At 42.2% G+C, this 66,714-nt stretch overlaps 1 protein-coding gene across 1 annotated transcript; it reads left to right on the plus strand.

Moving 5' to 3' along the window:
- The first annotated feature begins 8,900 nt into the window (after nt 1-8,900).
- ATXN10 (ataxin 10) lies at nt 8,901-43,632 on the plus strand. Its single transcript, XM_053462713.1, has 11 exons — nt 8,901-9,048; nt 12,443-12,625; nt 14,255-14,337; nt 20,305-20,401; nt 21,682-21,840; nt 25,949-26,029; nt 26,970-27,135; nt 28,061-28,169; nt 28,576-28,745; nt 35,975-36,038; nt 43,224-43,632. Exons 1-11 carry the CDS (start codon nt 8,912-8,914, stop codon nt 43,403-43,405), a joined length of 1,431 nt encoding a protein of 476 aa, XP_053318688.1. The 5' UTR covers nt 8,901-8,911; the 3' UTR covers nt 43,406-43,632.
- Nucleotides 43,633-66,714: the final 23,082 nt, after the last annotated feature.

Below are 66,714 nucleotides of genomic sequence, written 5' to 3' on the forward strand. Positions count from 1 at the left end.
AATGATGTCTTTCTAGGTCTAATTATTAGTGGGGCTCTGTGACCTTGAAGCAGATCTAGAAACCCTTTGGTTTGCTGACCTAGAAAGGAATCCCGATCCGAGACTCTAAGTTTACATGCTAATTGTCTATCATTAAGGGCTAAAAATCCCCCCCGACCCCCAAAAAAGTGGTTTTTATAGAAGAAACCAAGATATTGTATCATTTTTGTTTAAACTAAGATTCTTAGAAAGCCAAATTGATTCTTTTTGGCAGGTAGGGCTGGATTTTGAACGGACCCCCATCTTCCGATGATCATGACCATTCATATTATGGCTGGCTTACTGGTCATCGTTTACCTGCTGCAGAGCCCTGCTCTGATCTGGTAGGGATTTTGACGGGATATACTCATAAAATTAAATGCCAGCAAGAGGGTTAGGAGGACAATAGCCAGTCCCGGACTTTATTTTGCCCTCCTTTTTATAAATACCTAAATCTAACCCAATCTGAGCAAGCAGGTCAAAACAAACCATGGTGACCCAAGGCCTCTACTGCTCTCGATGTTACCGACGGGTGCTTTTCGCTCCACTCCTTGTAATGGTGGCTACGACGTTAACAATTAGCTTTTATGTGGCAGCTCATGATCTTATAGTTATGTTAGCGTTACGTTCTTATCTTTATGGATCTATGAGAACTTCTTGTGTTGAATTCCGCAAAGTCAATCACTGGAACCCTTTTCTTGTAAAGAAAACCACGTAAACATTCTATTTCTAGATTTAAAAATGTTATCGTCTCAATTTCAATTCTCAACAACAAAAAGAATATATATATATATATATATATATATATATATATATATATATATATATATATATATAATTATTATTTTTTTTTTTTTGGTTAGGTAGAGGACATTTTTACTGGTGGTCGGGACTGGCCTTGGTTATTTCAGCTTCATGATCTGCTGGATAAACAGAAGCTCATAATGACTGACCTTTCGTAATAACAACAGGGTTAGAGAGCCCCAGCATGGGAAAATATTTGTCAATGAAGCCAACAACATGAGTTCACACCATAGATCTCGACATTTCAGGATTAGGTGAAAACAGGGAACCCACAGCTTTCCAACAATGGCGGCTTTTGGCTTTCTTTCAGCCACGATCAGTTTAGTTCCTGTCTGCTTGCCGGCCATGCGGTGACCTTCCCGCCACAGAAGAAGACTTCTGAATAAATAGAATGAGGAATCTGCACACTCCAAGAGAGCCCAGGAGCTTAACTGTACCAGGAAGGGCGAGTTCCCCAGTAAATCCAATAGATAAATAAAGGCTCCAGGCTCCAGAAGAAGAGTTCTGACAGCCATTGAAGTCAAGGATGGAGATCCACCAAAACGCAGCCATCGGATGGTCCCACATAAAACACGATGAGATGATGCCTTGAAGACCAGAAGACAAAACACGGTGGCCGCTGAGAAAGTTTCTAGAATAAAGAACATCCCCAACTTTCTTCCACACTTTAGTAAGGCGACCGTATGTTCTTGGTCAACGTGTAGACTAGGGAAGTTTCTGACATTGACCAAAACCCAGGACAATAGAAGGGTCTTCAAACGTGACTCCAGAGAACAAGCACGTGGAGCACTTGAAGAAACAATTAAAACATTTCAGAGGCCATCACTCGGTAAAATTCCAGATGTGGACACATTCAAGGCTCCGAACACTTTGCTGAAAGAGTTAAAGCTTCTAGAACCGTTGTTCCGTAACACATATAGCGAAAGTTCTACGCGATCTATTGAAACCATGAAAGAAGCTTAAAAAATAACAGAGTTGCCGCATTTCGCAGGGTAAACAGAGCAGGAATGTTAATGGTTTTCTCGTCCTCCGGTTTCACGCTGTCTGCGTTAAAATTGTCCGTGCGCAGATCGTTTTCACCGGCGTCGCTCGGAGGGAACATTCTTAAAACCGCTGAGGTTTCTCGGCCGTACCCCTGTTTGACAGCCAAATTTGACGCTTTTTTTTTTTTGTGGCTGGCGGCGGGGTACGGTATTTGGGATCCAGACTAAATTGCCGTTATTATGAGATAGAGTTTTATTAGAAGTGAAATTACATTTATTAAGGGCAGTGCAGGTTTGTGGTTTATAGTTTGGGTCGGACTCGACAATCAACGGTAATTTGGTAAACGGCGACGGATCCAGAAAAGGGTGATGTAAGTCAAGTTAGATTTTTTTTCGCATAAATAAGTTAAATAAATGAGGTTTTCTTTTAGAAATCTCCATGTTTGATCAGCCGTATCGATGGTTTAAAGGGTATGCCATCCAATATTTAAAGCGTATGGCGGTCTTAGCATATAAGTTAATTAAACGGTAAGGGGGGGGCACAGCAGCCGCCATCATTGTCTAAAGCCTCATCTTCAGTATATAAAGCCTTCTTCTCAATACAGACTGGGGCGGAAATTCCACTGGGTCAAGTTCTTGGTAATAGCGGTTTCTACTTACCCCGGTCGGGGTGTCTTGACGTGGCATTAAAAGCTGCTCATTTAGAGAGTTTGACTTTATGGATGTGCCAGCCCTGGATCAATTTACCAAATTCCTGCCCCTCCGACGCTATACCTCAAACGCTTTCCTCTTTTGTACCCAAACCTATGACTAATAAACCCCCTTAAATGTAAAGATTGAAACTTAAACAAAGTAACTTAATACCTTAACGAGCGCAATCAATTGATATTTAAATGTCCATCGGTCCCTTTGGCATCAAGGTTCATCGCTTAGTTTATTCTAAATACAATTTAAAAACTTTGGTTACTCGATCAAAATATGACTTCTGGATTTTTTGACCGTTTTTGTAGAAGAATTACTGTCATCCAGCCTGGCTAATTACCCCACAAACCATCAATAACCGCCATTAATGTGACTGACAGATGTGCAGCTTATGCAATTTCTTCAAAATATTGCTGGAAAAAAAAATGACAATTTAGCAATTTATCTGCCCTTTGGGGTATTAGAAGCCCTTTTTCCTTTGTCCGCAATAATCTTCTTTTTTTGGGAGAATTGCTCCCTCGTTAAAGGCGTTTAAGTCCATTACCACTAAGCTTGGGAGCTTTCGAGCAGCAAGGCCACCATGAGCGGGTGGAAAGGGCACGTTCAATTATGAGAATTGTATTACGGAAAGATTACTTAAATGAGTAAAGGGAAAAAAATAGGAATGCTTTTTTTTTTAAAATGTTTTAGGGATCAACCTACATGAATCCCCGACCTCTCTTCCCCTCCTTGATCTCCAGGAACCCTCTTCACACTCTCGTGGATCACGATGCCTTCCACATGCTGCCATGACGCTGAATCTTGTTGGGGTTTTCTCATCGGCAGGGAAATGATCAATCAGCTTCATGAAAAAGTATGAATCCCCCCAATAATGGCGGCGTGATCTACACTTTCGTCATGGTGCAGCCAGTTCTTAAAACCCGGGGAGAGGCGGAAAAAATAAGGTAGATTGGAATATAAATCTTGGACAAGGACTCCTGAGACGATGGTCGGCTCTGGTGACATCACACCTTCGCACCATCCTATAATGTTGCTGATGTCATACCCAACACTTTCCAACACCATGCCATCCAAAAAGTGCTGCCATCATGTCAACCAAGGAAACCACAGTTCATAGAGTTCCAACAAATTCCGGACTGTTGGCAGCTATGCTGCTTATTGTTGCTTGCGTGGCCACCAGTTGGTACAGAGCACAGCGTGTGCATGTATCCAGCAGACGGCTGCTGGCCTTAAAGCACCGGGGTTTATTTTTAATACCCCGTCCGTCCCTGTAACCGACCACCGGAATTATTACTGTATAGAGATGAAACGCTTCCAGAATTTCAGTCCATGCTGGTTGGCAAGTTTATCGAGACCTCAAAATAAGCGCAGTGGGAGCCTCCCGGATCCAAGCCCAGCACAGTCTAACGGCTTGCCTCATATCCTTATCATTCTATAACGTTGACAGTTCCTGACACGCATTCTTTCCACTCGTAATTAGCTTCCATAAAGCATGTACGGGCCGGTCTCCTAACAAGACCGAAATCATCCCGACAATTCCGACAAATTCCCCAAAGGCAAAAGCCACCCGTTCCTGCTACAAAATATGATTTACATGGAAAAAAAAAAATAATTCAAGCCGATTTGGATTTTTATTCCCAAAAATAACATTTCAAAAATACTTTCTGTTACCATCTAAATTTAGCAGCAACTTGTAGAATATGTATAAAAAATCCATACATAATTACTGCAAATTTAAATGCCGTTTAGGTGAGTTATAAATAATGCAATCCTGCTTGAATTTGTTTTTTTAGATAATAAATCACAATGTACATCGAAAGAATGCAAAAACATGAAATATTTGGCTGCTAACACCAAAAAAAATTAATAAAAATGTTATTAGTAAATTAAATCTTTGGGGAAAATGTAAGTGTATATAAATACACAGGTTCCAGGCCAATTTTAGTTTTTGCAGGTGGTTCATATAAATATTAATTAAAGGTTTCCAAACAGATGCGATAACATCATAAATCAGGTGAATAAAAAAATACAAAGAAAATGCAAATGTACTCTTTTTTAACACTAAATAATAATACTAAATATAATAATAAAAATAATAAATTTTAAATATATAAGAAGGCCACCTGTATAATGTAAGATTTGGCCAGGACACGGCGGTTTGGGCTGAGATCACTTAATATATTGAATGTCGTGAGATTTTGTATTATCAGCCAGGGAAAGAGTCCTGGCGAGTCTATTGGTTTCAATAAACAATTGTCCAGTCTGGGGTTTATTATACAGAAATATACAGATATCCAGAATTTCCGAACCTGCGGACTCTTTCCTACTTATTCTGAATTCAAATGCTCATTAAAAACTGTTCAGAGAAGCTTACAATCTATAATATCTCCAGCCTGCATACCGAAGAAGCCATCAGTCCTCCCCAGCTTGGAGATCTCTGGACGCCGGCATCTCCACAATCAAATCATCCTCACCCAAGCAGCCCCTCTCCCAATGTCTCATTCCCCCTAATAGATCGTAGATCATAAGATCAGAACCTTCTTCTCCTTCTGTACCAGTCGGTCTTAACGCGTTAATATTATTGTTAATTTTTAATATTTTTTATGTCAATTTTCACTCTTCCCTATCGTAATGTCGGTACATAATCTGCTGGCGCTCTATAGGTCCACCCGGGCAATCTGTCACGCCAGGCAAATACCGATAGCGCCTCATACTTCCCCGATCTGCCTCTGGAGCAGAGGCTACAAGCCGCGCAAGTATACAAACGTAGTTTACGGCCATTGGCCTTAAAGTGCCAGAGCCGCCCTGCCTTCCCCGGGCCAGCGCTGGTGCTCTTAAAACGTTACAACGTAACATATTTGCTCAAAAGAAAGCGTATAGTTACATATTATCAGCGGAATACGAGTAAATGAATGCTTCGCCATCTCTTCCGCTCGCCACAAAAAGTTACTTTTGCTTAGAAGTTACCGTCGGGGTCTTTGGGCAGACAGACCCGTCCAGCCTGATGCAATCTCGGTGTCGAGTCGCATGCCATGCGTCTAGATCGTTGCATCTCCAGACAATCTATGTTATATCAGCCATCTTCCTAAAACTCATCACGGTAACAAAATCCTTTGAAAAGCGATACTAAACATGACGGACAAAGCATCCCTTCAGAGATACGATTAGCCAGACTTGTTGCACGCCTTCACATTTCAATTAAAAATGCATGTTTTTTTTCTTTTCTTCTCGTCTATGGGAGTTGGAAGAGAGTTCAGGAATTGGATTCCTTTTTCAGATCTGGAGGAGGTGGACAAACAATAAAAGCTTTCTCCGCCATATGACATTTTTATCCATTGATCTGCAAGTAAATCCTACTCAGGTTGGTTAACTGACCGGGCTTTAAATGCTACAGCGTTACTTTGATGTGAAATCAAAGAATCTATTTTGAAAAGAATTATATTCATATATATTTTTTAAATAAATTCAGTTCAATTTATCCATTTATTTTATATACATTTTTTATAGACTAATGGGACCCCCCGTTCAACATTAAGGGGGCTTAACGACAACATGAATACCATTCAAAAAACAAAAAAGACAGTAAAGACAAATTTGATTGTAAACTCGCAAAAGCAGGGCCCTCTCCTCCTTATTTCTTAACGTGTATTTATATTACAGTAAATTTTGTCAATTTTAATGTTGTCAAATTTCACTGTCCCCTTTAGTAGCAGCGCTACGGAATCTGGTGGCGCTATATAAATAAATGTAGCGTTGTGGTACTAGGTGTGTGAATTGTATTGAAACGGCTGTAATGCTAAAGTCGCCCACTAGATGTCACCATCACAGTAATTTTCATTTTATTTCTTTGATCTCGAAAAATGCTCTAGAATTCCCCCCAAACCGGAAAAATGTAAGCGTTCGAGAGCATTTTTGGAACATTACGCTGACGGCGCACACCTGTTATCTTGTACAAGTTCCGATATAATGCATTAATGTTACTGAAAGGTATGCCGGCTCTTTAAATGGGACAGGCCAGTCGTTGCCCCTGTGCGGCCATGAATATTATTTTATAAAAAGGGAGATTCACTAAGAGTCCCTTTTATTATTTTGAGGGCGGTGTATTTGTGTATTTAGGGGAAAGCTCCGTAAGATGCATTGTATGTAGCGTCAGCTTTTTCTGAGGATGTGCGCGGGGGGTCACGTTAAACCCCATGGAGCTCTAGCAGGAGCCAGTGCTGGGGTTGGTTGGTAGGAAGTCATAGACTTGTGCAAATGGCCCAAAAATGCCAAATATTTCGTTCTGTTTGTTTTCAGATAATTAATTTTGTTTGGGTTTGGAAAGATTTGGAGGGATTTCGCTCATTCACTCTCTCACACTCATTCACTCTCTCAATGTCTCGCTGCCGTGTACGCAGAGTGCGCACGGAGCCCCGCCCCCTTTTGCAGACACGCTCCAGGAGACCTGGTTATCGGAGCTGATGTTAGGGGGGAAGCTGACTCTTTACGTTCCATAAATGTATTTTAGTAGCCCAGTTTGGTTGTTTTATTGCCATAACTAAGCTAAAACCTTCTTCATATCTCTGAGAAGGTTTTGCTACACGGCTCTAAAGTATGACCAGGAGCCCCGAAGCGATGGAATTTATAATGGTTTTACCTCCAAATGGCCTTGATACGGCCTTTACTGTATACTAATCGATACAGTAACATGAAACCGTGGCACCCACCCAAGCAAAAGATTAAAAAAAAATGGAAATTCAACACCTGCCGTGTAAAATGACTTAAAGCACACGGAACCAAAGAGTACCGGATAACTGACAAGCGTGTGATTCCTACAGAAAGAGCCCGGAGCCCCATCACTCACAGCTACCCGACCGTCAGTATTCCCGAGTCTGCGCGGATTCTTAATGATTAATTGCACTTTACTAAATATCTTAAACGGTCGGGGGGTTTTGTTCTTACTTTAAAGGTGAGATGAGTTGAAAGATAAATCGGCGGGGTGGAAATCCCATCGCTTTGAGGCTTCGTTTTTTTTTTTTTCGGGTCAGAATTACATTTCGAAACACCTTGGGGCGTCATTTTGAAGGGCCTCATACTTTCAAACTCTTCTAATGGCCAATGCCCCCCCCAGCATATCAAGAACTATTAAGAGCTTTAACATGTTGTAAAGGGACATTCCAGCCGTCACTTTAATGCATCTGAGGGCTAAGTGATGAGAGATCCCTTTAAATTTTCATGGCGTCCCCCTTGCAAATGCATTCTACGGAACCCCCCGCCACATACATTTGCCTCTCTTCCCCCCTTCCAGCTGTCTGGCGTGTAGATGAGTTCAGCCAAACACGTGTCGTGCCATGCGCTATACTTACCAGCGGTCAGATCCAGCACTGGCTCAGCAAGCGTTCCGAGACCCCCGGAGTACATGCGTAGAAAGCTTTCCTGGCACTAATTGGCTGCTTCAAGCATCCAATCAGTGGTGCCGAGCGTCAAACCAGGACTGTACCAACGCAGACTTTTCTGGCAGATTGGCCCCATTCGGCCCCCGTCTAGTCGCCCGTTTCTCCTGCTGTAAAGACTCAAACCTTAATCAGTCGTTGGTCTCGTCTTAGATTCAGGAGCCGTATGTCTACCCCATGCATGTTTAATCCCCTCACTGTATTACCCTCTACCACCTCTGCTGGGAGGCTGTTCCGCTTTTCCATAAGGTTCTCCGACGAGCCCATTCACAAATGAAACGGTGTGCCGATACATGGTTTTCCGAAACCAGTTTTTAGCCCCTGCGTTAATATTCCAGCTTTAAGTGAGCATCGAAAAAAAAGTGCGCCTCACCTGTGTGCTTGTCTGCCGTTCATCGCTGACTCTGATTAAAGTTTCAGTCCAAATTCCACAATACTGCCAGAAAAAAACCCCCACATAACCACCAGCGAATGATTAAAATGGATATTTCCCTTGTGATAAGAAAAAGTCACGGTGATTAAATTACTTCATCCGCCCGCTGATTCTGGTTATGGGGTCACAGACGGAGTCCACCTCAGATTAGGGTTATTGGTTCCTCATTGCAGAAGATAATAAAATGAACACAAATTCAAATTTTTATATTTTTTCCAGTCCGCCATTAAAATTACAGCTGGTTGCCAACCCTGATTATGTATTTTGGCTTCTGTCTGCCAATTGCCCCCATTTCCTGTGCCAGTCTCCCAGCATCATGGGGGAAGGACAATAAGACCCCCAAAAGATACCCCTCTGACACCCCCACCATCACCATAAACACAAGCCATGTGCTCGCTGACTGAAAAACGGATGGGACTTTAAACCAATCAGAATCTGGCAGCTGTCAAATCCTGGCCAATGCCACCACACCTCAGCGACTTCCTGTCGTTCCGTTCCGTTACCATAGTAGCAGTATAGACGGGCTCTCCCCCTTCAAGATGGCGGCGCCCACGGAGCGGCTCGCCTCTGTGTGTGCGGAGCTGGAGACATGGCTGCAGGAGGGCTGGGACCGGGGGGATCCGGGGCTGGAGCTGCTCCAGCGACTCACCGACATGTTCAGGGACCCGGCGTGCCGGTGAGACCGATCTCACACCGCCTCATATTAATATAGTAACAGTGATGTGTTTTACAGCAGGAAGTGCCACAGACTACGGTGTGATGCAGTGGTGTTATTGCCATGGCAACCAATGCACTAGTCTAATCAGTAGATGTCTTTTTAAACATTGTAGCAAAGCTTGTGTCTATGACTAGAATACAATATTTAATCGATAGCATATATATAAATATATGATGTAATGTGTGTGTGTGTGTGTATGTATGTGTATATATATATATATATATATATATGTATATATATATATGTATGCAAAAAAATGTCGAAAGAAAAGCTCACCCTAAAATATCTTATATAGAAGTAAGTATAGAATATTTACATACAAGAAAGCAAAGAAATCCATGCACACTCAGCTAATAGCATTTAAAAGCCTAAATATTAGGGATTCTGTCACACTACGAGTTCCCCAATTTCGACGAGTTCTGTCTAATTCTTAATATTGGTTACTGAGTGCGCGCTGATCTCTTGCTTTGTTGTATGTTTACGTGTGTATATATATATATATTATAAGAGCTTTCATTAAAATAACATGAAAGGAATCAGATGTCCAGCGCAGAATAAAATATCTTCATACAGAGACCCTTTATCACTCCCATCACTCCCTGTGTTCCAATGGCCCTTTATCACTCCCATCACTCCCTGTGTTCCAATGGCCCTTTATCACTCCCATCACTCCTGTGTTCCAGTGGCCCTTTATCACTCCCATCACTCCTGTGTTCCAGTGGCCCTTTATCACTCCCATCACTCCTGTGTTCCAATGGCCCTTTATCACTCCCATCACTCCTGTGTTCCAATGGCCCTTTATCACTCCCATCACTCCTGTGTTCCAATGGCCCTTTATCACTCCCATCACTCCTGTGTTCCAATGGCCCTTTATCACTCCCATCACTCCTGTGTTCCAATGGCCCTTTATCACTCCCATCACTCCCGTGTTCCAATGGCCCTTTATCACTCCCATCACTCCCGTGTCCCAATGGCCCTTTATCACTCCCATCTCTCCAGTGTTCCAATGGCCCTTTATCACTCCCATCACTCCTGTGTTCCAATGGCCCTTTATCACTCCCATCACTCCCGTGTCCCAATGGCCCTTTATCACTCCCATCACTCCAGTGTTCCAATGGCACGTTGCGTTCATTGATCCAAGTTTAAGTTTAAAAGGCTAATTGATGGTTAGAAACCCTTTTTGTAATTATGTTACGGCCAGAAATGTCTTTGTTTTCCATGAAAACAGCTGAGTGACCCCAAAAGTTTGCACTGTAATGAATATCTATATAATGTATATTTTATGGGACAACGCGCTCTGTATCGGTGAAATTAAAATCCTGAGTCCCTCTTTGTATAGTTTGGGGAGCTGATAAATGTTTCTTATATTATGGTATAACTCGCTTCTCTTTGTGAACGTGAGAGTTTGAAGATCACTCACACTCAATTAGATTGGCTTAAAATATAATAACAATAATAAAAAAAGGTTCTACTGACCTCATGGATTAGAGTGTTTAGGCTTAAATATATATATTTGTAATATATTTCTATTATTTTCTGGGATTCTGTCCGTGGGATGCTCTGTTCAGAACATGTGGTTGCTCAGCTTGTCCTGACCTTATCCGTTTCCCTTAATAAGTATCTTGCGATTGTTTCGCGTTTCCTGACATCTGCCGCGCTCGTTTGCCAATTTACTTGTATTTGTACGGCTGGCCACGACCAAGCCGTTACATACGGTGCATCTGTGTGTCGGGAGACGGCCGCTCCCATGCGGTAAACCAGAGCTGGAGGGGAGAAAAAACACCAAATTGCTCACCGAAATTAGTCTCTTAACCCCAAAGACCTTTTGTGTATGCAATGCAGTGACTTAATGTTTAACTCCTACGGGGTTAATTACATCCGGATACTTTGTATCTTCCTTTCTCCCCTGTATTGTGTGTGTGTGTGTGTGTGTGTGTGTGTGTGTGTGTGTGTGTGTGTATATATCTATATTATTTATGCATTGACAGCATTTTGCCCCAGGAATTACTGGTGCGTCAAATCCTTAAAAAAGTAATTAAAGGTACGATCTGCAGCCTAACTCGGCGAGGAAGGTTTCCCATTGAAATCCCCCAGTGCTCATGGATTCTTGTTAGATCCCTGCCGATCTGCCGGAGCCGGTCGCCGGCGGATATCCGCCAGGGGGAAGTTCTGCGCAGGAGATGCGTTTCTTCGGGCATCCACTGGAGGCAAATATCTGGGGGTTCAGACGAGGTGTATAGACATGAATCCGATGAGCCAACCTATGCACTTTTCAATTAGAAAAAAGTCTCATACCTCCCAACAGTCCTGGTTTTTGCAGGACTGTCCTGCTTTTGGGGTCAGAGGGGAGTGTTTTATATATATATATATATAATTTTATTTTTTCTAGGGATTTTCTGCAAGATCCTATTATGTTTTGCGTTGTGGCTCCACGTAAAGGACTAGCATCGTATCCACGAAGCTTGTGGCTTATAACCGGGCTTTATAAAGCAATAATATCAACTCCGTGAAACGTGGCGCCCCGCGGGGTTATTGCTCAAATAACCCGTTTCTCTTTAGTTTATAGAGTCCTAAATTATTATTCTTTTTTTCTAGAGAGACTCGCTTCTGGGATCCTCCATAACGGATCCAGCCCTGAAAACTATTTCCGCCTTAAAATAAACTTTTTTTAATTTATTTTTTTATCGCTTTTATCTACCAAAATGTAAATTCCTCTCCGTTTCCCATGATCCCTCAGCGGAGGGAACGAATTCTTTTGAATTCAGCAAAAAGTGGGGAAAAAATGTACATTTTTGCCCAAGGAGCTCCAAGATTGGCAGTTTTTATCACTCAGGGGAAAACGGAAGCTCGGCGCAGTAGCTGCTCCTTATTTTTATATACTTAGCTGGGTACTTTTTCCCTTCTGCTTTGCTAATTCGAAATAGTTGTGTGTTGTGGCGCTAGTAGCGGCTGACCACTAATTCCTCCATCGGAGTGTTTCAGCAGAACGCCCCGCAAAAGAGCTTCCAAAGTGTGGCATTGTGAGCTCATGCCTCAGGTGAAAAAATAACCCTTCTTTTCCTTCTACTAAAAATACCCCCAAATATTTTTATAGCCTCCTTTCTATAAATACGGCCTAAGCGGCTCCATATGCTGCTTGAGTAATAGAATTATTGGGACAGGTTTTGTTTTCTCCCTATATTTGGGTGTGTATGTGTGGTTGTGTATGTGTGCGTGTGTGTATATGTATAAATGCATGTATGTATGTATGTATATATATAGCATTGTTAATAATCTTTTCATAACAACATATTTTCATCCACCAGGCTGAAAAAATCGCTATGTTTTATCACACTTTTTTACTGTTTTCCAGAGAACTCGCAGAAGACGGTGTATTCAAAGTGATTTTGGCGACGCTGTCGAGAGCTTCGCACCGGATCGACACGGCAGAGGTCGGGGCCGACGCGCTGGAGAACTCGTTTCTCCTGGTGGCCGAATGTTTCCGATGCTTGAGAAATTCTTGCGTCCGGTGCTCTCAGAATCAGGACGCGATCAGGTAAGGCACAAAATCCTTAATAATGGGTTGTTTTCTGGTTTTTAATGGGCCACTAGTTAATATTTTTTGACTGGTGATGATGCAGGCGTTCTTGCGCGTATGACATCACAGGTTGATGTCCGCCGCATTGGCTGACCCTGGCCACTTGGCAGAAGAAATGGCCCGTTCTAGACCCAGCCAACGCGTCACGTGACTTGAATAATGTTTGTATTCTTTACCGTCCTATGTAATCCGTTCTTACAGGTTCATTTATACAGAAACATCGTATCGCGACAAAAGTGCGGAGTAAGCAGATGTTTCTGCCCCAATGCTTTGGCACGTAGCGTCCTCCAGAAAATAGCTGGATGTTAGTGTGGCTTCTCTGTGTGGGGCTGAAGACTTTCCCTTTAATTAGACAGAGAACCCTTGCATGATGTTACCGCAAAGCTTAGGGAGCTGTTTAGCAGATGTGTCTATGGGATCGGGAGCCTCTGGCAACGGCGACCTTCAGGAAACGGCGCCCGGAGATAACATCGTTTCAGCCGCCTCCACCACCCAATTGTGGCTGTTTAACGCTGAACGAACTGACCGGGGCGAAGCCGCCGGTTCAGTAACCGGGTATAAAGAAAATAATGATTGTTTTAGATGATTCACCCGCCCTATCGTGTAACAATGTCGGGCGAACACGTTGGTAGGGAAGAAATAAATATGAGAAAGTCAGGAGTAAATGAAATATAGAATTTGAAATACATTAGTAGAGTATCTTTAAACATTGATCCTGAAAAACTGGCGTGAAACATTGCGTTAATTAAGTGGGTGGTTATATTGTTAATTCTGAAACTTTGTGATGTTAAAGACACACTACTGTTCAAAAGCTTGGGGTCATTTAGCTATTTTTATTGAAAACAAGGACATTTCTGGCTGTAACATAATTGCAAAACGGTTTCTAACAATCAATCATCCTTTTAAACTGAAACTTGGATCAGCGAATACAACGTGTCATTGGAACCCAGGAGTGATGGGAGTGATAAAGGATAAAGGGTCATTGGAACCCAGGAGTGATGGGAGTGATAAAGGGTCATTGGAACACAGGAGTGATGGGAGTGATAAAGAGCCATTGGAACACAGGAGTGATGGGAGTGATAAAGGGCCATTGGAACACAGGAGTGATGGGAGTGATAAAGGGCCATTGGAACACAGGAGTGATGGGAGTGATAAAGGGCCTCTGTACGCCTATGAAGATATTACATAAAAAATCAGCCGTTTCCAGCTACAATAGTCATTCACACCATTAACCCCGTCTTAACCTGGATTTCTGATCCATTTCATGTTATTAAAATGTACAAAATTAGCTTTTCTTAAAAATAAATAATTATAATAATTCTGAGTGACCCCAAACTTTTGAGCTGTAGCGTAGAGCAAATATTAAACGCGCCACACGCAGGTTAATGAGAAGTACAGCAGGAGATGCTATTTATTTTGTACTACTCAAAAATACCAAAAACCAAGCAAACAAAAGCTGCACGAACCGCGAGAATGGTTGTTTCTACTTAAGATCTTTTTTCAATGAATGTTTCTTTGTAATTGCAAATAGTCAAAAAAATACTTTTAAACTTCAAATGCTCTGAAACTGTAATTTCTTTGCAATAGAAATGTGGGCTTAATCGAAGAATCCGTTGGCCTCATCAAGAGCTTCAGCTCGTACGACGATATACAAGAACCTGGGCTCGTTGGTAAGATTATTTTACGTTTTTCCCCAAATTTCTTTTGTTTTTATGGGGCTTCCTTTTTTTAAAAGGACATCTGCTGTTATATTGATACAAATTGCGCTAAAATAAACTATTTTTATCATCTTTTTTTGATATATTTCAATATTTTTGTGCCATCAGATTTACTTTTCTAATGGCCGATCCAAAATCCATGCAGATTTGTTTGATTTTTGTTTTTTTCTAGCATATTCATCGCTTCTGTTCGCTGTCTGGGAATGATAGATTTTTTTCCCCCCTTTAACGGTTTAATTTCTTTAGGTTATTATTTTAATCTGAATTCTTAGTGGAACAACGACCTGACAAAAATCAACAGTGTAGGTAACTCTGTAAGTTACGTTACCCAAATTAAGCGCCCAACTTCTCACCCCCCCAAAAAAACAACTTTGTTTGATATGGGTGTAAAAGAGAGCTTTTTCTTCCATGTCGGTAATTGCTATTAGAGGATTACAGAAAACCGTTTTTTTATTTTTATTTCAGTCCCGTCCACCCCCTTTATTTCTCCTTGTGGCCGGAGTAATTGCTAATGAAAGTTCAGAATGTTCTACAGATCCGGCGGACAGGGGCACTAAACTGCTGCGTGCCGTTGCCAAGCCCCCGGAGCTGCGGTGGGCAGCAAAGAATATATTTAATTATGTTTCTCTGAATAGAACATCTAGGGCATAAATGCCATTAAAAAAAGGCAGTGATTTATTGCACAGAGAAGATTAAAGTCAGCCTTTCGTTTCTGTTTTCATCTTAAATCTGTCGTGCGTTTCTCCGGTTTCTCGCAGCGAGTAGTTAGGAAGCCGTTTGTCGGGGAAGCTGTGCGTCTGGCGGATATTTCTCGACGCACCCTGTTGTCGAATTAATAAAAAATAAGGTTAAGGTGAAGCCCTTAGTGAATAACAGTGGGGGCAAGAGACGGTCACCACGGGACCTTGATTGGCAGAAGGCAGATCTAAATTATCTAGTTGCCTTGAATAAAGAACAATTGGGGATAAAAACTGCCATTTCGGAGCTCCTTGGGCAAAAATTTATATTGTTTTCCCCTTTTCGATGAATTAAAAATAATGAATTCCCTGTTTTTTTTACTGGACTGTGCCGTAAGCTGCCATCTTACTGCCCCATCACGTGGGTTAAATCGTCCCCTTGGCCCTAAGACAATCTCTAGCACTAGAGGCTCACGCGCCGTCCGCTAAAACAATGCGGGGAGAGAACAGGAAGTGGCTTACAACTTCCTGCTTGGGCTGATGGAGGGAGAGAACAGGAAGCGGCTTCTAACTTCCTGCTTGGCCTGACCAATGGGATTCCGATGCCGTCTGCACTGAAACCAATGCGTCCCATTTGTGGCCATGTGGACTTCAATGTGTGCCGATGATTGACATGTTGACCAGACATCCATCTTCCTTTCCCCGAGAGGTTTTATTAGAGGAGACCCCACTAAAAATGGTGCCCACCCTAGCATAGCCCTCCCTGGCCGCGTCGCCTTCAATGTTACGTCTCGTCATCAGTTTTTAAAACCTAAAAACCTCTAAAACCGCATGATTTTTGTGTAAGAAACTCGTATATCCCTCAAGGCTGCGAATAACAACATAGCAAACGGTTTAATACACAACCTATTTATTTTATTGAAATTGGTAGTCCATGCTGTAGCTATCAGTAGCCAAAAGTTTCCAATAAACGTTCCATATCACTCTGGACCCTAACGGACCGTAGACCCTTTTTTTTTTAAATGTCCTGTGCTTCTGGTGAGCCGTTCCAGGCTGACTTTAAGAACTGGCGCTACTCCTAAAGACTTCAATGAGACAGCTAGTCGTTTTTGAGGTCACCGTCCGCACGGTAAGCGCCATTCTGCCGACGTCAGCTGCCGAGAGCACAGTTTCCATCGCTTGATTTACGGCGTCGAATCCGCGACCCTTTCAGGCTCCGCCAGATCCAAGCTTAATTTTCGGCTCGGAACCTGGAAATCCGCTCCCTTGGAAGAGTCTTTTCCGCGGCTGATTTTATATCCCGTCCCGGTTTACCGTTTGTTTCAATTTATTATTATTATTATTTTTTTTTTTTGTTTTGTTTAATTGGAAGAATAAGAAGCCAGTTCGCTTCTTCGGCTTCTGAAGCCGAGGCTATAATTACGCTGTCAGAACCGTATTTATATGACTTTTTTTTTTTCTTTCAGGAAATAATTATGGGAGTGTGACAAATATATTATACTCCTCAAAATTTAATATAGGTTTGACCGTGCTTTTTTAATGTTGTTTATTCTTTTGAGTTATTGCTGTTGTTTTTGGACACTTTCCTTTCTACGTCTGTGGTGGAGATTAGTTTTTTGAAAGCTAGTTTATAAAGCGTCTGTAGGTATTAACGGGAGCTGCAATATGTTATGTTTTATTATTCCGATATTTATTTTTTTATAAATCTATAGGAGTTTTGTCTGTAAGCCCACTGTTCCATAACGAGAGGGTAAATAAATTTTACCCTACAATTTAGGGCTGAGGGGCCGGGCAAAATCCCAAACCTTGCCAAGTTCAACACTGCAATGTTTCGGGGTTGTTTAGCCACTAAAAGACCCAGTAGATTGTAAGCTCACAAGAACAGCTCCACCCTTCTCCATTTGTACCAATGCCTCTTAACGTGTGTTAATCTTATAGTCGATATTCACTGCCCCTCTCTTTTTTGAGCATGAACAAAGTACTTGAGATGTAAGTTTAAATCAGAATTGACCTGCAGAAAAACACAGATTGTAGCGTCTAGAATAATCGGAGAGATCATTTGAGAGATGTTTTTTTAGCAGGGGAAGATGGTGGGATTTGGTGAGCAACTGGGCACGAGGGGTGAAGGGGAAGAGTGGAGTCGAGTGAGACTCCAGGTTGGGGGAACTTGAGTGTTGGGTAGATTGAAGAGGTCTCAGCAGAGATGGAGATATTAAGAACTGGGGATAGAGGAGACGGGGAATAACCAGAAGCTCACTATTGGAGATGTTGAGCGTCAGTTAGTGGGAAGCCGTCCAAGATGCAATTTCTGAGAGACAGCGAGGTGAGTTATAAGAGAAGAAGGTAAATTAGTGTGTTGTCAGCATGGAAGTGATACAAAAGGAAGGTGTACATAGTAGACTTTTCCGCTCCGCAGGGGAGGATGTTAAGTTGAGAATTGTTTTTAGTGGAGTTGTTTAGTTTACCTAATTGGATAAAAATTCTTGGAGTATTCTTTAGTATTCTAAAGGATTTAGCACCCGGTTAATAGGTGGAAAACCAGTTATTGCCGAGCTTTAGTGAGCTGGAAAATAAAACATATTTCCAGCCGTCCAATTTCTTAGGGGCACGTCGGATGCTCTATTTTTAAAAGCCTTTGAAATCCAAGCGGCCGGCCGTCTAAACCTCTCCGTGTGCAGTCTGACCATCGGAAGCTGGTGTTTGTTGTAAAATTTCCATTTCACGCGGTGAAAAAAAACCATTCCAAAAACCTGCTTTGGTTTTAAACGTAACATCCCTCATATGTGGCTTTTTCAGTGTCCTGGTCCTTCTCCTTCTGTGACTGCTCGGCCCCCCGCTCTGCAGTAGTGCATGCTTTTGCTTACCTCCCTGCACTGCTCTGCCCCCTGCCGTAGTGGGTGCGCTGCTCTGCCCCCTGCCCTGCCGTAGTGGGTGCGCTGCTCTGCCCCCTGCCCTGCCGTAGTGGGTGCGCTGCTCTGCCCCCTGCCCTGCAGTAGTGGGTGCCCTGCTCTGCCCCCTGCCCTGTAGTAGTGGGTGCGCTGCTCTGCCCCCTGCCCTGCAGTAGTGGGTGCGCGCCTCGGTCCCCTGCCCTGCAGTAGTGGGTGCGCGCCTCGGTCCCCCTTTTACTGTAGGGGCTGCCCTGCTCGGCCCCCTGCTCTGCTGTAGATCTACGCTCTGCACATGTATGCTTGCAGTGGGTGGGCAGCTGCAGGACAGATGATTTCTTTGGGGTTTTTTGGTTTCCTGGTGAATTTTCCTTTTGGGCTAAAATATTAAATATACTGCATTATTAAGCCGTTGGTATTGTTTTTATTTTATGGCTGTACAAATTCTGCCGCTGGTAGTTAGTAAACCCTTTCCGCTACACTGCGGTGCCCCACTGTTTAAAGATAAATGATATTTTAAAGAGGAGCTTCCAGGGCTTAAAATATAAAACTGCGTAAAACTTCATGTTTTGGTGAATGAAAAAAGCGGCTTTTTGGTGCCGGGGGAAACAAATGATGCCTAAAACGTCAACTTTTGATGACATCGACCTCAATTCTCCTGTAATGGTCACATTTGGTGCCGAACTTCTATTCAGAGTCAAAGTTTCGAAAAACAACCTTTTTATAACCGGTCAATTATTTTATTTATTGATATTTTTTTTACAGTGAGGGCTGTAAAGCTCTGAAGTTCACTGCTTGGCACCGGTGTCTTGAATCAGGTCGATCCGTTTAATAACGGACTGGAAATATTTTTGTAAAATAAAAGCTGATCTAGAGATTAATCTGACCGTCCTTAAATCACGATCAATACAATCCAGCATATCTTGAAAAGCTTACAGACGTCCGATTTATGTATAAATGCATAATATATAATTAATTATAATTATTAATTATTATTCATTCATTGTAGACACTTCCTGATATCTCACGCTCCCTGTAAAAAAAGAAATGATCTGTTTCCTTCTGTCGGTTCCTTCAGAAATTTCGTATCATTGAAGAATATTTATTCCGGCCCAAGCAATCGCTGAGGTCATAACGAAAAATGTCATTTGTAAAGCGGTTCACCAGTAGGATTAAATCAGGCAGTTATGACCACACACAATGTTTTAATTTCAAGAGAAATAAATAAAAGAAAGATGTTACTCATAACCACAAAACCTTCTACTAAAACAGAACTCCTCTCCATGCTGGAGCCCAATTACTATGGGAGATATATATATATATAATTATACTGGGATATCATTATTATTATTATTATTTGTCATTTTCATTAAATGTAATGCAATGTTTCATTGTGTTTAGTAGTACCTTGATTAATAAAAAAAATATATATATATATATATATATATATATATATATATATATATATAAAATTAAAAAAATATGTTAAAAATATATTTAAAAAAATTAATAAAAATAAATCTTCGGATTCTTTATGTAGGGTGTCCGCTCGTTTTGGATGTTTCATTAGTTAGTTATTCTTTTCTGAAAAATAACATACGGACTGGGGATAATCTTGGCATTTTTCTGAGACAAAAATCAGTAAATCTTAAAGAAATGCGAATATGTTATTAATATTTGTAAGCGCCCAGTATGGTATTTTTTTTTTGTTTCCATAATAAATGTTTTCTTTTTTTAAGATCACTTATAACCCAAAATATGTTGAAACGTATCTGTAACAGTGATTTCATATTTCAAAGGAATATAACTGCAGTTCTTTAAAAACAGTTACTTTATTTTTTGTAATATTTTTCATTAATGTGTGCCCGTCACCTAAAAAAAATTCAATATTTTAGATAAATGGTTGTTCAGTTATTAAATTGCATTTCTTTGGCTGATAATATATTTCCGCACCTGACTTTTTCCGGCTGTTTTTTTTTTTTATTCTTTATGTTATTTTTGTTTGTAATTGAAAATAAAATATTCTTTTTAAAGCAAGCACGCTCCTTTTCCGCAGTTCCATTTCTCCTCTTGCTTCTTTCTTTTTCTTCGATCTTCTTTCTTTATGCTCTTTTCTCCCCGGTATCGGCTCAGGCAACCAGGCCTCCCGGAGCGCCTCAGCAAAAGGGGCGGAGCCTCTGCTTCACTTGCGATGAGAGGAACCGGGGTGCAGGGGGGGGGGGTCTTCTTTTAAATACCACCTAAGGGGTTTAAAGATGTCTTCCAGGTCCGCTTCCAGTGGTGGTGCTTTAATTCTTCAAAATATTTTCCGTATCTCAGAATTCTAAATAAATGATCCTTTTTTTTTGCGTTTTCAGCTCTCCGCTGCGGCCTTCAGTTCCTTGGCAATGCTGCCGCAGGAAACCCGGATTCCCAGAATAGCATTTGGAAGCGTGCGTTCCCAGAACTCTTCTTGTAAGCATGAACGAGACGTGTGCAGTAAATCCCTGTCTTATAATTTTCAGTTTTGTGGTGGAAAGCGCATTGTAATACAGCGGCTCCTGACTGATAAGATTTATTTACGCTGTAAGTTCAAAGGTAACCTCGGCCGCAAGTGATTATCAGGAGCACAAAGACTCAAATTGCTCACCAGACTGGGGATACAGCGGAGGCAGACACGGCATTTAAGGATACAGCTAATTGACCTTAATTGTGGCCGCGCACATATTTATGTAAAAACAGCAAGAAATTATGTTCTACGGGATTTCCTGGAACAGATGTAATTGTTTTGTACCGAATATTATTATAATTATATGTATATATATATGCTTCATGGAAAACAAGGAAATAATCGCAAAAGGGTTTCTAAAGATCAATTAGCCTTTTAAACTTGGATCAGCGAACGCAACGTGCCATTGGAACACAGGAGTGATGGGAGTGGTAAAGGGCCGTTGGAAAGCAGGAGTGATGGGAGTGATAAAGGGCCACTGGAACACAGGAGTGATGGGAGTGATAAAGGGCCACTGGAACACAGGAGTGATGGGAGTGGTAAAGGGCCACTGGAACGCGGGAGTGATGGGAGTGATAAAGGGCCATTGGAACACAGGAGTGATAAAGGGCCATTGGAACACAGGAGTGATGGGAGTGATAAATGGCCTCTGTACGCCTATGAAGAGATTCCATTAAAAATCAGCCGTTTCTGGCTACAATAGTCATTTACAACATTAACCCCGTCTGTGCTGGACCCCAGTCGTTTGAACGGCAGTCTGTATACATACATTACCATCAGCTTATTTTTGTACATATTTTTTATAAATATATTTATTAAGAAACACAAGGCTGCATTATCACACGTTCTGTTAAGCTTCCCAAATCGTGATGCCGGCTGTAAAGGAATATATATTACAATATTATGCGACTGGGTTTTTTTTTTTGAGTCACGAAGTCTACTCGGGGCAAATTTCCGTACCCTGCGCTACGGCCAGTCCAAGCCATAAGGAGCGTTTTGGCCTTTGCACCTTTCCCTAGATAGTTGGTGCGTAACGTGTTCTCGAGAGGGTCTCTATAAAGAACAATTCTGATGCAAAAGTGAGGCTATCACCATAGCAACCAACAGAATAATCCAATCAGCAGTAAAAATTCCATCGGTTAATCTGCTTTTACATTAACTTGAGTTGTATTGTATTTGGGCGTTTCTATACTATACATATTACATATTACATATTTTTTTCACTATTTTCTGTTCTCTGTTGCAGAAATTGCCTGAGGAGCGCAGATGACAAGGTTTGCGGGTTCAGTTCTATGATCCTTTATACCTGCATGAGTGACGACAAAATGGGGGATTTACTGGAAAATGCGGACGTCGCACTTGGCGTTTTTACGGCCTACGGAAGGCAGCAGGATGCTGATTGGCTGTATGTATTCTAATTGTATTCCATTTTATCGCTGCTTAAATGCGACGTACGGTGTCTTTATTTATAATTTTATTTATTGATTAAGTGATTATTTATCCTTTTTTCCTGTCCTTATAACGATTCACCATCGGGCTCTGAGAGCCAATCAACTTCCGCCTAAGTGTAGAAGAAGCTTAGTAAGTTGGAGAAGACCGTGACCGTATTTAAAACCGTTTACGGATTTCTTATATATTTATAACAGTTAAATGAACTTTTTTCAACCAATTATCATTGGCTCGTTGAGTATAGCAAACTTTCACGTTCAAGAAAAAAAAATGTACAAAAAATATATATTTAAAAATGTTGAACTGAAACTCATTTACTGGGATATTTCTTTTTTATTTATTATGTTTTGCTTTGGATAAACTCATAGTATCATTACCATTATATATTTTTTTTTTTTGTTCTAGAATTTTGTTTTTGAGTCGGGATTGAATTTTTTTTGAGAAATGTGGCTTAAACCCTCTTATTATTGAAACCTCCAGCTGGTCTTCTGAACACGAAATGCCTTTATCACGAATCAAAAGGGGGGGAATTAACTACATATTACAGCGTTTCGGCGAGTGAAAGAGCCGCGGTACCAAATCCTCCCACTTAAAACACACAAAAAAAAAAAAGCGAAATAAAGGCACAAAAGTCTCGTTCAGCGGAAACGCGTTTCCTCCGTCTACATTGGGCGAATGTTTTATTGGAACCCCACACACAGGGCTCGTTCCCTTTTGTGCGCGGGGATTCTTGCCCCCGCAGACGCGGACTCCTAGTAACTCCTCTTAGCGATCTCTGAAGCCGCTGTCGCACAATGCGGTTATTGTGCCCAACTGGACCGGAGCCTGGAAATCAAGTGCTCACATGTCCGAAATAAACGGGAGACAATAACCCCCGTTAATCTTCCGCTCGGAGTTTAATCAGAAATCACTTCAGTCTACTCATGCGCCGATGTGTTTTCAAACATGGACAGAGAGTAACGAACCGCGTCGGGGGGGGGGCGCCGAGGTTCCCATATTATCCGCTAGCTGTCGGATATCGGCGCTCCTCGTCTCTGAAGTATGTGCCATTGTCTTCATGATACTTTGTATCTTAGATTAACTACTGAGAGCTGTTTCAGTCTTCAAAGTAAGCCGTCGGAAGCTGATCCCTGCTCTTTGCCCCTCGAAACGCCACCGGATTGTGTGAACGATATTGTAAAGTTCAACAAAACTCTAGTATTTGCGCTCCGTGCTTAATGCGGCTTCTTAAACTAAAGAGGCTCTTGTAAGATTTTCTATCAAAATTCTTAACACTTCTATGTAAGATTAAATTGGATTTCTCCTCTTTTTTTTCTCTTCTTTTCACGGTAATTTAGGAAATCTCCTGAACTTTTTTTTTCATACAATGAAGCTCCTTAGCCTGGTACCTTCTTGCCCCCCCCCCCCTTTTAAGGCAAAATATTCATTCAGTCACCCGGTTCCCAGATATCCTCACTTGAAAATTCTTTGATTTTTTTTTTTTTTTTTTTTTTTTTAGAAATTTCCATTTTAAGTGCTTGAAGGCCGCGAAAGAGTATTTGTGTGATGAGGTGGCTTTAATCCTTCAATTCCTAGGAAGTTCAAAGGGACTTCATGCTGGATCATTAAAGGTTTATAAAATGGATTTGACTGGTTCGTTTAATCAATTGTCCCAGAAGCTGCTTGGCTTTTCATGTCAGGGTTGGGATTGAGCGGCGACACATTTTACTTGCCCAAGGTGGGGTCTAATCTTGTTAGGGCAGGGTTGCATCTCAGGCAGATTAGCCATTTGTGGTGGTCTCCACTTTTTTCAGGGGCGCCAGATGGTTCAGTAGGTGCCGCTTTCGCATATGCCCCATCCGTATCTCACCAGCATTGCTGTACTCGCTTGATTTTAAGACAAACCCCCAAAGTTTGGATCCTAATGAAAGAAGAAAAGAAAATGCCTGAATATAAGATGATCCTATTTGCTTTCGTCACTTTCATGCTGTCATTCATTCACTTATTCACTTAATTTATTCATTCACCCTCTCCTCACACTCTCTCAATGTCTCCCTACCTTCTCTGCCAAGCACTTCTGTGTCCCCGTCTCCTTTTCCGCAGGACAATTTCTTCTCCCACTTCTCCCCAGTATCAGCTTCGTTATTCCCTTTTGCGAGAGTGCCTGGATAACGGAGCTGGTAGCGGGGAGAAGTGGGCGAAGAAAGAAGACAGAAGAAGAAGGTAGAGGGTAGAGGGAAGGAAGGAGGTAGAGAGAGAGTTTGTGAGAGTGAGTGTGAGAGGGTGAGTGACAAACCCCTAGGCCCTAGTTGGATCTGGTTTTTCCGGATGATTTTTTTTCTGAAAAAAACCTCATCTTATAAGCAAGCAAATACGGGAACTGCTGACCGTATTCCACTTGTTCCTCCCCGTCCAATTTATGCCGCGACTACAACACCTTTTAAATTCATTTTTTCAACCCTCAATCTGGAAATTTTTAGCACCCACAGGTTGTTCTGTAAACCTGAGTTGTTTTTTTTCTTAGGAACTTTTGGATGGCATTGAGCTCTCTAGCAAGGAACAATGAAAGGGTTTAATTCATGTAACCATTCCGAAAGCTCGCTATTTTCTTTTTTTTCCTCCTTCTGCCGCGTTCCCCTCCGCGGCTCGCGAGCAATTACTCGGGGAATTTCTCCAGGTTTTTAACACACGGCATAAGACACAGGCTCGAGGGCTCAAACCGCCCCCCCGACGCTCTTCCATTCTCTCTCCGCCGGCCGACATGCTTCGCGTCTGAAAGGGGTGGGCGGAAAGCGTGTTTCTATTTGTCTCCTGGCATTGTTAGAATTTTTTTAATAGCCCCACAAATGTCTGAATTGCAGGTAATTTTTTTCTTCAGAGCGGATTACGAGCTTACGTTCTTAAAACAGACGGTATGCCGATGTATAACATTAAGAGGCGGTTTATAATGAGTGATGTATAGGGATTTCTCTTAATTGCAAGCGCGGGGCAGATCCGCTCGCTGCGCGTTCGGAGAATAACATTACTTGGTTTATTTACAGCAAAATATATTCCCCGCTTTCTTGCCCTCTGGTGTTATAATGTATCGGGATTAAGAAAATAACCATTTTTTCCCTGTATTGTTATCTGTGGTTAAGTAACACAACCAGCCCCCCCCTACACACACACAAAAAAAATATGAAGATTAGCTAATCCCCCCCAAATCCTTCTTTGTCTAAACTATTGTAAAGTGATGCAAAATGCAATCTCAGGGAAAGCTTTTTAAAAAACCAAAACACTTCAAATAAATCTGCTGCCTTAAATCCTCTGATACTGGAAATGCAAGTTTTGAATTCCAGTAGGACAGATTCTGTTGGTTATTGCCCCGATTATTGAAAATGATACATCTTTATGAAATAGTTCGAAACAACAGTTTTTGCACCATAATATAAAGTTTTCAGGCAGCTGCATATCAGCCGTTTGTATGATTCTCGCTCTGTTATCTGACCCCCGATCTACTAAACCCCCCCGACTCCTTATCATACTGCCTGTGGGGAACAATAGAAAGGCTCAGTCTTAATCACCCAGTCGGACTTTCTGACTAATGAAAGTCTATGGAGGAACGGACTTCATTAGCATCGCCATAAAGCATCAGCTCAGTGTGGTGTTTGAGCCAGGAAAGTCATCCAAAATATCACATGACTGACAGCAACGGCGCCTCCAGATCTGCAGATAAAGGGAGTTTATTGGGGCAAAATGAGATAAAAGCAGGTTTTTGTCAACACCGACCGACATTAATGTATACAGCACCGGGGAGGGAGGTCATGTTTTATATTTTTCTGACTTTAATTACACAGGTGTACCGTTTTTAATGTGAATACTGTATGTGAAGTAAACAACAGGATTATTCCAATGGTTTCCATGGCAATTGCTCATATGTAGAACTTCAGCTCAGAACTTTTTTTTCAAGAATATGCCCCGTGCTGCCTTAAGACACACGGGATGGGAACCAGTTTGACCTTGGGATGTTCTTGAGTCGCCAGCGTGTTCTCTTGACGTGTAGGAGCTTTGTGTGCGGCGCTAACGTTGTCCGTTTGCGTTTTCAGACACCTGATCGTAACTGACCGTTTCCTCAAGAGTCCCGACCTGGTGAAGACCCTGTACCCCAAGCAGACGGATCCGGAAAGGTAACCCCCCGACGAGCGGCTGTGCGTTTCCCGCTCCTCAAAGTGCATCCCGTTCACATGATTGAAATACGGTGTGGTTTTCGCAGCTGGCACGGTGTCCCTAAATACATGTTCTCCTGTCCGGAATGGTTTTAAATTAGCTGCTTGCGTTACATGTTGCCCACAAACTGGCACCAATTTGTGTAAGACGGCAGGATCCAGTTTGGCGCCATCCCGAAAGAGAAAACTTTAAACGATTTAAGGCAACGTAACGTATATTTCTTTTTACATGGAAGGCGAACATTGCGTTTATTTTAGAAACCCGGAACCTACCGTCAGATCGTCCCCATCCGGCCCCCATCTAGTCGCCCGCTTCTCCTGCTGTAAAGACTCAAACCTTAATCAGTCGTTGGTCTCATCTTAGATTCAGGAGCCGTATGTCTATCCCATGCATGTTTAATACCCTCACTGTATTACCCTCTACCACCTCTGCTGGGAGGCTGTACTATTTATCTACCACCCAGCACGATATGGCTTACAATCCTATGAACCATCTGTGGGGGTGAGTTTTGACGCACACCTAATATCACACCAGAGTAGCGTGATGGATTTAATGCTTCTTTTTTGATGAGTGCAGATTACTGCGTCATTAAATAATAAAAACAATTAAAAAAAAAACTATTCTCTATTTCTGAACTTCCCGTTTGATTTAAAAGGGGAAACTTTGTTGAATGAAGTATCAGCCAATAGGAAACAGGCAATCAGTGGCTTCGAGGCGCTCCCATGAATATAAACGGGGAAAGGGTTTAATGCATATGTAGGGGTCTTTTGCTGATAAATATGTAATAAAATATTATATATATTATATTATTATTATTACTTGTTGTAATATATTGTTTTATATAGCGCCATCGTATTCCGTAGCGCTGTTCTGCCAATCATTCCCTGTTCTGTTCCACAGGATAACCTTGCTAGAGATCATTTTGGACAAAGTAACAGAGAAAGAGCCAACTTGCGCAGAAGAATCCACCAGCCTGCGGACGATTGGCGAGTTTCTGTCGGAACGTTTCCAAAACCAGTGCCGTGCCGTCCTAAAACTAATCGCGCCGGGGGATAGCGACGAGCAGGTGAGATAAGACGCCGCGTGGGGAAAATACTAACGTTACAGCGGATTTACCCTGCAAACGAGCTGCCAATGAAATAAAGAAATAGTGTTTGTTTAGCCAGAGAGGTAACGGCAATCCCGCCTTCATAAAGATTAAATATATTTATTGTTGGCAAACATTCACGATCAACAAATAACCTAACTCGTTATAACACGGGATTGCATTCTATACCTGCCATTTAAATGGATCCAGAAATCCAGCGCAGACGGGGTTAATGCTTTAAATGATTATTGTAGCTGGAAACGGCTGATTTTTAATGGAATCTCTTCATAGGGGTACAGAGGCCCTTTATCACTCCCATCACTCCTGGGTTCCAATGGCCCTTTATCACTCCCATCACTCCTGTGTTCCAATGGCCCTTTATCACTCCCATCACTCCTGTGTTCCAATGGCCCTTTATCACTCCCATCACTCCTGTGTCCCAATGGCCCTTTATCACTCCCATCACTCCTGTGTTCCAATGGCCCTTTATCACTCCCATCACTCCTGTGTCCCAATGGCCCTTTATCACTCCCATCACTCCTGTGTCCCAATGGCCCTTTATCACTCCCATCACTCCTGGGTTCCAATGGCCCTTTATCACTCCCATCACTCCTGTGTTCCAGTGGCCCTTTATCACTCCCATCACTCCTGTGTCCCAATGGCCCTTTATCACTCCCATCACTCCTGTGTTCCAATGGCGCGTTGTGTTCGCTGATCCAAGTTTAAGTTTCAGAGGCTAGTTAATGGCTAGAAAGCCCTTTTGCGATTATGTTACAGCCAGAACGTTGACCGTTAGTGTACTTTTCTCACGTAGAGAAATTGATTGTTATACATGATCCCAAAACTTTTCTCTATTAAGCGCTTCATGTCACAGCTGTTTTTTTCACTGTCCGTTTCTTTACAGGAGGCGTTAGTTGTGGTCCGGCTGCTCGACGTCCTCTGTGAAATGACCTCAAACAACGAGTATCTGGCTGGTCTGCAGAGCTGCACCTCTTTGTTAGAAACAGTAATAGGTACGGAGATGGAGAAGATAACGGGTGGATCACCTCTGGGGTGGAAGGGCTGCAGGCTTCCTCTTCTCTCTGTCTTTTGGTAGCCCATAAGGGGCCGGCCGCTAAAGAGGTAGAGCTTAAATACTGGGGGGCCCAGAGCTTGGCTGGTGTAAGCGGAGCCTTCGGGATCCCCAGAATTCCAAGGCGAGAACCTAAAGCTGTTATACAAGAATAGTGATACTTTTTAGTACAGAAAACAGACATCTTGCCAAAAAGTTAGTAAATGATATTACTAAACTTGTTTTTTGACGCAGTTTTCAAGCAAGTTGGAGGCCGTAAAATGCACCCCAAGGTCTGACGGGGAATCTTTAGGGGATTTACATTTTGACAATCCATTACACCAACACAAAATTTCCCTGTCTTTTAGATGTTTTACGCCTGACGCATCTAGCCGGGAAGCAAACGAAGAACATCTTCACGTCCGCGCACACCAGCACCTTAGGCACGGACTTGACTCACGCGGTGGTCGGATTCAAAGCTCATCTCATCCGCATGATCGCAAACCTTTGTTACAGGCACACGGAGAACCAAGACAAGGTAGGGTTATTCTCATTGTGACATCTGCTCCCGGCGCGGCATTCTCCGCCATCGCCAGCTTTACTGCCCTCTCTGCGTCGTTCACCCAAAGAACTGGAAAGGGTTTGGCGCCTTTGGACAGGTGGGAAGATGCTTTGGTCCCTACGACGGGACGGTTAAGATCTGCTGTACCATTTAGCGCCAAAACCGAATGAAAACCTGAATAAATGAGGCTTTCGGCCGGGTTTTCTGGCGATTTTATCCCCTATAGCTGATTCTGTAACATCTGCCTGTTCTTTATGAGGTCACCAGAAACCAACTTGACCTCAAAATTAAAATCTATACGGAAGGCAAACATTTATTCACCGTTCTGCGCTCGGTGGAAGTCTTTTGATGGCACTTTCATAATTGTTTGCCAGGGATTTAGCGTATCACGGCGTAGCTCCTTGAAGTAATGCTGGAGGGGTTAGTTTCTCACTGCAAACGGAAAAGATTGGGTAAATACAGAAAAGGGCTCTTATGCACAGATCTTCACTTATGCCCTCAAAACCTTAAAGCAAACCAGAAGCCGATCCCAATTAGTCAAATAATTTCTGATGGAGCAATGACAGAATATTTGAACAACATTTTCTTTTCATTTTTTCCCCCCCAGAGTCATTCTTTTTTTCCTAGATTATCTTTTAATCCTTCCTTTTTTTTGAATGGAAAAAAATGAACATTGATGAGGTCAAGACAGTTCTCCTAAAAAAAAAAAAAATCTCTTAAAGGATTTTTTTCAATTAAAATAATGTTTTACTGATCAGTGAAAATTCACATTAGTAATGGCTGCAAATGTTGCTAGGTATTGTGTGGTATCGATGGATTCTTCACCTTTTATTTTCTTAAATTTATTTTTATAAATTTATTGTGCATTGTTGATCCACCCCCCCCCCCAATTTTTCTTCTCCTTCGACCGACTATTACAAAGGATGGCATTTAAAAACCAACTGGTTCCCTCAATCAGCCTATTATGATCCGGGATCGCAGGTGAACCTTTACCTTAAAGGAACACTTAACCCTGCTTTTCGTTTTAAACACATATTGGAGTCCATTTTGCACGGACTCCGATGCATTTTACCCCGTGCAAATCAGTGCAGGCGTTCTTCAGTTACTAGCCGTAGAAGATCAGACATCTGTCTCATTTAGCTCCGCCCACAGCTGCCTGTACTGAAAGCCAGGGGTGTACTGCAGTACACTTCTGCACATGCTCAGTAGAACTCCCGGTCTAATATTCCTTAAAACTTCCTATAGTCTCCGCCTTTTTTCTGGCAATCGTTGTAATTGTTTTTAAGATTAAGATGGGGCAGAACTATCATTATCCAATCCTTGAAGTCCCTTCTCCTCCTCACTCTTATAAAGGCCGCCTGAACCAATCAACAACAGTCAGCAACTTAACAATAGGGGAGAGATAACTTAATGGGGAGGAATAATCATGGAGATCCTGATAACAGGAAGCCGCGATGGCTACTCCGATGTTATACACCTAAAAGGGGGTTTCTGATACATATATGTTGATAAAACCACTATATGGGTATATACAGCATAAAATCCCCCCAGGGTTTCCTGACGCCCCTGCGCGTAGGTCACGAAGCCGTCTCTCACAGGGCGAAGGAATTAGCAGTTGGGAGCCGAGCGTGTCTGCCAAGCTTACCGAAGTCCTGAAATATTTCCACCCTAGAGCTGTGTGCGCCGCGGTTGGCTGTGAATCACACCTTTTGTCTTTGTGCGCTCTTTTTCATTTTTTTTTTTTCCCGGAAACCCAGAATAGACGGCGTTATATAAAATGATATTATGCAGATTGAAGATGGTCACACCTGAATTTTAGGCAAGATTTTGCATGTTTAAAATTCCTTTTTTCCCAGCAATACAATTATTTAGCACGTCATATTCCATATATCATGCCTAGCAGCATTCATTTATCCTCTGGAACGGTCAGATACAAATTAAAATTCCATTATTAAAAGGTATGAAAAAGTATGTATGTGTGTGTATATATATATATATATGTGTGTGTGTGTATATATGTGTGTGTGTGTGTGTGTATATATATATATATATATATATATATATATATATATATATAATATATAAAAACACGCCCGCCTTCTCCAGTTCTCTGGGTCATGGTGCTCTGTTTCTCGGCTGCAGGAGCGGCATTTAGGCACACCCACTCCCCGCCCCCTAATCCCCTCCCACCTCCACAGACCATCTGTGGCCGCTCCTCTCCAAACCAGTCCCGCCCAGGAGGAAAGGCTCCAGGTAGCCTGAGCCAGGAAGTTGCCGGCTATGGATATCGGTGACATCACACACCTTGTTACATTATTTGACAATGAGAATAAGAGAGATTGGCGACGGATAGACCGAATTGATTATTATTATTTTTTTCTATTTTTTTTTTAAAGAAAATATTCTCAAATTTCTTTTAAAAAGAATCAGAGACTTTAATCTCTCTGCATTCTTTAACCTGGCTGTAACTACTGTTGTGCCAAGAGGGGGAAAGAATAAAAATGATCCGCGGGTTCAGACTCCTTTCATGTGGTTACTAAAACGAAGATGGAGATCCGTAATGCCTTTAAAGTTCTCTTTTTTTTTTTTTTTTTTTTTCTTTCTTTCTGCATTCCAAAATAATGCGCAACATGACAGATTTTGCAACTGAAATGCCAGCGGTGAAGTGGGGGCCGTCGGGGCGTCAGTGCATTCTAATCGACAGCGCCTTTAAAGCAAACGTGTCGTGTCCGGAGCGTTACCTCTATTAGCTTTTCGGGGGCCGCTTGCGGGACCTGGTCTGCTTCGCGAGACCTGAAAGCAGGTTGTGTGGCTATCAGTCATGGGAGTTGTGGTCATCCGCAAACACGCAAATAGAAATAAAATATCAAATTGCGCCGTGGGTTCTTTTGGATTCTGCGCCGCGTATGCTGGAGCGTGTAATGTCTCCTAACGCGTGTATTTCGCGTGTATTTCGAGCCGCACGTGGAAGGCACCGGCGGTAATTGAAAGGCGAGTCGATAAGCCGGTGCGGTGCGTGTGTCCGCAGGGCATTGTACGGATTGTGAGAGTCTAGTGTCACGGCTTGCACACGCCATCAGTTACACGTTATCTGGAGACAAAATATGTCACGGCTCACCTTTATAAATCACCGGAGAAAGAAATGTATTTCAGATCGCAGATTTTTATCTCTAAATGTCGACAAAAGATTTAATGCTCCTCTAATTCAGGAAGTATTTTTTTTTTCCTGCAGGAGAAGCTTCCGGCGGTCGGCCCTTTAAAACGCGTGGGGCAGTTTTTTGGGTTTTTTTTAACCCTTACAGGGCTAACCCGCGGAGAGCGTGAGGAGTATGGCGCTCCGGCAGCCACGTTAAATACACCCTCCGCCTAAATGGATGTCTGCCCTTCATATCACTTGCAGTTAAACATCCCCATGGTGCCAATACCTCTGATATCCCTCCCCGACCTCAAATAAAGCCCTCCCCCGCTCCGGAATGAGGCAATCACCAACCTTGTTTAAAAGCCGGAATTCCTCGGTGCGCAGTCCTCTAAATCATCAATCATAATTCAGTTCCTCCGAAGGTATTTCAGGGTGGAGCGGAACGTCGGAATATTTCTAAATAAATGATAAATGATCTAATTGGAGCCCGGTCTGCGAGGGTCAGCGCGCAACAGAATGTCTTTCGTGCCAATTGCCTGCGCGAGGAGGACCGCGCTGCGTACGCACGATCGCCCTGCCAAGCAAGTCTGTGCAGCCCCCCGGCGCGTTTGGCTGCGTTAACGAGTGTGTGATCACCGAACCCCCCCGGCACAGTAACAAAAAAAAATAATAAAGATTTCGATTGATTCTGTTTGATCCGTAGATTGTTGTCCTTGGCAGGATCTATACGTCGGATTTCCAAAGGGTGCGCTTTATCCAGCAGTGATTAAATCTGCAGGGTGCGGGGGACGAGAGCGCGCAGAAAATAAGAAAAATGATAATAAAAAAAATAACTTTTTTTTTACTTGTAAATGACATTGTTGCTGGATGGTAGGTAAGCAGCGCTAAGGCAGAAAACGGAAACTGTAGAGCTTTAATTTCTGCAAGCATAACCGGCTGTCATTACCAGTATAATGTTTAAATGGTTAAATCGGTGAGCCGGCCCCCTGTATAATGTATAGATTAGCGAGCCGGCCCCTGGACAATGTATAGATAAATCAGCGAGCCTCCCCCTGTTTAATGTATAGATAAATCAGTGAGCCGGCCCCTGTATAATGTATAGATAAATCAGCGAGCCGGCCCCTGTATAATGTATAGATAAATCAGTGAGCTGGCCCCTGTATAATGTATAGTTAGATCAGTGATCGGACCCCTGTATAATGTATAGATAAATCAGTGACCGGCCCCCTGTATAATGTATAGATAAATCAGCGACCGGCCCCTGTATAATGTATAGATAAATCAGTGACCGGCCCCCTGTATAATGTATAGATAAATCAGCGACCGGCCCCTGTATAATGTATAGATAAATCAGCGAGCCTCCCCCTGTTTAATGTATAGCTATATAAGTGACCGGGCCCCTGTATAATGTATAGATAAATCAGTGACCGGCCCCCTGTATAATGTATAGATAAATCAGTGACCCGCCCCCTGTATAATGTATAGATAAATCAGTGACGGGCCCCTGTATAATGTATAGTTGAATAAGTGAGCCGGCCCCTGTATAATGTATAGTTGAATCAGTGAGCCGGCCCCTGTATAATGTATAGTTGAATCAGTACGATGGCCTGTATAACGTAATGAAATTGGCGAGCCGGCCCCTGTAAAATGTATATAGTAAATATGGCCGTCAAATGCGTCAGAAACTCTAAAGGCCTGGATCGCCGACAGCATTGCAAAAAATATCTGAATCAGCGCATTTTCTGTGTGATGCTCTGTTTTTTAGTTGTAGTTATTGTGATCGGCCAACTGGGGGAGAGCGCAGCACGGAGGATCTGCCGGAGGATCTGCCGGGTGATGCAATGCCAGGGATTTCAGCTTTCATTAGCAGGGCTTAGTGATTTACTTAAACCTCAAGTGGAGAATTTTAACCTAAGTGGTTTTTGCATGCCTCTCTGATAGACCGGTCTGCCCAGGTCGCTGTGCAGCCTTATTCTTTTCTGTGTCCCCCAACGCATAAAATCCATGATTTCACTCATTTATGATGGATTTATTTATTAAGAAAAAAGAGAGAATTCGCCAACAGTTCTGAACACTTTTTTATTGTTATTGTTGCACAAACAGGGCTTTTGAGCGTAACTCTGGTTAGTTAATACATATTAGACAAATCTCAAAATGATCATCTATGGTAGGGTTATGGCCCTTGGGGGCCATTGTGGACATCCCTCTGCTTGCAGTTACACTCTCTCTGAAAAGTAGAACTTCCTTCCATTCCATCAAAGCCTCTGACCCCCTACTTTTAGATTATGGCTTCTTCTTCTAACGTTTCTCCTTCTTTAAAATAAGTTTCCCTCCTGTCCTACGTCCCTTTAAGTAATGTCTCTCCCCCCCCCTCTAACCAACTACAATAACTTGGAATTCTCTCAAGATACCTCTTTGGTTCATTTCTTCCTTAAGCCTGTTCCTCGGGGGCGGGGCCATTGCCATTCTTGTTATATACCAGCTGTTCCGAGCTTGTGGGACTGATCTGTACCGGGTAGGAAAGCGGGACAAATTGATCCAGCTCCTATGGAGTAACCGTTCTATAAGGACACCTTGGGGATACGACTTGTATGGAACCTTCTCATTCCTTCTCTCTGCCAGAGGACCGGCAGAATAACAAGATTTAATAAAGATAAATAAATTAATTATATATATATATAATTTTTTTTTTTTTACAAGTTTGACCCTGAGGTGAGCCAATATTTAGATTATCGCGCAGGGTGTGTTCCTTTGCACAATTTTCAAAGTCTTCAAACTGAAAGCGTCCAATTATAGCCGGGCGCAAGCTATGAGCTAATTGGAAATGCGTGTAGCACTTCAGAGTTTGTGTAAGGGCCGAGGCTGTTAGCGGCGGGGCTCAGGGCGTAGGTTGCTTATTAATACGTTTATTCCGCCACTTCACATTTTTGGTAGGATGGCGATCTTTCATTTGCGATATTTGGACAGCACTTCAGAAATCACTCCCCTGCTTTCTAAAAGTAAACGTTTGCCGTGCCTTAAGATGATTTAAGAACTTGAAGAAACCCCGTCGCCATGGAAGGGACTTGGAAACAATTCTCTTGTTATTTATCTAACTGATACAATGACATTTCATCATTTCAAACCGCACCGGGAATTTTTTTTTTAATTTTTTTTTTATATTCAATGATTTTTATTTTTAATTTTTTGACCAATAGGATGTCGTATAAGATGGATTGACGCTTGATGTAGAGACCCGCCCCTTAACGCGCAAGCATTCGCCCGAGAGCCTAACGCAGCGAATGATTTCATTTAATAAGTATTTTAAGTTCCTCGTTTCCAGGACTGTAATTAACCCTTTAAGTACCAGGCAGGCGACCGACGCGTTTCTCTCACATACGTCGCTCGCTGGAAGTTATTTGTTTTTTTAAATGAGATGTTTCTGCTGGGGTTTAGGCTGTGGGAATATCAATTCAAAAGCCAGTTTTTCGGCAGATCGGCCCCATCCGGCCCCCGTCTAGTCGCCCGTTTCTCCTGCTGTAAAGACTCAAACCTTAATCAGTCGTTGGTCTCGTCTTAGATTCAGGAGCCGTATGTCTATCCTGCGCATGTTTAAATCCCCTCACTGTATTACCCTATACCACTTCTGCTGGGAGGCTGTTCCACTTATCTCCCACCATCTCAGTGAGAACCTAGCCCTCTGGGAGAACTTGGAAGTAGTCCGTTCGTAGCATGTCACTCAAACAGGCAGCATTACCGCGCATGCGCACTGTTGTTGGGATCCCAAATCCTGCCGAGCGTTACCTCTGTCTTAAAAAGAGGGAAAGAGGTAGATCTCAGCGAGATAGTGACTTAATCAGGACTGTCCTGTGCAAAGCGGGACAGTTGGGAGGCATGCGGTGAGTTTTCCTATGAATATATTTCTCAGCTACGTTACTGCAAGATTTTCCGGAGCAATTCTGGCGACTCGCAAAACATTTTCAGAGCTCCTTTCCCTGCGTTTTGCATGAGAATGTTTGCGCCCTCGGTAGTCTCTTTTTCACGTTGTTCTCTGCATTTTTAATGTAATGCTTTTCTTCTGTTCTAGGTCCACCGGCTGGATGGGATCCCCCTCATTCTAGACAACTGCAGCATCGACGATAACAACCCCTGTATCCTTTCTTAGGAAACCCCGGTGACATACACCTGAGTATCAAGAACCGAAGATCTGGGTAAATTCTAACCTCTCTCTCATCTCTCAGGTCTGCCTCATAATCTCAAACTAGAGGGTCAGGGGCTTAGAGGGTAGAGCTAAGTGGAGCAGCCTCCCAGCAGAGGTGGTAGAGGGTAATACAGTGAGGGTATTAAACATGCATGGGGTAGACATACGGCTCCTGAATCTAAGAGACCAACGACTGATTAAGGTTTGAGTCTTTACAGAAACGGGCGACTAGATGGGGGCCGGATGGGGGCCGATCTGCCGGCAGGTTCTGGGTTTGGAATTGTAAAATATCTCTTTAAACACGAGGCAGGACTCGAAGGGCCCGCGTTAACGTTTATCTCTGTTAAGATGATCAGCGAGGAGTCGGGACTCGGCTTTTTCGGCACAAGAAAAACCTGCTTTGGTTTTGGCACCTTCATCCCCGGCGGTCTCTGCGGACGCAATCACCAAGTCATTTGTTTAGATAACGGATAAAAATATAAATGGTGGAAAGGCGAGCGCCTTCAGAGGCTCTTTCTCGGTTCCCCCTCTTTTGTCAGATGCCTAAAAGTCCTCAAAGAGGTAGCTTCAAAATACTTCTGCCGTTCTGGCAGCCCCCCGTATAATTGTGGCTTCGGAAACCTCTGGCTAAAGACTAAACCCAAATCCAGTTGCTCTGGTCGACAACAATGGCATTTTGTTTTCGTCGAATGCCAGGAAAGACCATCTGAGGATTTTATTTTATTTTTATTTATTTTTTTCAGATTTTTTTTTTTTTTTTTTTAATCCCTTTTATTTTTTTGGATTTAAGATTGCAAACCAAAGCAGAAAATGTTCGTTCTGAAAAGAAAAAAAAAAAAAGCCAAGAAGAGGCACGATATTGTACTTTTCTTTTCCTACCCCCTTTTTTTCTTTCATAATTAAAAATTAGTAAATCACACAATTTACAGGATGAAAGCAAATAAACTTTATTTAAAATGGAAGCTGCCAGCCCATAAGGTTTTCGGCAGCCAGGGGGAAGCATATATATGGTGCACGTTCTGTCTTGAGCACTTCCTGAGTCGAGTGCAAATTGCTTCTCCTTCATCTAATTTTAATTATCTTAAGTTCAGTTAAAGTTTGGCACCTGGAACATGTATAAAGTGTGTGTGTAGAATTGTATATGTTATGGCCTGGCATCCGTATGATTGCATGCCTCCCGAGTGTCACTGTTTAGTTTGACCAGTCCCTCTATGACCCCCTCTCTCCTCTCCTGTTGCCCCTCTTTTCAAGGAGGTGAGAATGTTTGCTGGGTATGAGGGGATCGCAGGGTTCTGCAGCCCTAAAAGCCCCGATCATGTGTATAGAAACAGCAGGGAACGGCTTTATAAATTAAACGGGGTAAATAAACCCCATTATTCTTCTTCTAAATGCCCCGCCCTGTTACACAAACACCCCGCCCCAGCCACACCCCTAACCACACCTCTATAACAAAAGCGTTCCTCTTTATGGACGCTCAGTGTGTCATTTGGTACAAACAATTTGTCAGCATACGAAGTACTTTGATCAGACGCACGGATCCACCAACAGGAGGCGTCAGAGGCGCCGAGTGATATGCAGGTGTCCGGAACGTTCCGCTTCTTGCGGTTGGGTTCACAAGTTCTTAGCTGTGGAAAGATCCCCGGGCAGCGGCGTCCCCCCAGTGGGCTTCAGCATATAGAAGCCCATGCTGCCTGTGCCCACGCAGGGATTATCCTGCTATACGACGATGGGTGGTCCGCCCGCCGCAGGACAGCCGAATGGTGCACCACATCAGAGCCGTCCCGATGCCCCGGTGGTATGAATACGGCGTCTGTCACCACACTGACAAAACAACTATAGGGAGACATCGTCCGCGAAAGGAAAGCGTTTCACATCTGCTTATTATTAACCCCTTCATTGCAGAGGATTGTAAAATTTTAAGCCAATTCGTGTTTTTTTAGCTCAGGTTTAATTATGAGTAACGATGGACTCTGTTTTGATAAACACTTGTTTTTTACTTGATAAAAGACAAGAATTTGTTTTAAAAAATATCGCGCTGTTTTCTTTTTTAAAACTAGTTTTTGCCCCAGTTTTCAGGCAGCTGCATATCAGCCGTTTGTATGATTCTCGCTCTGTTATCTGATCCTCGATCTACTAAACCCCCCGACTCCTTATCATACTGCCTGTGGGGGACAATAGAATGGCTCAGTCTTAATCACCCAGCTGGACTCTCAGACTAATGAAAGTCTATGGAGGAAGGGACTTCATTAGCATTGCCATAAAGCATCAGCTCAGTGTGGTGTTTAAGCCGGGAAAGTCACCCAAAATGGCAACAATGGCGCCTCCAGGTCTGTGGATAAAAGGAGTTGGGGCAAAATGAGATTTTATCCACCAAGTTTTCTGTCCCTTATTAGGTTACTGATTGTTGCTGATTGGTTCTCGCAGTCATTTAAAGGGTGGGGAGAGGAGACGGGAGAGAACTTCAGGACGAGAAATCGAGCACGTAATGCGCTGGCTCTGCCACAGGCTGCCACCAATCTCAGCTTCCCCCGAGGTTACCTCTGGAAGTAAATATCTCTGAACCGCTGACTTAGACTTAGTCCCTTTAATACCGGTCTGTGATGGCACCGGGCGCGGGACACCTGTTTGAGTAGAATGTGGAGCTGGAAGGAACCCCTTACGAATACGTTGTTACACAGCACGCTCAGCCTCAGCCGCAGAGGGGAAAGAAGAGCCGGGGCGGAATTATGCCTGGTATGTTTATGATGTGGTCTCCAATTCACGAGAGGCTGCATGAGGCCACCGATCGGCTCTCGCACCCAACCACAAGCTGCGCTAAACGTCCCCGCTTTTCAGATCTGGTTAAGTATTCATTAAGCCTCATTTTCATCCTTAAAAATGTCAAAACCAGAGAATGGAAGCGCGGGAGCGCCTTGTGCCTTCCAGGACAGAATGTGCCTGTAAAATACCATACGAGGCAATCATTTTTAACCCTTTCAACTGATGTGGGAATTAATACCATTTTTTTAGGCAGGGAACGAGATGTTTCTTGGTTCACATCCATCACGCATTCAAGGAGCGAGGATAGCGTCACAAACATCTTCCTGAGCATCTTTCCACGGGCCAATTTCCCTTTTTTTGTTTATTTAATATTATTTATATCCCATAATTTTCTTTTTCCTAGTTTAAAATATATTAAAAACTCCTGCGCTATTTTTTTTTTTTAACCAAGTTGCAGTTTTTGCCCCGTAATATAAAGTTTTCAGGCAGCTGCATATCAGCCGTTTGTATGATTCTCGCTCTGTTATCTGATCCCCGATCTACTAAACTCCCCAACTCCTTATCATACTGCCTGTGGGGAACAATAGAATGACTCAGTCTCAATCACCCAGTCGGACTCTTACACTCATGAAGGTCTATAGAGGAACGGACTTCATTAGCGTCGCCATAAAGCATCAGCTCAGTGTGGTGTTTGACAGCGTTCCTCTAGCTGCCCCCAGCGGAGTCAGATGAGGGGTATATTCATAGAGTGCTCCGTTATAGTGGTGCTGGGTCGCATCTCCCTCGTGGCTGCGTATATTTTAATCCCCTTTGTCAGAGACACGGCGAATAACTTCATCGTCACGGATCCCTTCTTAGACATTCTTCCTTGGGCTTTTATTTTATTCAGATAACGTCCAAGCCATCAAAACAAAGCCTATTGAGGTCTTTGTGAAGTGAAGGGCCGGCGCTGAATGTGATCCGGAGTCGGATAAACTCCCCGTAATCTGCTTTTTATACGACTTTCAGTAACTCGAGTCCTGGAGGACGGGATCCGTGTAACTTATGACTCGTCTCGAATGCATCATCGAGTGTCTGCTACAAAAGGAGGGTTTTTTCGCACAATCGCGGCTCATTGACAGGGCTGTGTGAATTGAGCCGCCGCGGCTTGAGAGCCGTTATTTATTCCTTCCCAGCGAGATCTTTAACCTAGAAACCGATTCATTCCCCCCTCCGCCGCCGACTCCTCGTCTCCCCGCTTTCTGCCGCTCCTCACACTCTTTTCCATCGAGAGCTTTTCTTTCTCTGTTCATGAAAACATCTTTTTTTTTCACTTTATTCGGTCTCAAAACAATTTTATCTCTTGCCTGTCTGGTTACGTTTTTTGGCAAACGTCTTCCGAAAACCAAGCCAAATCTTATCTTTCTCCGAGTGAATTTTTTTACGTATATTTTAAAAATGTATTCTTCGTACAATCGCCATTTATTATTCACATAGCAACAATCTACCTGTTTCCCGTTCTAAATACACTCAAAAACAAAAAACACCACTTTCAATTTTGCAGCTTTTGAATTTTTTTCTGTGTTTTTGGAGAATATCGATGCTTTCGATGTATGTTTTTATTATCTCCATCGACTTTGCAATTGTTTCTTTCGTTCCTTCTTGTAAACATCTTTTACCTCTATGTATAAAATGATGAATGAACGGCTAGAACAAGAGAGAGCAGACGAGATGGACGAATAGTTCTTTTTGGAAAATTAGGCAATTTGTTCTACAAATTTCTTTTAACCCTGGAAACCTGGGAAGCGACGTGGCACTAAAAGAAGGGTCCCAAAATACCCCAAACAACCACTCGCCAAAAGCATTCACTTATAGTTACAAAGTAGTTTAATTAGGGTTTTTTGCCTTCTTTTGGATCAAGAATAGGGTTGATTAGAAGGGCAGAACTTGATGGTCTTTTTTCAACCTTATTTACCAAGTCCATCAAGTTCAGACCTTCCACCCAACCTTCCTATTCTTGATCCAAAAGAAGGCAAAAGACCCCTAATTAAGCTGAAACCCCCTTAAGCTCCTTCCAATTCAGCCATCAGGGGAAAAAATCCTTCTTGACTCCAAAAGGCGATCGGATTTCTCTTTGGATGAAGAAGCTTCTAAAATCTTCTATTTATAGCCCTGTATCTCAGACCCCTTTTGAAGGCATCTCATGTATCTGATAACCACCTCCCATAGGCAGTGGATTCCGTACCTTTATTGCTCTCGCTGTAAAGAATCCCTGCCTTTGTTGGAAGGAGCACAGGAAAAACCCAGTCACGGTGGAAGTGCAGTCGAGCAACCTCATTGGCCCCCTGCTGTCTAGACTTGGAATTACCACTGAAAGTATTTTAATCAATGAGAGAAGCCCCCTGGGACAGTTGCCCCTTTTAGCCGCTTCTCTGCTATCTGCCATGTAGAGAAGAAGGATAATCCGGAGAATAAAGTCCTTGTTTTAAAAAGTCCATGAAAATGAATTATCCAAGAATAACAGAATAGATACACGAAGTAATTAGAGGGGAAAGGAACGCTTGGCGAAGTATTTTTAGATTTCTGTCCTTCCAGAATGCTATCAAATTCATGAAGTTACTCCAAGCAAACCGAAAATTAAAGAGACTTCGTCTTTGCCCCGGTTGGTTCCATTTTTTTGTATTTCTTTTGTTTGTTTGTTTTTTAAATTTATTTTTTCTTTTTGCAGAAAAGGATTGTAGATTCTTTCATGGGGGGGGGGGTCGTCTTCTGTCTTGAAGATGTATTGAATATGCCATAAATCATGTGCCTAAATCCCAGAACTGAAAAAGACGGGGAATACCTCTTACCAGAGTCTGGATCTATGGGTTCTGCCAGCCGATCGGCCCCATCCGGCCCCCGTCTAGTCGCCCGTTTCTCCTGCTGTAAAGACTCAAACCTTAATCAGTCGTTGGTCTCGTCTTAGATTCAGGAGCCGTATGTCTATCCCATGCATGTTTAATCCCCTCACTGTATTACCCTCTACCACTTCTGCTGGGAGGCTGCTCCACTTATCTACCACTTCTGCCAGGAGACAGAACGTTTTGGCATTGACAGACAAAAAATAAGAGGAAACCTTGCAGGGAGTATATGGAGCCATTCGCCCTATCAGTCTCTCTGATATTAAAACTTTGTCCCGCTAGCTACAACTTTTTTGTTTGTTGCGGTTACAGCTGCAGAAGTGCCCTAAAAGCCAAGACTTTTGGTGGATTTACACCAATACTGGATCTGTCCTGTGCGGTCCCAGCGGGTTTAGTGTTGGAATTATCTTTGTGGTTCCCAGCGCTTCCCTAAAAGTGGTGTCAATCCTGGATCAGAAGGTTCTGTAGGTCAAAACTGCAAGTGTTCAGCTGGATGATTAAGACTGAGTTGTTCTATCGCTCCCCACAGGCAGTATGATAAGGAGTCGGGGGGTTTAGTAGATCGGGGATCAGATAACAGAGCGAGAATCATACAAACGGCTGATATGCAGCTGCCTGAAAACTTTATATTATGGGGTAAAAATGAGAAAACAGGGCAATATTTTGGAAGCGTATTTTTATTCTGACACTGGGAATGAGAATGTTGGGAGATCCGGTTAATACGTCAGGAAATGTCTCGGTTCCCAGCGGCTGTGTTTCTGTTCTTATTAAGATCATCAGGAATAGAAATATTGACCGGCGGCGCATGCTTTCTGTTTTCGATCCGTCTTGCGCTGGGGACCGATCCCGAGCTCCGTGGTTTTCCAGTGGTTGTTGGAACTTTTATGTGTCCGTGTGGCTACGTGGCCGCACCGACTATACCATGAATTATAGGATAACGAGCTGTGAAAGGACACGGCGTGTTCCCGTTTTACAAACGTTCCAAAAAAAAAAATATGACCTATAAAAACACCAGTAAATAGAAACTTCCAGATCCCGTAACAGCGCGCGGAGATCCACCTACAAATAAAAATGGTATATTCGCAGACATCGTGATTTCCGTAACAATATCCAAATTTAATTGAGGTTTTTATAACCTTGCGGCTTTTGGGAATCCATCCATCTTTATTTCAATCACATAAACATTTTAACATATATATATATATATATATTTTATTTTATATTTTTGTTTCTATGGCAACGACCTATCATTGCCAGCTTTTATGTCACATGACCGTTAAGCATTCCCATAAGAAAGATGACCGAATCCATGAGTAAAGATTTTTCTGGGTTGGGCATTCTGCCAACAATTGTTAAAATCAGTGGAACAGAACCTTTAAAGAACCTATAATACAGTAATGTTCCAGGTAATTGTTTAGGGGGCGTCTATACAGCACATGGTATTTTTTTGGGTGGGCGAGGAGTTCGGAGTCCATTTCCTTAAGTCACGACCTCAGTTCTGAACCAGTGGGCCGTCTACGCCATCCGGAACCTGACCGAGAACAACGAGAAGAACCAGGACCTTATTGCTTCCATGGAACGCCAAGGGCTCGCCGATACCTCGCTGCTGAAGAGCATGGGCTTCGACGTGCAAGAGCGCGACGGGAAGCTTGTTTTAAAATCCACCAAGAAATCCTAGCGAGAAGTCGCGCACGCGGTTTGCGGGGGCCGTGTGTGGGGACGACCTCTGAGATCGTGTCTACGGACTCCACGATATCGACCAAAAAGCACTTCAGGACACCGCTAAAAAATAATAAAAAAACAATAAATAATTATTGTATTCTTATTAAATCTGCCAATAATAGCTCATTGAACTTGTATCTGTTAAAAAAAGGATCAATAAAAAGAATTTTGGGGTAAAAATCACTATCTCAGCTGTTGTTTTGATGAGGGGTAGAAAAACAGGGGTGCATGGGTTAAATATTTCAGAAAGCCTATTTTTAATGGATTATTGCTATTATTATTATTATTAAAGAAAATAACATTGCATCATATTAGGCTGGACTATAAGTGCAGAAGAAACGTTCCCCTGGATGAATTTGGTCGGTTAAATCGTTCCTAAACTTCATTTTTTTTAAGCCGAACCAAAATATGATTAAATCAACTTTTTTGTGATCAGTTGGCCCTCCCAATGTATTTATCAACGAAACTCTTATTTCCTACAGTAATAATTGAACTCCCCAATATTAGAAATTGATTGCCACATACTTAAATCACTGAATTTATATAAATTAGAAAAATGTTTGCGGGCCGCTAGGCCGTATTCTTTGTGACAATCAAACCGCTTGAATATCATCAAGTTTGGTTTTTGCCCACAGGTGTGGGGGTGGATTATAGGAATTGTAGTTATCCGGCAGCTGTAGAGCTGACGCTTTCCTGTCCGCTCGTATAATAAAATAATTTATAATAGTTAAGAATTGTGTTTTTTTGTTTTTTTTTATAAAAAGGGGTTCATCCTCCTGTCCTGGCTTCTATACATTTTGAAATGTACGGGGCAGGTCTCATCACGCTTTGACGTTCTAGTCATGTAAACAGTGTGTTTTCTGAAACATGACATGTTTCCTCGGGGCACTTCGTGTATTAGGTTACCACAAACGACAAAAAAAAATCTAAAAACAACCGGATTTCAAAATTCTAAGATTATAAAACACCACTGGGGTCGGCAAAAAATAGAAATAAAATGTATCCAAAATTTTTTGAGTTTGATTATTTTGCGTAGAGCCCCTAATGTGGGTGGGGGATGGGAGATGTATTTATTTTTATTTTTTTTATTTTTTTTTATTAATTTTTTTTATTATTTTTTTTTATTATTTTTTTTTATTATTATTTTTTTTTTCCTACAAAAGTTTTCTGTTCTCACTTTGATTAAATCCACTCTGGTTTCGCCAAAACTAATTTCAAGTTAATTAATTCAAGTGACGCTGAAGTACTCTGCTCTCCATTTTTTATATTGTTAATGAAACCAAGCGACGTGGAATGAAAAAGTCGAGAGAGGGAGGAAAAAAAAAAAAACGCTCGGTCGTTCTTTTAGTCTTAGAGATTTTGGGATACGTGCGGACGGACCCTGTATAAACTACCTATGGCCTAGTCGGCTGGTTTCTCGAGTCGACCTTCAGCTTCTCCGGTTTACAGAATCCGCACAAAGAATATCTAACGAGGTTAAGCCCAATTTTTTTTTTTTTTTTTACAAAAAATTCTTATTTTCTTATGAATTTGAAATGTACACAGTTGTCATCGGGGATTTTGCAGATTTGAACAGAACAAATATTTTCAACTTCAAACCTTTTACCGACTTAAGAGAGAGAAATTCTAAAAATTCAACCCGTACGCCAATTTCTCGCGAGCGCATTCCACCTCGAAGCAGAATATTTTATTTTTAAATACGGAATAATAATTGAATATATATTCTTGTTTTATCTGCGGAGGCCCCAAAGAGATTTATGCCTATTTTATTTATTTAAAAAAATGTGTAGTCATGTAAGGGTTAAGTTATCAGGCTTTCGGATTCACCTTTTAAAGTATATATTAGAAGACGTATGCATCAACGGGAAAGTATTATATTTTAAATGTTTTTTTATTTTATTTTTTTATATTAAGTTTTTTAATTAATATAATTTTTTTTTTTATTATATCCGATTTATTGTCGTAGAACGTTCTTGAATTAAATTATCAATAAGATTAGTATTCTGCCGTAGAGCCTGATCTAACGTATACAAATGCAAAGAATTTCATCTGAATTCACGGCAGAAAAGCAATCCAAAAGTAATCCGCGTATGAAAAATGTTTTTGGGGGTTTTTTTAAGTGTTTTTTTTTTTATTCCGGTGCTTCCGTAGCGTCCAATAAGATATTCCAAAGCACGCGTATTGAGGCCATGAAATAAGGGGAGGTTTTTTTTTTTAAGCCGTAGAAAGGATAGAGCAAGAATGGGGTGGGGGGGGGGTCAGTGTTTTCTAAGCTAAAAAAAAAAAATGAATTCTTTCAGAGTGAAAACACGCTGATTACTGTATTGAGAATGTCTTTAGACTTCCCCGGACGGTTTAATTCCCCAGAATACAACAGTTTCCCTGTCCACGTCCAATAGAACTTCAGCCTTTGAGACTTGTTTTACATGCGCGGGGATTAATGTTACCCCAATCAGCCACGAAGCAAAAGGCCTTATTGAAACGGGAAGAAAGCAGGGTTTAGTCGGTTTGCACCTTACAAGGACGGAATTCTTCTTCAGAATAAAACGAGAGATTGTGGCCTCAGCCTGTATCTCTTTCCTTTCCGAAGAACTCCCAAGGTTTTATGCCCATGAGGACAATGAATGGAAAGGGTAAACAATTCTGAGGACATGGCCGAACAACGTGTTAATCCCCCGTTCAAAGTGAAACCGACAGGCTTAAAACAAGATCTGTGATGTCCCCACGCTGGCCGATATGTTAGGTGGATGAATAACGTGTGGTGCCGACGCGTTTCGCCATTGCAGCACATCGTTGGTTATGGAGCCAGCATCAGCCTAAGGAAAGGAGCTCGACCTCTCTGTCCAGCGAACAGATCAAAGCACGATAAAGATGATCGGGAACCTGGTGCGGACTTAAATGTCTTTAATATAATACAAAAATAGGGGGGGGGGGAGCCCTTGAATGTGATATAATTGAACATAAACTTAATTCCAGCACTGATCTGCTGAAACGTGTGCGTTGTCTTTGTTGCTGTCCAAGGTTCTGATGGAAAGACTGGACCTCTCGCCTCCGTACCCCTTTCGTTCATTCGCCGGAGCTCACAGAATCGCCGTCTGCGCTACTGTTTTATTCGCTACAATGTATTTTTTACACGGCATTAAAAATCTCCTTTGCTACAAGTATGGCCAGAAAGGACGGTAAACGGAATTTTATTATATAAATGGAAACAAAAAGTGTAATAAAAAAAAATTTCAGCCAGTAGTTAGTAAAGCTGTATTTAAAACGTCTATAATATCGAGTTAAGTTGTGAATGAAAAGGTTTTGTGTGTGTGAATGAATGATGTTGCACGAACCCTACTTTCTTCTCCCATTAAATGTATTCCTAATTAATCAATCATGTTAATGATTTCTCCAGGAGGTTTGGGTCAGCTGCCATGAGACACCGTGTTTTTTGGGGGTTTTTTTCCCCCTTCTTTTCTATTTTTTGTATTTTTACAGAATTTCGATTTCTTAGTATCTTTATCAGATATGCTTTCTATATCTTGATTACATTCCTTATACACGCTTGATATCAAGCCTTAAAATACTTGATGTTACTGAATAATGCATTTCATGACTATGGAGAAAAGAGCCAACTTATACAAAACAGATTTTGCTACAAATGTGCAAAATAGAATTGAAACATTATTTCTTTTTATCTGTCATTTTCCCCAAATACTGTTTCAATGTTCTACACACAACATGTAACAATGTAATAAAATAAGCATTATGTATGCATTAGATCAGCCATCTTCACATTTTGTTCTCAGGATCTGCATGATTATTCCTCCCCATTAAATTCTCTCCCCTATTGTCAAGTTGATGACTGTCGTTGATTGGTTCAGGCAGCCTTTATAAGGGGGGGGTAAGAGACGATAGGGTGAGATTTAGAAGCTTCTCAGTGTCAGCTCATGAAGAAGTCACGTGTGGTCTCTTTATACTGTGGGTGGAGCTATCATTGAGCCCCTCCCTTTGTGGTGCTCTAAACACACCCCTACCGTGGCCAAAAGAGATTTCATTTCTCAACCCCATTAATGTTATTTAAACTTTTCTCTTTTCAGAAGGTTCCACGAGTAATTAAAAAAAAAAAAAAGCTTAATTTTGGAAAATCCCTTAATAAAATTCTAAAAATGCCGCAACGCTCGATAATACGGCCCCTTTTATTTTCAAATCATACCCTTAATTGTTTGCACGCTCGAAAGAATGTGTTTTGTACTGAGCTGCCCCCTGCCCCTGTGACGTTCAGAGAGTTAAACAGACCGTGCAAGGCATTTGTGCCCTCGCCAGCCGTGCCACTAAATGCGCGTCGACCAGCAGGGTGGCTACATTGTCACCTGCGTCCGCAAAAAGGGGGTAATCCCCAATTCTATAGCCGAAACCTGCAGTAGGTTCTAAGCCTGGCAGAAAGGGTTAACCAAGTCACTCTGCATGGCTGCTTCTCATAATCAGTCCTAAACAAGCTTTTGTTTGCGTTGTTAGTCCTCTGCCGTCGGCGGGATCGCACTCGCCGCTTGAGCCATTGTGAGTAGCTTCTAACAGGTGCCTGCTGCCATAGAGCTTCATTCTCTTCCTATACACTGAAGCCTGCGGCCCCCTGAACTCTCGCTGACTCCCTCCGACCCCCGCCATCCATTTTATGAATGCTAGCTTTTCAGTACCTTGGGAAACGGCCGCGGGGGGTCACAAAGTTTAATGAGTAACAGTCAGAACCCGACACATTTTAACTTGCAAGCCTTAATATGGATCTACAGGTATGAAGCTTCGTATTCCAAATCCTTTATCTGTTTCCAGCTACTGCTTCTTTCTTTGGTTTCCAATTTAGTTAATATTTTTTTTTAATGTAATGGGGACAATAAATATCAAAATTCAGCAGATGGGCCATGGTCGGGCTGCTAGGTTATAAACTTGTATATGGTCACCTAGGAGGAAACCAACCAACCAGCGGTCTAAGTAGCCACTAAAAAACTTTTTACGGGTTTCAAAGCTATTCCATTTGGATTGATAGCATTTAGAATTGGATGGGTCGAGGTGGCACATCGCTGAAAAGCTATAAAGTTAAAGATAAATTCTTTAATTCTTAGCACCTCCGTTGACTATTGGGGTACACCAAAAGCACCTCTCATGCGAAACCAGGCTGGCCATGGTCCGACTCCCCGGCTGAATTCACCAGGACCTGGAGACCACGAGGCTCTGATGAGTTTAAGAGAATGTTGCCTCAAGATCAGAACTTCAAAGGAAGAAACCCATGATGGAGTTTGGTTGACTTGCCACCAAAGCTCTGCTGTAGAACTGACTCCAAAGTCTGGCCAAAAAGGACAAACTTGGACTAGTGAACCCACCTCCGTGTACCATTGAGTGGCAGGATCAAGACTAATCATCATTTGAAGTCTAGAGGGTCTGCTGGAATGGAGCTAGAAGGAATGGATATGACCCAAAGTGGATCCTCTTATGGAGCATCAGTAGACGACGTCTCTCATTGCGGATCTCTGCAGAGTTTTCCATAAAGTGCCCAAGACGTCTACTTCAAACTCGGCCTTTAAGATAAAGAGAAGAAAAAACGTCCATGTTCCAACTGGAGTCTTCTTCTTATGAATCCTTCCGGTTGGGATCATTTTAATATAGGAGTCAGAAATGGGAAACAAAAGTAACCAGAACATAGAGAGAACACGCGTTTCCCGCCGAGGCCATTGTGAGCTCAACCGGTGCTTTCATGTTGGTGGGAGACGACACTTCATTAGTTTGAATAGCAAGAAATCTATAAAATACAAACTTTAAATACCGTCCTTCCTCGAAGCAAAAGAAAAAAAAAGTTATCCTTAATAAGTTCAAGACGTTCCGCCGAGTTAAATGAGCCACTGGTATGTCTAGAACACGGAATCCCTGAAAGTTCCGTCTTCGTCGCTTGGTAATCATCATCATCATCGATGAAGCTCTGGTGTCCAGATGTTCCCATCTGAGAAGATACATGAACTCTTTGGTAAAGCGTAAACCCCAATGGCCCCGTCACAAGGACTTCGAGAAACGATTTGATAAAAGATACGTGGAAAATGCCACGGATCGCGGTATGCTAATGAATACCCCCTGCTGGGGGGTAAATTCTGGGGGTACCGCAGCGTTTGGGTATGAGATCACCGACGCCGGCTTTTATCTGGCAGTATTAATGGGCAGTCTAAGAACAGCCTATTGTAAATCCTAAATTTAAATTCCTTAATTGTTTCACGGCGGTCGCTGACGGAACCTCCGGGGATATTTTAGTCTGAGCAGAATTTATATGGGATTGCTTAATTTTAACCCCTTTTGTGCTGGATTTGTGCGCGAACCACGCTTTGCATCAGTGTATCGCATGCTGGCCACATGCCGGCAAATGCCCCTTCCTTAGCCCTAAAGGGTTAAATGTATGGAGAATGTAATCCAGGAATAGAGGGGTTTACTCACCGAAAGATGAGATTTAGGCGCTAAATTAGGACAGGACTCACTGATTTGGCTAAACATTATACAGGGCAGGCTCATCGATATAAATATACATTATTCAGGGCTCCCCGTGTTCAGCCCCAGCGTTCCCCAATTTTGCTAAAATTGTCATGAAAGCTACCATCGTTCGATGAGCCGCCCCGCAGAGGCTGTGGGAACGGGCAGCACATCACGTAAAATAATCCTAAATTAGTGGAGATTGAGATCAGACGGTTTCCGTAGAAATAACCAAATATCACGTTTCGTTTTATTCCTGTGGCGCAGAGGCTGGCAGTTTCCCTAAAATACATTTCCCTCGCCGCCTCCGAGTTTATACCAACTGTAACCCTACGAGTTCTGTGAATTTAAATGATTAAAAATGTTAAAAAATGTTATAAAAATATTATTTATTATTTTATTTTTATTTATTATTTATTATTGTTATTATTTTATTTATTATTATTTATTATCTTTTATCAATATTATTTATTATTTTATTTATTATTATTATTATTATCTTTTATTATTATTATTATTTATTTTATTTATTATTATTATTATCTTTTATTATTATTTATTATTATTAAAAATAATATTATTAAATGACCCTTTCTGGTCGATCATAACGTGGAAAGACACAATTTAGATTATTATTAATATTTATTTAATTACATTCCATATGGAACATCAACTTCAATGTATGCCCCGCTTATAGCACCACTGATTGGCTAACAAGAGATGGAGGGGGTTGGTATCCAAATTTATCCCCGACCCCCTTCATTCAAATTAATCCCCCCCCCAAACACAAGACAAGCACAATAATCCAACGTTCAATATGTCCGACCTGGGGGAGAGAAGGGAGAGGGGATGGGAGAGAGACATTTAAACACGTAGAGGGGTTTACAACGGACAGGAGAAATGTTACAACAAGAGGCCGAAATCCTAAAATGAGAGGGGCTGAGATGGAATAGAAGGAAGTTTTACTTTACTGAGAGGGTGGTCGATAACTGGAACAGCCACCAGCAGAGGTGGTAGAGGCGAATACAGTGAGGGGGTTTAACAGCAGGAAAAACGGGCGACTAGATGGGGCCTGAATGGGCTGAGATATTCCATAAATCCTTTTAATCATCAAACATCACCAATTCATTCAAAAGGCGCCCACCAAGCGCACAAAAAACGGTTTTAATAATAAAAAAGGTTAAAAAATGCAGTTTAAATGAATTTATTTTAAAAACGTTGCTTTTTGCCATCACGGGATAGCATTATTTACGAGCTGAATGATGGCAGCATCGCCGCGCCTGTAAAGCTGCGTGTTTTAAGACGTACTTTTTGATATACATTCTATCGTTCCTCGTACTTTCTAGAGAAGCAGAGAGTTCTTGGGCCGGTGCCCACCGGACGGCGGGGCGGAATCACTGAATAAAAGGGAAAAAAACTCTACCCATAGTATTTGGCTACTGAACCCGAACGCTTTCTTTATTTCATTTTAATTCTTGACAATTTTATATAATATATATCTATAATACAACTCTGAAAAGCAAGAGGGGGATCTGGGAGGAAAGAGCGGCACGGGGGGTTTGGGAGAGGGACTGGCCGGACTAAACAGGGACACTTGGGAGAGCAAATACAGCAGCATCGTGATAACCGAACCATAAACCCAGGACCGCAGCAGCCAAATAATTCCTTAACTGTTTAAGTTACACGCGAGACAAGAAGCTGCTTCTCTGATTCCTCTCTGGCGTGTGAATGGTTAAAATGTGTATTTACCAAATATATAAAAAAAAATACAAAAATATATTTAAAAAAAGCGGAAAGGGACATTTTTTGGGCACTGGGTGTCACTGGAGCATTCGGTTACCGGATCAGGTCGTGTTTTAACTCTTCGCTTGCCGCACGTACTCCGGGCATCAAAGGCGGCTAATGGGCTTAAGCATTAAAGCGCATCTTCTGTTACATTGTTTCCGAATGATTGTTCCGGTAACCCTTTGGTTGCCAGATGAATCTCTACCATACCACGTGCATTTTTTTTGTTGTTGATCTCTCATACAAACACAGAACCTGCCGGCAGATCGGCCCCATTTGGCCCCCCGTCTAGTCGCCCGTTTCTCCCGCTCTAGAGACTCAAACCTTAATCAGTCGTTGGTCTCGTCTTAGATTCAGGAGCCGTATGTCTATCCCATGCATGTTTAATACCCTCACTGTATTACCCTCTACCACTTCTGCTGGGAGGCTGTTCCACGTATCTACCACCTTCTCAATAAAGCTAAACCCCCGACGCCCCTGTGATTGGGTGGAAAGCAGCGCGTGGAGGCATTTGCCGGTCCCCCCCCAGTATCCGCTCCCCGGCTCCCTCAGCCCTCCATCATTAGTTCAATATACTGCAGAGCGGTCTTTGTTTAAGTGCGTTATTTCCCGCTCCGATGGGCAGACGCTCAGCCAATTAAACCCAGACAATCTTTTCAATTACCGCTCCCCTTCATACTGTCCGGAAAGCCAAAAAAATGCCGAAGTCGCTTTTGTGTTTCATCTTTCAAACTACTGCGGGCGGCTGTGAGTTATGTGACTTGTTAATGGGCTGGCAAAGAAAATAATACCCCCCGAATTTAAAAGGGACTAACTAAAAAAAAACAAGCAAAGGAATTTCAGACAGAAAAACGTCCCGATAATAGATTATTAAACGAAGGCAGCCAGAGATCATTTCCAAAAATACCTGCCAACTGTCCCTGATCAGTGAAAAGAGATACTGAACTGCTGATTTTGCACGGATTTTAATTGGTGCCTGCCATTATAAATCACCGCTATGGAATATGTTGTCGCTATATATATATAAATATATTATATATATAAAATATACATATAATAATATATATAATAAATATATAAATAACAAATAATATAATAATAAGTATCGGGATCCCGCACACATGCTAATACTAAAGTTCTCTTCCTGCCCATGCGCCGCCGCGCTCCAATTACAATCAGCAGCACTTGGACTGGATGAGTGTGAGTGGCCGCCGCTCGGCTCGCGAGTAATGGACTCCGGCGCTACTTTAAATTCTTTCTTAAAGAGCATCTTTCTGTAAAGGGACGCCGGCTGTTACATCTGGCATTCGGGGAGAAAAAAAAACAAAAAATAAAAAAAGTGTAAGACCATCGCTTTTTGGTAAAAGGGGGTTTTTAAAGGCTTTCCGATCCCCGGGGAGCGCATGCCCGGAGAGCTCTTAATTCCGGAGATTTTTGCATTACAGGCCAAAGGTTTTGGAATAGAATTTCTTTCTCGCCACAAAACTTTCTCGCCACATAAAATAATTCACGCAAATATAACAAAAAAAGAGAAAAGGTTTCGGAACGCTGAGTGATTCTAAAGAAAAAAAATCCTTAAAAAACATTCAATTTTCAGTTTTTGATCAGAAAAACATCAAAACCAAAAATTGTTTTTTTTAAATTATTATTTATTGTTTCATATAGCGCCATCATATTCCGTAGCGCAGTACAATGGGGAGTAGACGGAACATAACAAGTAATATATATAACATAATAAACGGGTGAGGAGGGCCCGGCTCTAAAGAGCTGACAATCTACAGCTTTGATTAGAAACGTGCATTTGGGGAAATAATTTGAATCCGATAATGTTAGTTTTGTTGGTATATCATTTTCTTCTGTTTCATAAAAAAGAAATACCCGATTTGTATTTTTATTAACGGGTTTAGTCGCCCAAAGTGGAGATGAGGAAGCTGGGTGCAGTGAGACCCCGGTGAGACCCCGGTGCTGCTTGTAGACCCAGAGCAGGCCAAGTTCTTCTTGTCTGTAGGAGTTACCATGGAAACCTCGTATTTGTACCCACCTCCGTGCACCATGTTCGTAAATACCTCTGGTCAGCACCAGCACCTCTGCGCCGCCATCCGTAGTGCTTGGTGTTTACATATGATGTCATATCCCGACGCTCTACTTTTTAATGATGCGCGGCGCCGGTCGGAGGGGAAACGATGGAATCGGCACAGTCCTCCGTAGCGGAAACAGCCAATGATCTCCTTTTAAACCGGCCCGTTCAGTAGTTGCCCTACAGGGGTCCCGATCGTACAATAGGGTGATTCCACAAATATCACATGGGACGTGACATCATCAGCGGTTACGTGATGTAATTGTCACGAAAGTCACGACAAAAGCAAATCTTTTTTTGTTCTGCAGGAAATTAGTTATTTGGATGCGGGGGAGATTTTTCCCCCACCTCTAGTCCAATCACACGTCCCGGGGGACAGAGGGCCTGCTTGTGGACGGGCAGAAGGTTGGTTTCGGCGATCATGCGCTCCTTCCTTTATCTCCATAAATCCGAGTAAAAGACCGGTCTGTCCGCAAGAGCCGCACCGGCCAGGAACCCGGTGATGTTGAAAGTATGCTAATTCCGACCAACCAAATCCAAGGGATTTTGGTGAATTTTAGGCAAAAAGTTGAAGCCAAAATTACCGAGGCCACAAGAACCACCAAGAGGGTCCTGATTATATTAAAAATGCAAAAGCGGGAAGATTTCTGTTGGTTTGACTCCCCCAAGAAACAGAAAAATAACAATAAAAACAGAAAGTAACTATTTACAGGCTGAAAATAAATAAATCACTTTTTCTTTTTTTTTTTAAATACTGTGAAAATCTTTAAATAATCTTTAAATAAATAAGAATTTTTCTGTCCGCTGTTCCTATTGGTCGAAATCTAGAAAGATTGCAAATGTGTTATATGGATCCCCAAGCAAGATAACAAACCCACCGTTTTTCTGCAATTCCTTAAATAATTCCTTTCAAGCTCAAAAAATAAAATCACAAGAAAAAAAAACATTTTAATAAAATTATGAAAAATAATTTTTCCCTCTATCTCATTTTAATAGTAGATTTTATTGAAATAAATGTATTTCTCCCCCAAACAGCCAATCTTTAGCCTCTAAAATTTGGGGAATAATCTACAAAAAAAAAAAAAAAAAAATCTCGAGCTCGTGAAGATAATTCCAAGAATTCAAAGAAAAAAAAAAGCTACATTTTAAAATAATTATCCTGTCATTAAATAGATATATATTTTTTTTTGTGACCGAGACAAAAGGCGGCGACGCGCCCTGCCCCCCGTAAACGGCCGCGCTCTCTTTGATCCGTACGCGACGCAAACTCTGATAATGATGATGCCGCTTTGAAGAGGCCGCTAATTACTTTCCATCTTTAAACGTTTGGCAGAATTAAGAAGCACAAAAACCAAACGACATGAAAGTCAGGCCACGTAATCTGCTAACGACGCGGCAGCCAGCGTTTTACCACCCAGGTACGGCGCTGGGACGGTAACCCTTTCGCTGCCGGTGGGATTATGTCACTGCGGTGAAAGCGGCAACTGGAAGCCCTTCCATATACTAATACCACCTCTGTCTGGGCTGCCACTCAATGTCCTGTGGGCCCCTGCCTCCCAAATCACTGATGTCCTATGGACTCCTTACATAGACCCTGCCGGCAGATCGCCCCCCATCCGGCCCCCGTCTTCTCATGCTGCAACGTCTCAAACCTTAATCAGTCGTTGGTCTCGTCTTAGATTCAGGAGCCGTATGTCTATCCCATGCATGTTTAATACCCCTCACTGTATTACCCTCTACCGCGTCTGCTGGGAGGCTGTTCCGCTAATCTACCACCCTCTCAGTAACTGTAACGTCTGCAAACCCATCCCTGTAATGAGTTAAGAAATCAAGTGAAAGTAAAAAGGCATTTTTTTCTCCCCCTTCCCGAATTCTTGAAAACCAGAGACTTGGTATTATATTTGTAAATTTCTTTTTAGTAGAAATTGGGCCTTTTTGTGATTTAGAAACCCCGCCCCCCCCCCTTTGGATTCCGCAGCACTGTTATGGTGTTTTGATGTCACTACAGACCATTTGATCTGATCTTCCTATCACAATTGTGTAAAGCCATTCAAATACTGATGAGCTTCCTCCGTGGAAGCGCGGATTAGAATGAACAGAGGAACCAAACAACAAACACGTGAAAGAAACGTCTAGAATGGACCTGTTTGGGAAAATATTACTTTTTTGAATTCATGGACAGAGAGAGGCTGGATATACAAATTCTTTATAATAATGGTTTTTGCATCCCTGTCCATATTTTGCTGAAAATCTCTTTTTTTCCATTATTGCTAAGAAAATTCTAGTAGAATTATTTTTTTATTGATCTCTTAATGTAAAAAAAAAGAATAAAATAAGTACAATATAAATAATTACATAAAAGGTTTCTATTTGTTATATGTGATTAAAGGAGCAATATATATATATTTATTTTTTATATTGTTTTTATATATTATTATATTTTGTATTTTTTTTTTTTTTTTAATTCCATAATAGCTGTTCTCGAAAGGTTTGGGGGAAATAATAACATGGATAAATTCTCTGGATCACAATAAATCCCACGAGGGCCGAACAGACCTGGACAATATATATTCCGAGGATTAAACGCTGCGTCCCCCGGGGGCTTTGTGTTGTTTGGGTTTTCTTTGTTACTTTGTATCGATGTTCTTGTCCGATGTGTCTCGACAGGGTCAGTCGTCAGACTATTTCAGGATAAATTTACACTCGGGGCTGCTCAATCACGATGGTTTTGAACTTTTTACACTTAAAACCCCTCTCTGATTCGGGGTCTTCAGTGGCCAGTGAATAATTTTGTTAATTTCTGCACATTAACCTATTCCTGCTGGATTTAACGCTTTTATATCTAAATGCAGCATTAGAAGTAGAAACATCCCACATATTCCGGCTAAATTAATTTTTAGAAGCTCTGAAATCATAGAAACTGAAAACAAAGTTTTTTTTCAATGTTTTTTGTTCACTTTTGTGTGATTCAGCAGAAGAGGCTTTTGTAAGTACGGTAGATGACCATAAGTAGGAGGACTCATGACCATCACACCTATATGAGCTCGTTGGGCATCCCATTCCAAAACCATGGCCATTGATATGGAGTTGGTCCCTCTTGGAAGCTCTCGGCGCCTGTGCTGATGCTTCTTCCAGGGGCAGCGCTCTGCGGCCCCACTCTGTGAGTGTCCGTGGTCTACCGCCTCATGGCTGAGCTGCTGTTTCTCCTTGATGTTTCCGCGTCAGCACCTACAGTGGAGCGGGGGCAGATCTAAAAAAAAGCAAGGTGGCCTCCAATGACATCACCAAGTTTAAAGTAAAGCGGAGTAAACAGGGGTATCGGGAGGAAAGAGGAGCACCAGGAGAGGAAAGAGGGACATCAGGAGAGTAAAGAAGGGGCATCGGGAGAGGAAAGAGGGGCATCAGGAGAGGAAAGAGGGGCATCAGTTGAGAAAAGAGGGGGCATCAGTAGAGGAAAGTGGGGCATCGAGAGGAAAGAGGGACACCAGGAGAGGAAAGAAGGGGCATCGGGAGAGTAAAGAGGGGCATCAGTAGAGGAAAGAGGGGGCATCAGTAGAGGAAGAAGGGGCATCGAGAGGAAAGAGGTACACCAGGAGAGGAAAGAAGGGCATCAGAAGAGGAAAGAGGGGCACCAGGGGAGTAAAGATAGGCATCAGAAGAGGAAAGAGGTGCACCAAGGTAGGAATGAAGGGGCATCAGGGAAGAAAAGAGGGGCACTGTAGTTTTTAGACCATGGAGGCACCGGACAACCTGATCAGGGTCACACTAGTTACTGCTGTTACTACATCGGTATTTGGGCCAAGAAAACGAAGTCTTATCCGGTGAAATATGTGCCACCCTGCCCCGGTATATTTCTAAACACCTTCTTAAAAACGGCCTCTGCGCGTTTCATTGTTGGGAGGCATTTCTAAGTAGTTTGTCAATATGGGTGTTTCAGGCTTGGCACGGACTTTCTTTACTGACGGGATAAACACCAAACAGCTCTACGAGGTGTGGCGTCTCCGTGGCATGTCCTCACAAAGACGTACATAGTGCAAATAACTGCACGACCAGAGCGGAGGAGGAAAAAACATAACAAAGACGAAGCCGTGGCAGCGGCGCAGTACAGCACATTGACAAACGGTGCGGATTTAGGATTAGAAGGCGCTTTGTAATGCAGAGTAAACACGGCGCTCGCATTCCTCCGCGCGGCTCGCCAAAATCGCATTAAAAAGGCTTTCCCGTTGCAGGAAACGCGGCGGCATTTATTGGCCAACAATGCGGTGAGCGGTGGGCAGCGCCGGTGAGTCACGGGGATTTGTACCGCGCCGTCCGCAGCCCGCGGGAACGCATCGTGCCGTGCGATGCCAGCCTAATGAAATGACAATTTCTCCAGTTGTCCAGCAGCTCTGGACTACAAATCCCATCATGCTCAGCCAACCCAAAGAACTGTGTTACATTTTTAAAGGGACAGACACCCCAATTCTTTTTCAATTGCCTTGAATACCCTCTTCTGCGCTTCCTTTACAGAATGGGAGAGAGCTTCGATATTTTTAAGTGAATTTACTGATATGCTAGAGGAAAAAAACAAGGCAGCGCTCTCAATAATAACCAAAAACACCTCCGTAAAAAAAAAAATATATATATATATATAAATATTTTCTCTCCTTCATTGAAATAAAATAAATACAAAAGAGATGACACGAAATTAATAATAGAAGAAAAAAACAAAAACAATATAAAACATGTAACAAAAAACGAAAATAAAGACTATAATTATCCCTAAAAAAAATAGAAAATAGAATAAAAATAATAAGGTCCGCCTGTCCCTTTAAATCTTTCTAATAACCGCTTTGCTGTTAGATCCGACGGAGGAATATTTTATGGAGAACGTTTTTATTTTGGCGAAATGACTCATCGCAGAAAATAGAACGTTTCTGGCCAGCGGGAGCGAGCGAGTGATGCCACTTTCGGGGCCTCTGTTATTACAAACACCACATCAGAATACGGGACGGTGTGTTTTTCACATTAAAGCGCCCCGCGGGGTTATGATTACTGAAGCCCCCCGAGCTCGGGATGAATAATATCGCTAATTGAATATTAAAATATGTCTGCAGCGAAACGGCGCAACGGAGCGGAGTAATCACCAAAACCACAGAAATTTGTACCAAAACACACAAAATACTTGAGAAATATTCAACCCTCGCCTTCCGCAAAAAGCCTTCGGCAAATGTTACTTTAAAAGCAGTCCTGTCCCCCCCCCCGACCCCCCCCTAAACATCAACTATTAGATTTGGGGTAAAATGTCCAAAAATGGCCGGTAGCCCCCCCTATGCACCTTTATTGCCACTCATGGGGCTGATCCGGTGCTTCCCTTAGTGGCTGCGCAAGCCGGGAGCCGGCACATAATGTATCAGCCGCTGGCCTTAAAGCCCCAGCGCAGATTTTCCAATAAATATAGCATTTTTAACCCCTTAATGACAAAGCCTGTACATGTAGGGGCTCAAAACGCATTGTTTTCAATGGGTTTAGGGACCGCCCACTGTCCTTTAAGGGGTTAAATAAATAGGTTACCTTAAATTTCTAATAACATTTACAAAGAAATGATACAAAAATAATATTTTTTTTAGGAGAAACCCAAGAGGAAGTTAATTGAGAAAAAAACATCATATTTAACTTTTTTTTTTCAAAAAAAAAAACGTCAGAAAGAGCAGGCAAAATGTCCTCTCGGCAAAAAAAATCATTTTTAAGATCTATCTTTGGCATCGCGCGCGTCACGGCGTTATCTGCTATTTAAGCTTTTTTCTTCTTAACGATATATTTTGAAAGGACGCTGAATTCCACAAACGAAGTCTCTGGTTGTTTTGTCTACGATACTCGTGAAAAAAAAAAAAAGAAGAGAAAAAGAAACTAAAAATGCCAGAGGTTTGTACTTGAGGGCGGAATTTAACTTCTTCACTTCCAATGTGGGTCAAAACAGGTTTAACCCCTTCGGTGCCATTTCATTCCCAAAATAATGCCCAGGTTGGGTAAACCGCATCAAGCAGTGATACCGAAAGTAACTCTATTTTAATATGAATATAAATTAATTTGATTTAAAGAGATATAATTACAAATATGCAAATCCTCCTGTCCGTACATCTGGGATCTCTCTTGGTTTGACCCGGAGTCTCCAAGTCGCCTTCCTCTTTTTCAGGGCAAGGGAGCTGTGTTTGGCCACACCCACAGCCCCGCCTACTTACTGCCTACTAAAGGCTTTCTGAGCAAAGCCCCTCTTTAATGCATGGCTAGCCCCGCCCCCAAGGAACAGCTAGTCCAACCCCCTCACAAGCCATTCACTCCCAGGAGGATGAAGCCTAACCTTGGAAATTCCCAGGTGTGCTGATGCACAGCCAGTAGGGTCAGTGGATATTTTTTGTATAAAGCTTTATTTATTTTTCAAATTTTTTTTTAACTAAAGTCAATAAAATTATATAATATGTGTTATATTTTTATATCTACTATTTATAATATTTTTTATTATTTATCATATTATATTTACTATATTTACTATTTATTCTATAATAAATAACTACACCTTTAAAAATACGTGGGGGCCTCCGTTTAGTGGCTTCGTCCGAATTGCTGAATTTACCGAAATTTGTTAAATTTGCATTTCGTACGAATCCGAATGCAAAACTCTAGTAGAAGCCAATGCTATGAACAAGATGAAGGATTTTGTGTTATGGCCGATTTCGTGGATGGATGATTAATGCGTATAGAAGTTCAGTCGTTTAATCAAATGATGTCTGCAGAGCTTCAGTTTTGGTCACCACGTCACTTATTAGCTTTCCATAAATATTCAAACCATCTTGCTTTTTACCTACAAAAACCTCGATTCAGCAGCCAAAAGGGACCATTGGCCCATGACGTTCACCCCTTATATTGTTAAAAAAAACAATAAAAAAATCCAACAAATAAAACAAAATATTCCGATCTCACCTGAGGATCTAAAAATTTGCTATCTCAATGTGAAGATTCTTTTTATTTTATTTTATGGAACGCTATTTCTTGGAGCAACAATAGAACAATTATATTTTTGTACTCAAAGGTGGAGAAACGTGCGACGAGGAGGAAGAAGCCTGTCTCAGCTCCAATCTTTAGATCTTCGTCTCCATGTAGGTATCTGAGCATCTTCTTCTTCTTCTTGGAAGAAAATGCCTCAGGTTCTTCAAAGAAAACAACGAAGCCAAAACAAGAACTTCATTTTGGGGACGGGCCCCCATACCCGACGCCTGAATTACATAGGGGTAGGCGGCAAGAAAGCCAAAACAAGTCCATTGTAGGGAGGACCATGAAGGGGTCTTCTTGAAGAGGACGCCATTATAATTCTGTCCTCCTCCTTTGATGTCACAGCTGCATCGAGATTTCTAAATGCAGCTTTCAGGTAATGAAGGGGTTTTGGTAACAAACAGGATGGAGACGCGTCTTAGATAACATCTAGAACATCATCGACGGGGTCAAGTCGGCCATCTTTCCAATCCAATGTTTAGTGGAACGGGGGGGGGGGGAGATGTGCGGAAAAGCTTCTTAGATAAATACAACATTTTTAGGATTCTACCTTCAAAAGGACCATCAGAAGGGACTTCTAGAAAAAAAATATTTAGTAAAATGTACACAGAATGAAATATTGTGCTTAGAACAGAAAGATAAAGATTATAAGAGTGTATAAAATAATCCTGTAGACCGGTTCCTCTCGTCGGACCTTAAATAAGGGTTAATCCTACCAGGGCTACCTCAAAGGGTTTGGTTTATTGTGACAACTGGTATATTTTCTAAATTTTCTAAAATTTTTAGCTTTTTTCTCTCCTATGTCTGATGATATTCATGGAGGATTTACGAAAATATGTATTTTGATTTTACTTAAGACGTGGAAATTGTTAGAGGAACAATAATTATATTTCTAGAACTTGATGGTCACCTCCCTTTTTCTGTAGTTTTGCCTGATTTTTATGTCTGCTTCAGGTTAAAGGAATGTCCAAGAGAGTCGAAAAGGGTCCGTTTTTGCATATTTCACTTTTATCACCCATTGTGAATAATTTCCCTTCTGGACTATTGCAACCACGTCATGTTTGGCCTTCCTTCTTCTGCCTGTAATAATTGTGTCGTCGCGGGGGTCCTGAAGAATGAAGACCCCTCCATTCCAGGGGTCCTGTATTCATCATCCTTAGGAACCCTCGAGATCGTGATACTAGACCACCGGGGATGAGCCCTCACCGGTACCATGGGACTTACAGGGGCAAAAAAATTTTGGCAGCAAAAGTATTTTTTCCATTGTTTCCATAATCTTGAATTAATTTGTAATCGCTCCAAAAATCCACAGAATCAGAATTTTTGTCTATTTTACATTAGAATTTACTAAATTGTTTTGTAAAAAAAATCCCAAATTCTTCTGGAATGCTGACGGGCAGAAACGTTTCTGCCTTTAATCTTCTGGCCTTCAAAAGATGAAAACATTTCAGTAGCCGATTCTTTCCCCCCCCCCCTCCTCTGGCTACAGTGCCGGCCCCTCCGACTTTCCAGTTTTAACGCTCTCTCTCTTTCATTTCACGTTAATAAACGGTCTGTTTTAGAGATGTCTCTTCACCCTGTGACGCTGAGGTCAATGTCTCTCTCGACTTTTCGCCGTACTTTGTTGACTTTGCTGAACTCTTCGGCTGAGCTCCGCTAAGGAGCCACCTGCAGCGGATCTCTCAGCACCTTACCTGGCCAGGTAACACGTAACATACCGAGAGCTTTCCTTCCACCTCTGTTAATAAGCGTGTGCGTGCGCGTGTCATGGAGCCTTACAACGTTTTCCGATATAATAGATCGGAACGGGTCAGAGATTTAAATAAAAAATAATAAAAATTAAAAAACAGTCTCTTCTACGGTCCTGAAGCTCGAAATTTCTGATGCTTTTGCCAAAATTGTTGAATTCTTGCCAACGGGAAAGTGAGAGGTTAATGGAACCCGACGCGGGACGGGAAAAAGCTTTTGGGGTTCGCAGGTTTTTTTTATATCAATTGTTCTGTATTTCAGGTTTTAAAAATTCCAGAGGATCTGAACCGATGAAGAGACTCCATTTAAAAAAAAAAAGCATGGACAGAGTGAATTTTTTTTTAGAAATGCTACCGAATAAATAATTTGGGTAATTTTATTTAGTAGGGTGAATTTGAACCTCGTTGATTTCGCAGCTATGAAAAAATTTAAAAAATTGGGTTTGTGAATTAATTTTAGTATTTGTGAAATTCAATCCAGATAAGAGAAAAAAAATCAGATCTTTTGAGGTGTAAATGACCTTTTTTTTTGTATTTTAATACATTTTTTAAAATATTTTAAGTGAAGCCTCCAACCTATGATGTGCTTTGGGGAACTGGGTAAAATTTTTGAATATTTTTTAACCAAATCTCAAATTCCTGCAGAGGCCGTTTCCATGATGGGACTGGTGGGCCGACAGCCATATTATGGCGGCTTGACCCCTTTTTTCCCCCCGTATACCGTAAATCCGAGGATCTGAAAGGCTTAATGTTGCGATTAGTTACCGTTTCAGACACATGTACACATGCTTGCGTTGACTTGCAGCGAGTGAGTCACCTCTTGCCAATTTGGAAGGGGTACAACCAGGAACGCATGCTTCGCATTTCTACGTTTACAATTACAAAGCCGTCTTATCTGCGCTTTGTGTTTCAGCGCCATTTGTTCAATTACCTGCCGTTCACATTTTGCATCAAACATTTCGGCGTTCGTAAGAGTCCCCGCTTGCGTATGTGGAGACCGCGTTAACAATTAGATCTCATGAACCTCTTTTGGATGCCATTCTTCAAGTGAAGGCCGCACCCAACAGCTGAAAGGTTCATGTGCGTGGAGGGGAATGTAAGTGGTATTCTGCGCACCATCCATCCCTAATCACCAAGAGCAAGCAAGTAAATGCTTCAATAATTCATTTTACTCTTTGAAGCAAAGTCATTCCCATTACAGAGCAATGCTTTAGCCATTGGAAGGATATTGGCCAAAATATTGACCATTGGGAGAATATTGGCCAACTTTTTGGCCATGGAGAGAATATTGGCCAACCTTTTGGCCATGGAGAGAATATTGGCCAACTTTTAGGCCATTGAGAGAATACTGGCCATTTTTTCCGCCATCGGGAAAATATTGGCCAACGTTCGGCCATTGAAAGAATATTTGCCAGCGTTTTGGCTGTTGGAAGAATATTGGCCAATGTTCTGACCATTGAGAGAATATCAGCCAGCATTTTGGCCTTCTTGAGGAAATTGGCCATAGTTTTGGCTGTTGGGAGAATACTTTTTGTGCCTGGCCAACCAGACAAAAAACAACTGTTCAGCGGAAGGGTGAGAATTGTCTTTTTTCCCTTTAAACATTAGACACTTAAGTTTCAGGACTATACGTCACACTAGGGACTAGAATTTCGGAATTCTTGCATACTAAGAATTCTCTGTCCAGAATTTGGTTATTATGACCTCACAAAGCCACCTGAGAGTCAACATCTCTATTATAGTTTGAGTGAAGAGACCCCAAAATAAGATGCAGAACGTTAACATTTTTAAGAAAATCTTGAATCATAAAAGAAAAGAAATTTTTTTCGTCTGGTATCTGTAGGCAGCCTCTCTTATGCAATATCTCTTTTTTTTCACCTTCCAAGCACCTGCTGCCAAGTTTTGATTTAAGCGCTAGTGACAGAAATATGAAAGGTATTAGAAAATTATTATGGGATTAGGCGAGAATATTAATTTGAGCTCCCAAGACATGTTGATTCTTTGTCCCGTCTTAGATAACGCAATAAACTCGACTCGAGGAGATGGAATGAGCCGAAGATTATCGATGGTATCTGTGTTACAAATTAACTCTAACCCTGGGAGATATTAAAAAACACTGACAAACGGACGCATTGGCGTTTTCTCCGGGTTTATGCAGCTGAGATTCAGAACAACGGCTGACATTTGATTTAGAAACAGAGAATCTGCCGGCAGATCGGCCTCATCTAGTCTGCCTGCTGTAGAGACTCATACCTGATCAGTCCTCCCAGCAGAGGTGGTAGAGGGTAATACAGCGAGGGGATTAAACACGCATGGGATAGACATACGGCTCCTGAATCTAAAACGAGACCAACGACTGATTGAGTCTTTACAGCAGGAGAAACGGTAGACTCGACAGGGGCCGGATGGGGCCGATCTGCCGGCAGGTTCTGGGTTTTCTATGTGACAAGAGCTTGGACTCTTACGGTACTCACACAATGGCAGTTTTTCCATGAGAGCCTGGGGGTCTCCCAGACCTCAGGGGCCCCTAGGCACATGCCTACTGTGCCTATTGGAGAGGAGCCAAGATAAAGGGCCAAATTCCAGATGCTTTCCAACCAAACCAAGTCTCTCCTGGTTGACCAACGACCCAGGCATATCCAGAAGGTCATCAGGCCATCCATCTGCCATAGGCCCACACGAGCCCGCGCAGCATCATCGATGCCCTCTGTTCCTTTAAGGTTAATATTGTACATTTTGTCCATTTTATGAAAGATTTGGTGATTAAAGCCTGTAACGTGTGCAGAACTCGTAAAGCTTGTTGAAATTGTCTATGAAGAGGGGGGATTTTAATCTGCTGCCCACACTGTGAATGAAAGGCCTTCCCTGGGCTCCTGGCCTCCAAAAATAACACGGCGCCCGCTTTATTTCAACCTTTAATTAAAGTTCACGACAGTCCGGCAGATAATACGTTCCCGAACACAGATACCAGGGCTGTCTCGTTAAACGCCATCACTCATCAGAGGGTAAATCTCTTCATATCTGAGAAGACCCCGTCCACGCCGGGCGCCTTCCGCGCGTAACCGCTGGACGGGGGCCAATTTCTGTTTATTCTCATTAAATAGAGATTTTCCTTCGCCCCCCCTATGAGTCAACGCAAAAAAATCACGGGCGATTTAACGATAGCGGATTACAGAGACGTGATGATGTCTCAAAAAACTAAAAACCAGTAATGGCTTATCCCTGAAATGAATGCTTTTTATATAAAAAACATTAATTAGGAGACTTTACTGATAAACGGGGAGTTTTTTTAATTTTTTATCTTATTTTAAAAGAGGAGAAAATCTAACACTAGGCTGAGATGGAAGGGAAGGAAGTTTTACTTGGTGGTGGATAAGTGGAACAGCCTCCCAGCAGAAGTGGTAGAGGATAATACAGTGAGGGGATTAAACATGCATGGGATAGACATACGGCTCCTGAATCTAAGATGAGACCAACGACTGATTAAGTGGATTTCTGGGGAGAATTCTGGTGTTTTTGTTAGTGTATGCTTGCTAATGGGCATATTCCTTCGAGGTTAACCCTCGGAGTGTCGCACGGCGCAATGAGAATTGTGATGAGCGTCAGCAAAACTTCGGTGAATTCGGGGGATGAGCTCATCGGATACCCAATTTCCATTTTAATTCCAAAAAGCGTCCTCGGGTTCTTCGGTCTGGGTTCCGTCCGTCCGTGCAGACAGTCCGTCCGTCCGCAGGAACGCGAGCTTGCAGAATACACGTCGGCTCGCTAATCACTTTGACACGTCCACAATACCCGCCGGGCCGTCAGCCGCGCAGGCAGCAGAGTCTGTTTTTCTATCTCAGATTTTTTAAACGGCGAAATGTTTGTAGGAAACAAAATGGATTTATTATACTCAGCCCGGGGCGTAATATTACAGATGATGGGGGTTCCGGGCCCGAGGGCTTCAGACAACGAACAAAACCAACAAAACACGTTTTAATTCTGCTCCGCCAGCTTTATTTCATTCTTTTCACACAAAACCGCCTGAACTTCTATTCATCCTCTTACCGGGCGATGCATAGAAGACTCCAGTCTGTTAAAAAGGATCTTCCACCATTTTTATTCCTCGAATCAGATTAAAAATATGTTTGTAAACCA

Source organism: Spea bombifrons, chromosome 4, assembly GCF_027358695.1.
Source record: "Spea bombifrons isolate aSpeBom1 chromosome 4, aSpeBom1.2.pri, whole genome shotgun sequence".
NCBI classification, from domain to species: domain Eukaryota; kingdom Metazoa; phylum Chordata; class Amphibia; order Anura; family Pelobatidae; genus Spea; species Spea bombifrons.

Excerpts from the sequence above, each read along its gene's own strand:
- ATXN10 (XM_053462713.1), top strand. The coding sequence starts at position 8,912 with ATGGCGGCGCCCACGGAGCGGCTCGCCTCTGTGTGTGCGGAGCTGGAG. Across the intron at positions 9,049-12,442 it reads TTCAGGGACCCGGCGTGCCG|AGAACTCGCAGAAGACGGTG; the intron begins GTGAGACCGATC and ends ACTGTTTTCCAG. Across the intron at positions 12,626-14,254 it reads CAGAATCAGGACGCGATCAG|AAATGTGGGCTTAATCGAAG; the intron begins GTAAGGCACAAA and ends TCTTTGCAATAG.